At 40.1% G+C, this 62,356-nt stretch overlaps 2 protein-coding genes, 1 long non-coding RNA gene and 1 pseudogene across 11 annotated transcripts; 2 read left to right on the top strand and 2 right to left on the bottom strand.

Moving 5' to 3' along the window:
• Nucleotides 1-11,826: 11,826 nt before the first annotated feature.
• Nucleotides 11,827-38,502, bottom strand: CDKN2A (cyclin dependent kinase inhibitor 2A). 9 transcript variants are annotated; one of them, XM_026453896.2, is made up of 3 exons: nucleotides 37,980-38,502; nucleotides 14,985-15,291; nucleotides 11,827-12,309 (listed from the first exon to the last, which is right to left on the bottom strand). In XM_026453896.2, exons 2-3 carry the CDS (start codon nucleotides 15,286-15,288, stop codon nucleotides 12,296-12,298), a joined length of 318 nt encoding a protein of 105 aa, XP_026309681.1. In that variant the 5' UTR covers nucleotides 15,289-15,291; nucleotides 37,980-38,502; the 3' UTR covers nucleotides 11,827-12,295. The 9 variants fall into 9 exon arrangements, with proteins under 9 accessions (XP_026309681.1, XP_026309680.1, XP_023059646.1 ...); XM_026453895.1 differs by lacking the exon at nucleotides 37,980-38,502 and adding an exon at nucleotides 37,315-37,677; XM_023203878.2 differs by lacking the exon at nucleotides 37,980-38,502 and adding an exon at nucleotides 37,315-37,671 and having other exon boundaries at nucleotides 15,059-15,291.
• Nucleotides 37,428-38,321, top strand: LOC116418447. The gene is made up of 2 exons (XR_004228467.1): nucleotides 37,428-37,566; nucleotides 38,207-38,321. It is a non-coding gene; the product is annotated as an uncharacterized LOC116418447 (long non-coding RNA).
• A 7,565-nt stretch (nucleotides 38,503-46,067) lies between the features above and the next one.
• Nucleotides 46,068-52,582, bottom strand: CDKN2B (cyclin dependent kinase inhibitor 2B). Its single transcript, XM_023203882.3, has 2 exons — nucleotides 52,000-52,582; nucleotides 46,068-49,393 (listed from the first exon to the last, which is right to left on the bottom strand). The coding sequence occupies exons 1-2, from the start codon at nucleotides 52,153-52,155 to the stop codon at nucleotides 49,133-49,135; spliced, it is 417 nt and encodes a 138-aa protein (XP_023059650.1). The 5' UTR covers nucleotides 52,156-52,582; the 3' UTR covers nucleotides 46,068-49,132.
• Nucleotides 52,583-55,395: 2,813 nt separating this feature from the next.
• On the top strand, nucleotides 55,396-55,785 carry LOC111537213 (annotated as a pseudogene).
• The last annotated feature ends 6,571 nt before the right edge of the window (nucleotides 55,786-62,356 follow it).

Genomic DNA, 62,356 nt, shown 5'->3' with positions numbered 1-62,356 from the left:
TTTTTTTTTTTTTTTTTTTTTTTTTTTGAGTTAGGATCTCCGTCTGTCACCCAGCTGGAGTGCAGTGGGGTGATCTTGGCTCACTGCAACCTCTGCCTCCCAGGTTCAAGCAATTCTCCCACCTCAGCCTCAGAGGTTTGAATAATACTTTGTTTCAATCATTCAGCTCAGATTAAAAACAACACCTAATTTCTTAATGTCAACTATTGCCTTGCCCTCTGTTATATACTACCTTCTCCCATTCGCTAGACTAACTGTCTAGTATGATATTGAGTTGGGGATGTGCATCTGCCCAACTAATTTTTAAACTTTTTGTAGAGATGGGGTTTTGCCATGTTGCCCAGGCTAGTCTTAAACTCCTGAGCTCAAGCAGTCCGCCTACCTTGGCCTCCCAAAGTGCTGAGATTACAAGTATGAGCCACATTGCTCAGCCATTTCCATTTACTTTTCTTTCCCATTGAGCCCAATTCTTAAAAACATCCAGTGGCAGTTTAGCTTGGGTGTCCTGGCTCAGCCCTGGAGGTTTGAATGATACTTCTTTGTTTTAATCATTCAGCTCAGATTAAAAACAACAACTAATTTCTTTATGTCAACTACTGGCTTGCCCTGTGTTATATTCTACCTTCTTCCATTCGCTACCCAGCTCTCTAGTGTGGTATTGAGTTGGGGTTGTGCACACACAGGCAAACACACACTCATCCACATCCACATACATACACAGTGGTGCACTGAAACTGTCTCAAACCAGCTAGTGAGAGCCAATTGTTAAATTTTCAAGAACATGGCAAACCAGTTATTAAGCAATCCATTATTAAAAATTACAGGATAAAGTTACAATTAAGTAAACCATATTAAAAATAAAGGTTATAAATAATATCATTACTTCCTATTTATTTTACTATCTATACTTTTGAGGTTATGTCTATTGTATTTCTATAATGGAAATACTACATACTGGTGTGCTTCTTCTTGATTTTATACTTGGTGATGTCACCCTGATATGACATCATATCATTGATATGACATGAAATAGACCATGGGTGGAGTATTTGTACCATGGATATTGAAAAAACTTAAATCAGAGCTTGAGTTATTGTTTTTTTGATAGTCTACTTTTAAAAAATGGATGTGCTTAATAACTGGCCTGAAAAAGATGGGGGAAAATGTTAACATGGTTAATACTGTAGGTTAAACTGTAAAATGTCTGTAGGTGTTACATTGTGAATCCCACAAAATATTGAGGAATATTCTTTAAGTGTTTGAAAACAGTTTTAAACTCAGCAAAGAGGTTAACTGATATTGTTAACAAGACTCAACTTCAGACATTCAATTCTATTGTTATACTCTCATCTTACTCATCAATATAAATGAAAATGTCAATCGATATTCATTTCAGAATTACTCTCATGTGTTAATTGCAACCATAGGTTAACTAAAGATACAAGAGTTTGGCTAAATTGGTGAGAATATTCTATGAGAATAAGTTCACCATACAGAATAGAGAATATTATATATTTTATTATTATTTGTAAGTTGTGTATTACATATCCTTTATTTCAGTAAAATTTATAATAAACATGTATATATTAATTTTTTGCAGTTTGTTATTAAACAGTTACTAGCAAATTGCTGTTTACACACATTCCTTATCAAAAACATAAATGAGAACATATGAGGTTATAAGTAGTAGGTACAATCTTAAAGAGACAAACCACAGGTATGGTTGATACTTCCACTAGACATCTTGTCAAGAGAATTACGTTCCCAAGTAAGTATCACCACAAATTTTGTTGAAAGTAGACCTTTCCACAAGCTACGGGTTCCTATAAATCCATATTTTTACGAGTTTCTTCATCTAATTAGATTTTCAAATTGTGGTAAGAATAAGATTCAGAGAAATCAATTAGATGCAGCCTGGCCAATATGGTGAAACCCCATCTCTACTAAAAATACAAAAATTAGCCAGAGTGGCGGTAGGTGCCTGTCATCCCAGCTACTCAGGAAGCTGAGTCGAAAGAATCGCTTGAACCCAGGAGGCGGAAGTTGCAGTGAGCTGAGATCGCACCACTGTACTCCAGCCTGGGCAACAGAGCGAGACTCCATCTTAAAAAAAAAAAAAAAAGAAAAGAAAAGAAAAAGAAAAAGAAAAAAGAAAGAAAGAAATCAACTAGGTGTATTAATTAGGAATCTGCTATGAACTGAATTGTGTTCCCCCAAGATTTATATGTTGAAGCTCTAACCTCCAATGTGACAATATTTGCTGATCAGGCCTTTAGAGGTAATTGAGGCTAAATGAGGTTGTAAGGGTGGGGCCCTAATCCAGTAGAACTGGAGTCTTTACAAGAAGAGGAAGAAACACCAAGGGTGCATGTGCACAGAGAAAAGGCCATGTAAAGACATAGTGGAAAGTGGCTATCTGCAAGCCAATGAGAGAGGCCTCAGGAGAAACCAAACCTGTCAACATCAACATCTTGATCTTGTACTTCCAGCCTCCAGACAATGAAAAAACAACTATTGTTTAAGCTGCCCTGTCTGTGGTATACCATGTACCATGGTATTTGTAGGGAAGCCCTAGTAAACTAAAACAAAATCTTAGATTATAAGTAATAGAAATCAACTCTAGGTAGATTATAGCAGAAAGAGGACAGAAATGCAGATAAAAGTCACAATTGGAAACTGCAGTGCTGTAGGAAGTCCAAGATGTTCTCTTTTTCTGTATCTCTTCTCTGCTATATCCTGCTATTTTATTCTGCACATCTTTATCCCATAGCTATACTGTCCAATATGATAGTCAAAAGGAACATGGGGCTTTTTAAATTTAATAAATTTCAGTACTTCAGTCACATTAAAGACATTGCAAATATTAAATAGCTACATATGGCTACTGTGTTGGACACTGTAGATATAGCACATCTCCATCTTTGTAGATAGTTTTTTTGGACAGCACTGGATTATAGGATTACCAGAGATCAAGGTAAACTTCCCTTGAAGTTGAAGGTAAACTTCCACTTAACCATCAGGACACCTCAGTTGTATCGCTCCCTTTTAAGGACTATATTTAGTTTTGAATTTATAATTTTTTATCATTTTTCTTAGGGACTGATATCACCAGTGACCTCTAGGGAAAGGAGTAGTAGTGAGGAGAAACACTAATTTTATTTTGTATTGTTTGAACGTAAATACATCCATGTACAAACTGCATAATATTTTTTAAGGTATTGGAGTTTTGTATTTCTCATCATTGTATCTAAACACAAAGTATAGTACCTTAACAGGTAATGTTAGGAAGTCTAAGAGATGGACATACGGTTGATACTAAATCCTGTGATGGTGAGAAGATGCCCTGGTTATGCTTAATTCTTTCTGCTTCAAGCTCAGCTAGGTCTGGGAATTGCTTGGGGAAACTGGAAGCCTGAACCAGAGGACTGCGTGTGTGTGCGCGTGCGCGCGCGCGTGTGTGTGTATGTGTGTGTGTGTACTGGTAGGTAATAACTGTGTATCTGACACTATGGTAATTTATATTTTTATGTCTACTCTAAACAACAACACTACAAAGTAGTTACCCTTGTATCCATTTTATAAATGAGGAAAATAAGACTAACTCATTTATCCTGATGTGTTCTTTTTTCTTTTCCTGTTAGTACAACTTGACAGTTACACAATTGTTACTAAATAGAATGTGGCCAATTCTGGAGAAACTTCATCCTATCAGTGCTTATTTTATTATTTTATTAGATAATACATCACCTGAATCAAAAACTGGTAGCAAATTGTATTTAGTACTAAGTAAATCTTCCTCCACACACTGCCCTCAGGCAGCAGTCAACAACTTCTTGTGTGTCTTTACAGAAATATTTTATGTATATATGAATACTTCTAAAATTTAGTTTGGAGTATTTTACATACTCTAAATCTTTCTTTTTTTTCACTCAACAATATATCTTGAAAATCATTACATATTACTAGATCTGCTGAATTTCTTTTACGAGCTATATATTATTTGTTGTAGGAAAGCCTCAAATTTTATTCAAATCCCTACTCATTTATGATTGTTGTTTCGTATCTTTTGTTATTACAAAGCTTCAGTGACCATTCTTATAAATGGACCATTTTGCATATGTGCAAATATATCTGCAGAATAAATCTCTAGAGCTGGAGCTGCTGAGTGAAATTTAAAGACAAAGAGTCTTTAAACTTTTCTTAGATATTGCTAGTTTTTATCCATAGATGTTATACAAATATACTTCCCCTCAGCAATGTTTATCCATACCCTTTTCAATACTAAGGGAACACTTTCTTGTACAAGAGAAAAACAAAGAAAGAAAAATCAATATAATTTGCCTATAGGCACCTAAATATATATATACATTCTTTTGCCTTGCCCAGAAATTACACGTTTCAATCAACCCTACCCTCACCATCCCCATTTCCTGGCCTATTAATACTACTTTTCAGCTGAAACTGTGAGATCACGCTCTTTCTTTTCTATTTAATACAATACTGGTCTACTTTACATATGACTGGGATGGAGATTATTCATTCTGCTCCTGTGTATTATGCAAATTTCCCTCCAAGCAGATTGGCCTCTTGCAACCCTGAGTCACTTTCTGACTTCACTTTCTTAAAGTATTCATCTTTGGTCCTGTGGTAGTACCCAGTGGACAATCTCGCTTTCCTGTAAACTACTTACTTGAGGTATTTTCCCTAACAACGTGAAATACATTCCATTTCTCTCCTTGCTCTTTACATCAATCTAATTTCAATGGTCCTTAAAAAACACTTTTTTGATTATTATTTAGCTTTGTAATACTTATTTCTTCAGTTTCCCATCCATAAAGTCTTTGATTTAGAGATCAAATCTGTTTTGCTTTACTATTCCTATCTAAAGCTTGAAAGTATGGCAATTAATAAAAACATTCTACATGTTAAATTAGCTTTAACATTAGCTTTAAAAGAAGATAGGAGTTAATCAGTCTTGATGACTTAGAGGTTGACAGGTAGAAGGATCCTAAAATTTACTTCCTGGGCTGCTAACTTCAAATCTCATCTGTATCAATAGTGTTCTCACTTAAGTCATTAACATCAAAAATTATTTTATTAAATGATATATAATTGGGAGAGTAATATTTCTCTTTCTCCTCACCTCCAATTATGAGAAAATACTTATCCCCAGCTTTTTCTAGGTAGAGCTATTCAATTTTTTTTTTTTTTTTTTTTTTTTTTTTTTTTTTTTTTTGAGATGGAGTTTCACTCTTGTTACCTAGGCTGGAGTGCGTTACTGCAGTATCTGCTCATTGCAACCTCCACTCCCCAGGTTCAAGCGAGTCTCCTGACTCTGCCTCTGGAGTAGCTGCAATTAAAGGCAAGTGACACCACTCCCAGCTAATTTTTGTGTTTTTAGTAGAAATGGGGTTTCACCATATTAGTCAGGCTGGTCTTGAACTCCTCACCTAATGTGATCCACCCGCCTCTGCCTTACAAAGTGCTGGGATTACAGGCGTGCACCACTGTGCCCAGCCCAACTTGCTTTTTAAATCTTTTTGGCACTCTTTACCATATCACGAAGCCTGGTCTTAGTTAGTGGAACAGAGGGATTTGGTCTGTTAATAAATTTTTCTCCATGCCATGGGGAAGACTCTCTCAGAAGGCAGCATCTAGAACAGAACATTGAAAAGTTTATGAACAACACCAGTACTTACTACTTTTGTTTTATCTTCCCTTTGAGATAGATGTTTAGTCCTTTGCTGTTATTACCTAGCACAGTACCTGGCACACAGTAGGTGGCCACTGATTATTTCTTGAATGAAGTAAGGAATGAGAATATTACTTACAGAGTTAGAGCTCTGTGCATTACTTCCTTCCAGATTTCATATATCTTTTTTTTCTTAATGAGTGCAAACAGGCTTTGGGGCAGCTACATTATCCTTCTGAATGGAGACAGGGATTTGGCAATGCTTATTTTCAATTTCTTCAGAAATGCCTTAAAGATATTAATGGAGGTAACAACTTAAATAATCTCAAATAGTAATCCAGAGACAGAAAATGTAACAGCAATGTCCTCTGATCTGTTCTTTGGCTTCTATTCCCTAGAGAAAAAGTTCTCTAAGACCAAACAGTCTATAGATAGAATTGTAGCAACAGTCAATTGTGATTTTTGAGAGATATTTGAGAGACAGTTGAGAATTCAGAAAACTACTGAAATGTAAGACAACTCACTCAAAGAAAAGTTCAAATAGTGGAAAAGGGAAATGATTATGTATTCGTTTATTTTGTTCTATTTTTTCCAATTTCAAAGGGTAGCAAATGCTGCCCGTTTATTTATTTATTTTTCCATAAGTTATTGGGGTACAGGTGGTATTTAGTTACATGAGTAAGTTCTTTATCGGTGATTTGTGAGATTTTGGTGCACCCTTCACCTGAGCAGGATACACTGCAACATATTTGTAGTCTTTTATCCCTCACCCCTCACTCTCTTCCCCCTAAGTCTCCAAAGTCCATTGTATCATTATTATGCCTTTGCATCCTCATAGCTTAGCTCCCACATATCAGTGAGAACATACGATGCTTGGTTTTCCATTCCTGAGTTACTTCACTTAGAATAATAGTCTCTATTCTCATCCAGGCCACTGAAATGCTGTTAATTCATTCCTTTTTATGGCTGTGTAGTATTCCATTATATGTATACCACAGTTTCTTTATCCACTCATTGATTGATGGGCTTTTGGGTTGGTTCCACGATTTTGCTATTGTGAATTATGCTGCTATAAACATGCATGTGCAAGTATCTTTTCCAAATAATGACTCCTTTTCCTTTGGGTAGAAACCCAGTAGTGGGATTGCTGGATCAAATGGTAGTTCTACTGTTAGTTCTTTAAGCAATCTCCACAGTTTTCCACAGTGGCTGTACTAGTTTATATTCCCACCAGTGGTGTAAAGGTGTTCCCTACTCTCCACACCCACACCAACATCTACTGTTTTTTGAATTTTTGATTATGGCCATTCTTGCAGGAGTATCGCATTGTGATTTTGATTTGCATTTCTCTGATCATTAGTGATGTTGAGCATTTTGTTGGTCACTTGTATATCTTCTTTTGAGAATTGTCTTTTCATGTCCTTAGCCCACTTTTTAATGGAATTGTTTGGTTTTTTTTACAGATTTGTTTGAGTTCATTGTAGATTCTGGATATTAGTCCTTTGTCAGATGCATAGATTGTGAAGGTTTTCTCCCACTCTGAGGGTTGTCTATTTTCTCTGCTGACTGTTCCTTTCGCGGTGGAAAAACTCTTTAGTTTCATTATGTCCCAGCTATTTACCTTTGATTTTATTGCATTTGCATTTTGGTTCTTGGTCATGAAATCCTTTTCTAGTCAATGTCTAGAAGGATTTTTCCCATATTATCATCTAGAATTTTTGTAGTTTCAGGTCATAGGTTTATGTCCTCAATCCATTATGAGTTGATTTTTGTATAAGGTGAGAGATGAGGATCCAGTTTCATCCTCCTACATGTGGCTAGCCAATTATCCCAACATCATTTGTTTAAAATGGTGTCCTTTCCCCATTTTATATTTTTGTTTGCTGTGTCAAAGATCAGTTGGCTGTAAGTATTTGGGTTTATTTCTGAGTTCTCTATTCTGTTCCATCAGTCTATGTGCCTATTTTTATACTAGTACCATGCTGTTTTGGTGACTATGCCTTTATAGTAAAGTTTGAAATCAGGAAGCATGATGCCTCCACATTTGTTCTTTTTGCTTAGTCTTACTTTGGCTATGTGGGCTCTTTTTTGGTTTTATATGAATTTTAGAATTGTTTTTTCTAATTCTGTGAAGAATGATGGTGGCATTTTGATGGGGATTGAATTTGTAGATTGTTTTTGGCGGTATGGTCATTTTCCCAATATTGATTCTACTCATCCATGAGCATGGGATATGTTTCCATTTGTATGTTGTCTATGATTTCTTTCAGCAGTGTTTTGTAGTTTTTCTTGTAGGGGTCTTTTGACTCCTTGGTAAGGCATATTCCTAAGTACTTGATTTTATTTTATTTTATTTATTTTAGCTGCTATTGTAAAAGGGGTTAAGTTCTTGATTTGATTTTCTGCTTCGTTGCTGTTTGTGTATAGAAGAGCTACTGATTTGTGTACATTAATCTTGTATCCAGAAACTTTGCTGAATTCTTTTATCAATTCCAGGAGCTTTCTGCAGGAGTCCCTAAGGTTTTCAAGGTAAACAATCATCGTCAACAAACAGTGACAGTTTGACTTCCTTTTTATCAATTTGGATACCCTTTATTTTTCTCTCTTGTCTGATTGCTCTGGCTAGGACTGGAAGAGGAGTGGTGAGAGTGGGCATCCTTGTTCCAGTTCTCAGAGGAAATGCTTTCAACTTTTCCCATTCAGTATTATGTTGGCTGTGGCTTTTCATAGATGGCTTTTATTACATTAAGGGATGTCCCTTGTATGCCAATTTTGCTGAGAGTTTTAATCATAAAGGGATGCTGAATTTTGTCAAATGCTTTTTCTGCGTCTATTGAGATGATCATTTGATTTTTCGTTTTTAATTCTGTTTTCGTGGTGTACCACATTTATTGACTGGTATATGTTAAACCATCCCTACATTCCTGGAGTGAAACCCACTTGATCATGTCATGGTGGATTTTTTTTGATATATTGTTGGATTCTGTTAGCTAGTATTTTGTTAAGGATTTTAGCATGAATGTTCAACAAGGATATCAATTTGTAGTTTTTAAATGTGTTTTTCTGGACCCACACAGTGGCTAACGCCTGTAATCCCAACACTTTGGGAGGTCGAAGAGGGCGGACCACTTGAGGTCAGGAGTTCGAGATCAGCCTGGTCAAAATGGTGAGAATCCGTCTCTACTAAAAATACAAAAACTAGCCAGGTGTTGTGGCGGGCGCCTGTAATCCCAGCTACTCAGGAGGCTGAGGCAGGAGAATCGCTTGAAGGCAGGAGGCAGAGGTTGCAGTGAGCCGAGATCGCACCACTGCACTACAGCTTTGGCGACAGACAAAGACTCCGTTTCAAAAAAAAAAAAAAAAAGTTCTTTTCTGCTATTTCCTGAACTTGATTACGTAAATAAGGCACGTGAGATCTGGAAGGAGGTGGAGGTGAAGTGAGGAACCTCCCACCTGGCCGCATCCAGAGTACCTCGGGTGTATGGCACTGGCGTGGGCCCCAGGGAGGATCCCAGCGAGTTTTGGTGCTGGAGGCCCTGCCAAGGGAAAGGCTGGTCGCCGCATCCCGGGCGCGCCTGGGCCTCGCCAACCTCCTGGCGCGCACCCCAAAGGAAGCTTTCACAGGTTTCGGTCGGCAGAGCCTTTTATTCTCCCTCTGCTCCACAGCGCAGGCGCTCAGTCGGTTGGTTCGGAAGTTTCTTTCGTCCGTGGTTATGGAAAGCCCTGGCCTCCAAACTGCAGTCCCACATTCAATTCTGCAGCCTCAGGGCCTGAACAGCCATGCTTAGAACCCGTCCTTCTTTCCTGCTCCATCCACCCTTCCCCTCTGGCTTCTGATTTTTTCACTGGAGAAAGCCCACCCGAGTCTCTTAGCCTGCTTCGGAGGTTACTGAGGCCTCCTCCACCGGTAGTTCTGGGACCTGGGTCTAGTCCTCGGTTCCGGAGCACGTCCCTCCCTGGAGTCGTCAGGCTCAGTATGCGTGTGCTCGGTGTGCTCGGGAAACGCCTGGCAGCTTTAACAGCAGATCTCCATAAAAGGGTCCCGGAGATAGGCTCTGCCTGGCCTGAGGTCCAGTGCCTCAAAGCGGACGCCTTTGCGCTCCCCGAGGTGCTCACACCACAGCGGAGCCTGCTGGCGAGTGGAGCGTAGGACTGCGAACCAGCAATCGCCCGAGAAGCGGCGAGGGGGAGGGGAATGTCTTCGAACCTGTTATCCCTCCCACCCCCAGCAGAAGTCGGGGAAATGGGGGTGGAAGGGGAAAAAAGGGAGAGAATAGGAGTGGGGTTGAGGAAGGGTACGGAGGACGGTGAGCTTCCTACAGTTGCGGGGGGAGGTGGAGGAATTTTTCAGGGGGACAGCTGAGTGGCAGAGCTAGCGAGCTTCAGAGAAGTGTTGACAGACGGATGCCCAGAAAGTAAGGATGCCGGGCATGGGCACTGAGTACCAGACACAGGAGATATATGGAGGCAGGAAATTGGCACATCAGAAGCATTTGACCTTCCTGCCTTAAAACACAAATTGAACAACAACAAAAGATAATAGCGAAAGTGGCACAGTAGTGAGCTCGTAGGGTCCATTCCTATACAGAAACACAGAGAAATAAGCAAAAGCTGCCAGAATTGACTTCGTGGGAACTCAGGGAAACAGTAAGAAAGTTTACAGCAACCAAGGGAGTGCTGAACCCAGACAAAGGTAATTGAAACACAATGATAGGGAAGAGGTGCAGGGAAGGGTTGGGTAGACAAAGACGGGTCCCCACTGGACCTAGGTAAGGACAGGCACTCCTTCCTTCACTCCCAAATGTTGCATATCCCAAGACCACCCTGGCCCGCCACGCCCCCATCCTTTGCCTATGAAAACCCTGAGACCCTAGCAGGCAGACACACAAGCAGCAGTACGTCCAGAGGAATTCATCGGAGGAACTGGACGTGTAGCTGGGCACCCCAGCGGAAGGGAGCACGCCAGTGGAAGAGCACACCGACAGACCATAGGAGTCGGTCTGTTATGTTATCATAGTATAATAATATTATAAAATTATTATGTTATAATACAATAAAATATAAACATATAAATAATGTAATAAATAAAAAAAATTACATATTTGTATTTATATGAGAACACTATGAATAAATTTAAGCCAAAAAACAACTCGATGTTCATCACTGGATGAGTGGATGAGTAGATGAGCAATTTCCAGTATATTCATGCAATGGAATATGTTCTGCAATAAAATGAAATGAAATACTGATACATGCTGCTGCAGGAATGAACTCCTCAAACACTACACTTGGTGAAAAAGCCAGACACGGAAGATCACATATTGTATGATCCCATTTATAAGAAATATTCAGAATAGAGACAAAAGGAGATTTGTAGTTGCCAGGGGCTGGAGGCAAGAAAGGTTTAACAGGTATGCTTAATGGGGTCTCCTATGCAGTTGACGAAAATGTTTTGGGCTACGTAAGTGATGGTTGCATAACATTGTTCTAAATGCCACTGAATTCTATTCTTTAAAAGTTTTAGTTTTATGTTATGTGGCGTGTACCAAAAAAAAAAAAAAAATAGAGGCGCGGTGCTCCAGCATGGGATGAAGCAGCGTGGACAGGAGCATTTCCCAACCCCAGTGAAGTCTGAGCCGCTTGCCTGCCACAATCCCACTGTGGCAGAGAACCGCAGAGTTCCTTCCGCTTTGGCGGCAGTCATTCGCAACCTCACATCCCTCTGGAACCCCTGCCTGGGGGTCTCGGAACGCCGAGGCGGGGACGGGGAGCCGGGCAGTCGGATTCCCAGACTGTGGGCCAGGTTTAGCTGGATTCAGTTACCTGGCTGAGGCCTAGTGAGCAAAATATCCCAAACCTCGCGTGATTTGGAACCGGAAGTCGGATAAATACGGATCTCCAGATGTGCGAATCTATCGATATGAGGTCGCCCTAGAGTTTCTATTCATCATTTTAACCGCATTTCATCCATCCTGAGACACGGCTTTTGATATTTTATCATCTCAAGATAGTGTTGGATGTGTAACAGCAGCGTTTTTCTAAGAGATACATGAAACAACAGTGACTGTCAGAAACGATGCTGTATTCCATGCAATGAAATTGTTGTAATAGGTGCTCAATAAATGTTGACAATAAGTGAATGAATGAAAATTATTTTTATTTGAGCTTTGGTTCTGCCATTTGCTAGCAATGTGACTCAAGAGAAGCCAGTAACCCGTCTGAGCTTCCCTAGTTCACAAAAGCCTGTAATGAAGTCGACAGCTTCCTCAGGCTCCGAGGCTCGCAAGAAGTGCTCACATAAATGTGCGCTTAGGGCGTGAGTACTCACTCCCGATAACTCCAACACAGTGAAAAGGCAGAAGCGGTGTTTTTCTTTTTTACATTTTTATAACAATATATAAAAGATGACATAAATGAAATTTTACAGTAGTAGGGGAAGGCGTATATCTACTTTAAAAGGCAGGTCATTTTTAAAAGCTCTATTTTCTAAATTAAAACTACGAAAGCGGGGTGGGTTGTGGTGGGGGCAGTTGTGGCCCTGTAGAACCTTCGGTGATTGATGATCTAAGTTTCCAAAGGTGTCTCAGAGCCACGGTGGTTCTTTCAGTCGGGGATGCCTGCGGAGGGCAGAAAGAAAACAGGCGTTAGAAACCAGAGGTCAAAGATGTGTGGCGCATCCCGCCCTCTTCTCTTGCCGTCCCTACCGGCATTGAAGTACTTATGGACAAGGTTCTCGCAATGGCTTCACGTGCATGTACCCGCCGCCACCGCTCTCCCACACCTTCCTGGTCCAGCAGCGAGTCCACTGCCCGCCTGGCTGCTCCAGGCGCGCCGACCGCTCAAGCGCTCCAGGTCCGCCGGGTCAAGGGTAGAGAAAGTGCGACCACTCGGCCCGCGGGGTTGCAAGAAGAAAACGAGTGTTATGTAATGAGTGTCAGTGGTTGCTCACCATGCAAAGGCGAGAAGATGTGGCCTTTCCCTTCCTGCCTTCCCAGGCATCTTTTGCACCTGGTGAGGAGTGAGCCAGCCAGCTAGCAATAACCAAAGGGCGCCTCAAGCTCTGGCGCTCCTCGGCTGAATCCCGTAGCTTCCCTACGCATGCCTGCTTCTACAAACCCACAAATGGTTTCCTATCATTTCTGAAACAAAATGGATGCTCATTGATTCATATGATCTGGTTTCTGCCTTTCTCTCTAATCTCGTTGTGTACGGGCTCTAGCTCGCGGTTCGGTTCTCCCGAGGCAGCATTTACACTTGAGAGTCTCAAGTTTATTTTATTCCTGGGGCAGCATTTGCACTTGAGAGTCTCTTTTTATGTTTATTCCTGAGGCAGCATTTGCACTTGAGAGTTTCTTCCTCCCTAGCTTTCATTAGATTCTCCGACCACTCTTTATTTTCTCCTCCTATTCACACTTCATATTTACCCACTGCATTGGTTTTATAAACTCGCTCTCTGAAAAGCGAGGTTGTTATCTTGCTTAACGTCTATTTCCCAGGTCGGGCACGATAGCTTGGGACTGTAATCCCAGTACTTCAGGAGGAGGAGGGGGGAGGATCGCTTGAGTCCAGACAACAGGGTGAACCCTTGTCTCTATTAAAAACAACAACAAAAACAAACAAACAAACAAACAAACAAACAAAAAAAAAAAACAAAAACAGGCATCTTGGCGCGCACCTGTGGCCCCAGCTAGTCGGGAGACTGAGGTGGGAGAACCCCTTGAGCCAGGGAGGTTGAGGCTGCAGTGAGCTGTGATCGAGCCATGCACTCCAGGCTGGGCAACAGATCGACCCTGTCTCCAAATGTAAACCCCATGAGGGCAAGACTCTTGTTTGGTCTCATTCACCTTGGCGTGCCCACCACCTAGAACAGGGCTGACCACGCAGTAGAATCTAACCATGTAATTAATTGTGCTTGAAGAGGGAGTGTTGGGGAGTAAGAGAAGGAAGGGAGGAAGGAAGAAATGAAAGACTTGTGTGCTTGGATTAAATATCTTCGGTTTGGTTAAGAGTCGTTCAATTTATTCATTTGCTTGTGGCCCAATTCGATAGTTTTACTCCCTCTCCCACTTGGCTCCTCCGGCTTTTTATTCAGCCCTGGAACCGCGCTGTAATTGGCAATTCCTTCTAAATCGCGACAGATTGCTAGTTGTAACTGGAGGCGAAGTCTCCTTCTTCACCGGGACCCGGATGGTAGCTGTAACTGGAGGGAATTGGTGGGGAGCAGAGGCCGAGTAAAGAAGAACTTTGCGTCTTTAACTTCGAAGGTGATTTTGCGTTCTGTATTTACAGCATCTCCAAGCAGAGAGCTTAGAGCTAACTCTCCACCCCGTCCTCTCCGGCTCCCCTGTGGCCCAGGGAGCCCAGTGCCCCGTTCTGGGCCAAAACAAGACGGATTTCAGAATCTTCAAGGTCATGTTTTACCTTAAATATTCGTGTTAATTCCCATGTATTGCTTAATAGATCTATTTTGGTTTTTAAAAAAGTGTTCCTCCTCCAGAAACAATTGAGTAATGTTGGTACTTTCAGCAGACAGCTGTGGGGGTAAGGAACTGGGGTCATGGAATGGGGGCGGAGGGAGGATGTTTTGAGATGGCAAAAAGGAAAGGCAAGGGCAAGGTGGACCACAATTCTATCTTCATCTCTCAGCGATCTCTTGCACAAGTTTAAGAGGGAAAGGAGAGGGCCTCTGTCTGCCAGAGTGCTGCAAACTCCGGTGCACAGACTGCCAGGGTCAGCGAAGTCTTGGTCCTGTTGCCCCCAGAATCCCCTGGGGCAGCTCTGGAAAACTCTACCGCAATAAAGCGAAGGGTCAGATTAGTTGAGTTGTGCAGACGAGCCAAGACTGAGAGATCTCCAGATGATGCCACGCATAATTGGGTTTGGAAATCCTGGGGTTGGTCCAGCCAGCTTGGTATGCAAATGAAGAAACAGACCTGGTAAGTGGATGCAACTGGCCCTAGTTTGGAGGAAGAGGGGGCACTAGACCTCTAGCCTCGAGTCTTCATTGCTCCGCAGTCTAGGCCTTAAACTAGGAGAGGGTAGGTATGCTTTGGGAAGTATAATGTACAGAATGGGCTTTCACGTGCGCAACAAGTTCATGTCGGGATTATTTCCCATTTGCCGCTCTGGCGGGGCAGAGCGATCCGGAGACTCAGGCCCTCCCATGGATTGGCACGTGAGCCGAGGCAAGACCCAAGGCAGGTCTCCCGGGCTGAACTTTCTGTGCTGGAAAATGAATGGTCTGAGCTTTGGAAGCTCTCCGGGTACAAATCCTTAGATCATCAGTCCTCACCTGAGGGACCTTCCGCGGCATCTATGCGGCCATGGCTACTGCCCCTGGTGCCCCCCGCAGCCGCGCGCAGGTACCGTGCGACATCGCGATGGCCCCGTTCCTCAGCCAGGTCCACGGGCAGACGGCCCCAGGCATCGCGTACGTCCAGCTGCGCCCCGGCCCGGTGCAGCACCGCCAGCGTGTCCAGGAAGCCCTCCCGGGCAGCGTCGTGCACGGGTCGGGTGAGAGTGGCGGGGTCGGCGCAGTTGGGCTCTGCGCCGTGAAGCAGCAGCAGCTCCGCCACGCGGGCGCTGCCCATCATCATGACCTGCCAGAGAGAGCAGAGTGGTCAGAGCCAGGGTACGGGCCGGCATGATGGAAAGCTTGTGTGAAGCCCCCTCACCGCCAAGCAGACCCCCACACAAGCCACAGGTGTCTAATTACCCCTACATTTGCTTCCAGTTTCCAATTTCCTTCTGGAGTTCTCTATCCATTCTTCAGTACACATTGAATTCCATTATAACCTCCGAACTTCTGCGGAGCTGTCGCCACAGGCAGAGAGCACTGTGAGGCACGGGCAAAATAGCAAAGGGGCAGGGACAAACTGACTTTTACTCCAGTCCAACTTCCTGTATTTCCCTTGAGATAAAACTACTGAAATTTCTTCCTGAAATTATGTTAGGCCTGGAGATTTTTTTTTTTTTTTTTTTTTGTTCACTGCTGTATATCCAAACGCAGAATGTAGTAATTGTTAAAAAGAGAAAACTTGTTTGTTTGTTTTTTTAAACAAATTCTCACAAAACTTTTAAGTTACCCTTAGTTTCTGGGAATGTTGAACTTCAATTTCTTTTTCATTAAATTAGTTTTAAAATTATATATTGGCATAGTACAGTTGTATATATTTATGTGGTACAATATGAAGTTATGATCTTTGAACACAATGTGGAATTAAGTCAAGCTAATTAACCCATCCATCATCTCAAATATTTGACATTTTTGTCAAATGAGAGCATTTGGGATTTACTATTTAGTTATATTCATCGTGCTGTGAAACACATCTCAAAAAAAAATCAAACTTATTTCTCCCATCTTAACTGAGGCTTTGTATCTTGATTACCACTCCCCATTCCTCCGACCCCCCCAGCTCCAGCAACCACCATTCTACTCTACTTCTAAGAATGTAATTGTTTTATATTTCACAGATAAGTGAGAAGATGTGATATTTGTCTTTCTGTGTTTGGCTTATTTCATTTAGCATAATGCTCTCCAATTCCAAAAATTCAATTTCTTCAAGTATAAAATAAGGCTAGACTAATTAGCCCTAAAATTCCTTCCTGTGGTAGGTTGAATAATGCCCCCCCCAAATGTCTATGCCCTGATCCTCAAAAACTGTTAATTTATTAACTTATGTGGCAAAAGAGGCTTTGCAGATGTGATTTAAGTAATGGTCTCGAGGGAGATTATCCAGAATTTTCAGGGTGGGCCCAATATAACCCCAAGTGTTTTTATTAGAGGGTCACAGTCAGAGAGAAGATAAAAGAATGGAAGCACAAGCCACAGAGAAAATACAGGAACTATGAGCCAAGGAATTTGACGGTCACTAGAAGCTGGAAAAGACAAGGAAACAGATTGTCCCTTAGAGTTTCCAAAAGGAATGAAACCCTGTGGACCCATTTTTGACTTCTGATCTCTAGAACTGTACTGTAAAATAATAATTTTTGCTTGTTTTAGCTAACACATTTGTGATAATTTGTAACAGCAGCAGTAGGAAACGAAAAGGCTTCCCAGGTTTATGATTTGAGAGTTCATTAAACAAGAGATGGTCACCTTTTTGGTTCCCAAATCATCTTGGAAACAAAGCCATTTCCAGAGAGGAATTTTAAAATACTGTCTGCAGTCATAGCAACCTTAAAATTTGAGTGTTGCATGGTGGAAGTAGACAATTTATTTTAGGATAACTGTTATTTGTTATATTAATTTGAGGATGGTGGTGTTAAAGAGGAATTACTTATTTTTAGGTACATTTCATACCAAACACAAATTGCATAATTTGCCTAAATCAAGGAATTATACTAAATTATATTATGGTTATTAAATCCTGTCCTGAGAAAGTGAAACTGACTTACTTTTCAAAGAGACAAAGAGAAAGTATAAGCAAACCAAATTGCAGCTACAAAAAGAAAGACAAAATGTTGTAGTATATTTATTGTTCTGTGTATTCACTGAAGTTCTCTTCGTCTTGGTCATAAAACTAGCCTTAAAGGTTTTTATTACATTTCATAGAATGAAAAATCCAGAAAGTAATCCATATGTAAATATTTAAATCGTGATAGAAATCCAAAGCAAAAGAAAATGAATTCATCGAATTAAAATGTGTAGGATGCTTAAACCCATTTGATAATAAATTAATATGAATTTAGTATGTAAAATATTATTCAAATAAGTGTTCCTATATTAAACAACAATGTAGTTAGTTAGGATTCTAAGCCAACATCATTTCCCCTTTTCTACATGTTCTTCTCCCTTCCCCATTAAAAACTGTCAAAACTATCCACTTTTCTTTTTCCTTTTTGTTTTTAAACAAATAAGGTCTCTTCTAAGATATTTTAGGACTACATAGCCAAACTCCCGGGTCCAAGCTGTTGGCAAAATTTTAGAGATGCTAAGTTACCCATGCATTAATTACTTTTAAATCATTCCCTAACTCCCTCACAAAACTGGAGTAGGGAGAGGAGAAACACCACTGATCAAAAATGAGGAGCTGAAAACTCTATCACAAAATAAACTATATCAAGTAAGCTAAAGATAGCAAAACAGCAGAAATATTAGCAGATATTCATTCCCAAAATGGTAACTACATCTTATTTCTGGCACGGTCACATGAATGTAGCTCATTATTTCCTAAGTTCCTACAGCAAACATGTATTTATTTGCCCTATTCAGTTAAAAATAAACACAATATGTAGTTGCTTCTGAATGCTTTTTTTAATCTCTCTCTCTCTCTCTCTCTCTCTCTCTTTCTTTCTTTCTTTCGACAGAGTCTCACTCTGTCACCCAGGCTGGAGTGAAGTGGCTCCCTCTCGCTGTTCACTGCAACCTCAGCCTCCTGGGTTCAAGCGATTCTCCTGCCTCAACCTCCCGAGTAGCTGGGATTACAGGCGCCTGCCACCACCCCCGCTAATTTTTGTATTTTTAGTAGAGGCAGGGTTTCACCTGTTGGCCAGGCTGGTCTCCAACTCTCAGGTGATCCCCCCGCTCCTTGAGCTCCCAAAGTGATGGGATTACAAGGCGTGAGGCACTGCGCCCGGCCGCTTCTGAATAATTTCGATCAGAAATTTATATTCTATATTTATTCCAACATACACCACAGATTTCCACTGATAATCCCTACTAGTAAGAAAGATAAACTCCATCCAGGCATCTGTGAATTGGGGGCTAAGTAGTCCCAGCACATCTTACATTTCTTTAAGACTCCCATTTTATCTCAAACCTTCTTAAGTTTTGTATCTGATAGAGCATACTTCCATCTAATACAAATATGTTCCCCCCTTCAGATCTTCACAGCATTCAAGAGATTTGCACGCGGGTGCCTCCTCATTCCTTCCTTGGCTTCCCAAGCCCCAGGGCTTCGCCAGGAGGAGGTCTGTGATTACAAACCCCTTCTGAAAACTCCCCAGGAAGCCTCCCCTTTTTCCAGACTCAAAGTGCTACCTGATTCCGATTCCCCTGCAAAATTCGTCCTCCAGAGTCGCCCGCCATCCCCTGCTCCCGCTGCAGACCCTCCACCCACCTGGATGGGCCTCCGACCGTAACTATTGGGTGCGTTGGGCAGCGCCCCCGCCTCGAGCAGCGCCCGCACCTCCTCTACACGACCCCGGGCCGCAGCCGTGGCCAGCCAGTCCGCCGAAGGCTCCATGCTGCTCCCCGCCGCTCGCTCCCTGCTCTCCCACTCTCCGCAGCGGCCAAGTGCACGCGGCCGCCCCACCCTCTGGTGACCAGCCAGCCCCTCCTCTTTCTTCCTCCGGTGCTTGCGGAAGAGCCCCCTCGGACTCCGTCCCTCAGCTCCTCTGGAGGGATTGCGGTATCTTTCCAGGCAGGTGGGCGCCGTTCGCGAGTGCTTGGAGGAGGTGCTATTAACTCCGAGCACTTAGAGAATGTGGCACCCCTGAAGTCGCCGCAGGGTGGGCCTCCCCCGGGGGCACCAACCGGAAGCAGCCCGCGCCAGAGTCAGCGTTGGCAAGGAAGGAGGACTGGGCTCCTCCTCACCTGCCCCCAACACCGCCCTCCGGCCTCCCTGCGCCCAGCCGCGCTCCCCCGCCTGCCAGCAAAGGCGCGTTCGAGCGCGTTCACTCGGTTAAAAAGAAAAAAAGAAATTCCCCCCTGCCCCCCGCCCCGTTTCCTTCCTCCGCGGTACAACCTTCCTAACTGCCAAATTGAATCGGGGTGTTTGGTGTCATAGGGAAAGTACGGCTTCTTCTTTTAATCATAAGAAAAAGCAAAACTATTCTTTCCTAGTTGTGAGAGCCCCACCGGGAATCGAAATCACCTGTACGACTAGAAAGCGTCCCCCTACCCCCTCAACCCCTGATTTTCGAGAGCGCGGGGTTCACTAAGTCAGAAACCCTAGTTCAAAGGATTCCTTTTGGAGAGTTGGCCTCCCCTCTCCTTCTCCAGCCCTTCCCCTGCTACGTGTAAAATGGCTGTCTGGGGCAAGGGTTTCTCAGACGTGTACATTGCCTGGTATAAGAGCAGACTCTGAAAAGATGAGGTTTATTTAATACGGGGGAGAATTCTGCCTGTAGGCAGATAGGAAAATGGGGATGGAGTTATTGGAAGGACGGACTACATTCTCAAAGTCATAATTCCTAGACCAGAAAAAGTGCTTAGTGTTCTAGAGGCAGAGTTGCACAGTGATCCAAAGACCAGCTTTACACACTATCCTGTCTCCTTCACACTCTGCACATTTCTCTTTCCTACTGAAAATACCTTGCATTTTTCTTAGTTATAAAGGGGGAAGGGAATATGAGTACCCCCTGCTTTACAGGGGTTGCTGTGAGTTTAAACGAATTGCTATATATTAATACATATAAGCCTTAAGAACACTGCCACACATTCTAAGCTAATACCGGTTAGCTCTTGAATTATCCGTTTTGAGGATTGGCTTGCAATCTCGTTTTGAGGCATAGAAAGAAAATGCTTTGGAGCCGGACGCGGTGGCTCACGCCTGTAAAAGCTGAGGGGGGGAGACCACCTGAGGTCAGGAGTTCGAGGCCAGCTTTGGCCGTCTCTACTAAAAATACAAAAATTACAAAAATTAGCCGGGCGTGGTGGCGCACGTGTGTAATTCCAGCTACTCAGGAGGCTGAGGTAGGAGAATCGCTTGAACCCAGGAGGTAGAGGTTGCCGTGAGCCGAGATGGCGCCACTGCCCTCCAGCCTGGGTGACAGAATGAGACTCCGACTCAAAAAAAAAAAAAAAAAAAAAAAAAGCTTTGGATAGAGTTATAGAATTATCACTATTATATAAAAGGAAAGGCTGGACGCAGTGGCTTACGCCTATAATCCCAGCATTCTGGGAGACTGAGACAGGAGGATTACCTGAGGTCAGGAGTTCGAGACAAGCCTGACCCTGTCTCTACTAAAAAATACAAAATTAGCTGGGCTTGGTGGCGCATGCCTGTAATCCCAGCTACTGAGAGGCTGATGTAGGAAAATCGCTTGAACCTAGGAGGCGGTGCAGGTTGCAGTGAGCCAAGATTGCGCCATTGCACTCCAGCCTGGGAGACAAGAGCGAAACTCGGTCTCAAGAAAAAAAAAAAAAAAAAAAGAAAGAAAGAAAGATCAAGAAGACCTTACTCCCTGAAAAGATTATGGGCCCCTCCACCACCCTCACTTATAAAGAAAAGTTAAACAGCACTAAAGAGTATAATAAGTACAAGGAGGTAAAAGTTCTAATTTTTCCTGTGACTATTACTTTTTAAGCTTTTCAAAAACATATATTACGTTTTTTAAAAATGGATTGCTCAGACTTTGCTGATGCCTTAAGCACATGCTTAACCTGCCTACTGGATAATCCAGCTCTGTTTAAAAGTTATATTTCAATCCCTGGTTGACTTAAACCTCGTAGACCCAGTATATCTTGTACTTTTAGTGTCTGCTTGATGTTAAAACATGTAGTTTTTAAAATTAAGCCAATGGAAACAATTTGGGATGTCAAGTATGTTATTAAAATCTACAATGCATTACTGTGCCATTTATATTTTCCTCAGGGTACCTCTCATTTAGCTGTGTAGCAATGATATGGAAAATTCAAACTATCGATAAATAAAATTCTTTTAATTTAGCTTAAGATATTTCATGATGGAGGAGGAAGAAAGAGTGGTTGCCAGGATGGGAGGGAGGGAACACATATCCATCACTAATACAATGTTTTGTTTGTTTTAGGAGATGGAGTTTCACTCTGTTGCCCAGGCTGGAATGCAATGGCACGATCTCAGCTCACTGCAACCTCCACCTCCTGGGTTCAAGCGATTCTCCTGTCTCAGCTTCCAGAGTAGCTGGGATTACAGGAGCATGCCGCTACACCCAGCTAATTTTTGTATTATTAGTAGAGACGGGATTTCACTATGTTGGCCAGGCTGGTCTCGAACTCCTGACCTCAGGTGATCCACTCACCTCAGCCTCCCAAAGTGCTGGGATTACAGGTGTGAGCCATCATGCCTGGTCTACAGTGGTTCTTAATGGGGGTGGGAGAATGGGAAGAGTAGGCTCCTTCAAGAGGCTGTTGAAATACCTTCTTCTCAAAAAAGAAAGTATGTAACGATTTTTTAAAAAGATGTGTTCACTTCCACATGTATTTCTAGATAAAACTTTCAGGGAATTCAGGGATTTCTCTGAAACTCTACCATGGATTTCTACATCGAGAACTCTTTCAGCTCTTGTGAAATACATACATAGCTATTGGTGAAGAAGATGGGAGATGCAACCATACAAAAAACAACATTTGGATGCATCATATACAGGTGTAAAAGCTGACTGCTTTGGAAATAACAAGAACAAGTTTTAGATATGTATACACTCTCTTACCTTGCAGTAGAGCTCTGGAAAGATTATGGCCTCCTTGGGTGGGGTCCTTTTGCTCTAGAAATTGAAGTCCATTATCTATTATAAATCTTACGTAAATAGTTAATAATAGTGGGAAAACTTTCCTAGTTTCTCTATTAAAGAACCCATCACGCTCCCAGTTTACTCATACATATCGACCTGAGGTGCAAACCCCTAGAAGAATGAAAATATACAGTCCTGGATCTCGGTGCTCCTTATGCCAGCCTCAGATTCCCTATGTGCAAAATGAGATTATAATATATTTCATGTGGCCATAAAATATGATAATGTATGTCCAAAAGCTTTCAATGTAAAAATTTACTACATTTACTAGAATTTACTAAAATTTGTTGGTTATTATTATTATTCTCACACTTACTTTTCCTCTTTCCTGAGAATGCCATTCTTTTTTAGATTTGCAATGCATTGGCAGTTTTGAAAATCTATACTGTGAAATTTAAACCTGTCTTAATTCTGATCAGTCTTATAACAAAAAAAGACTACCACCTGTTCATTCATTCAGCAAGCTCAGATGCTAAGGGCAGACATGGGGTAGGGGGGAGTAGGTCAAACGTAATATCTCTAGAGTCAGACTGCCACGGTTCAAACCTCAACTGTTTCACTTATTGGTTCTTTAACTTTTAACACAGTTACTCAACATGTCTGGGCCTCTGTTTTCTCATTTGCATGATTAGGATAATAACTGTACTTGCCTCAAACAGTTGTTTAGGGATTAAATGAAGCATGTAATGCTCTTAGAAGAGCAAAATAAAGTGCAGAATGATACAAGAAAATGAAAAGGGAACGAAACTCATTCTCATTTGTCTCTAGTAGGCAAAGACTTCCTAGATGCTGAGAGCTGATCCCAGTCTTGAAGAATGATGTGAGTTTAAAGATGGAAAAGGAGAAAGATATTCTAGGCAGAGGTAAGAGGATGTGCAAAGGCATAGACATTTAGGAAAACTGAAAGTAATTTATTTAGACTTATTCGTGAAAAACAGCCTGTGAAGGACTCCTCAGAGAGTCAAAAGAAAAACTAGGAGAAGGGGTGGCAAGGAAGTGAGGAGACTGTGTTGACTACTCTTTCATAGCTTGGTTGTGATAGTTCAAGGCCCTATGCCATGAAGTGAGGCAGATGAAAGGTGGAAGAGACCTGAGCACACACATACCTAGAAGGGCAAGTGCCAAGTGAAGAGAAGGGAAAGTCAGAAGAGAATAAAAATGAAGTACACAGGTAAGATAGGATATTTTTGAGGACCCGAGGTCCCTCAAAAGTAATGAAGAAATAGAACACAATGTACAGTGGTGGTTATAGATTTTGTCACAAGAGATACATAGATTTGGGAGGGAGAAAAGGTCAGAACAGGGAGGAAGTTGAGGCACTTCATTCCATGAATGAGGAGGTTAGCTTGTTTGCAGAGTGAAAATAAGATGGTGGGTTAGGAAGTTTGAGAATGGTAAAGGTTTGGAATACCTCTTATGAGTAGAGAGGAGTAAGACTCAGATAGAGAAGCGTTTTATTTTGTTTTTTAAAATCAGACTGGAGAACCCAACTGAGGGTTCATGACACAGTGGGGACACTTGATTACTTTCTTTAAAGAAAGCCCTGCAGTGGTGCTACTACTTCAGCAACCCTACAAATCAAAGACTAGTCATACTAGATGTGAATATTAATTCAATGTATTACCAGAAAGAGACAGAAAGATACTTGAGAAAGTAGTGTCCTAGAGTTAGGTTCTGGTTCTGACGTGGCATTGTGGGATTGGCAAGGTATGATATGCACATATTTCATGTGATAAGCAGATGATTTCGTTAAGAAAATAAAAGGAGTTGAGGCAATAGCTCTACACTGAGACCAAGTGACAGTTCTCATGTGTCTAATGAACTATTTTTTTGACTGTGAAATTTTTTGAGATTATTTCTAGATTCATTATCCATAATTTTCAAAATGGGCTCTCTCTTGTTCTATTCTTTACACTTGAAGTGAGATAATACACACATATTTCTTTATCAGTTTCAATATTAACATTATTATTAAAAATAATTGTTTTAAATATAGCTTGGTGTTAAAAACAAAATATACATAGAATATCTCTGGGGAGATACAGGAAAAGTGTTACCTGTGAGGCAAGGAAATGAAGAACTGGGATGGGCATGTAACTTACTTTTCACATTCCATGATTTGTATTGTTTGAATTTTGTACTATATGCATGGCCTTTCTAATGAATTAAATAAACATAATAAAACTAGTAGACAAATAAGAGTTACTTTTATTAGAATCATCATTCATAGCTGTATTTGAAAAAGAGTAACTGAGTACCTACTATATGTCAGGGACTGGGCTTAAAGTTGTCAAAATTAATTAAGAAAGAAGGGTTCTTAGTCAAGAGCATGTATTAGTAACAACCATCAGTATATTTGCTTCTCTGGAGGAGGAAGGTGGTATTCAACTGGGACGAGCTCTTGAGTGGAGCCCACAGTAATCATTTGAAGAGGGAAGACTGGGGTGATGCATTCTGATAAATGACACCTCACACTTGTGTTACCAGGAAAAAAAGGTTTCAGAGTCTGGAGACAATCCCATAATTAAAGAGAATTCCTTAGGAAGTAGCTTATGAGAGCAAGACATATGCCCTGTAATGGAGTTCCTAGGTACAGCTGTGTTAAGCCTTCATAGATGAGTTCTAGAATAGGATGTTGGGTGCAATAGATAATTATTTGAAGGCAAAGGCAATAGAGGAATAATTCCATGTATCCCTTTAATTTAGAAAAGCAATAATGCAAGGAAATTAGAGTCCCTGGCCTAGCTCTACCACCTACTTTGTTACCCTGAATAAATGACTTTTTTTTTTTCTAGCTTCAATGTCTTGATCTACAAAATGGGCATAATCACAAATATGTAAAAACAGATTGTGGTTTGGCCCTGAAGTGCCAAAGTGCTCCTGAAGCTGCCCCGGATGAAAATTAAAAATTCTGATAATCAAGGTCCAGTGTGGGTGGTGAGAGTATTTTAAATGGGAAAGAAGTACTTTCTTAGGTAAATAATTGCAAGGTATTTAATTATTTATTTTCTACAAGGAAAAAAGATCGCTTCAGCATGAAAGGGAGACCTCTGGGAAAGTAGAGCAGACTTCCAAACAGATTTGCTAAGAAAAAACAATGTGTCCCTGGGAGCAGATCTGTAGAAGTTTCAAGACAGAGGATGTTTCTTTCTCCCTTTTACTATCCTCTATTTAATTAAATTCAATAGAGCACAATTATTTAGTATTTGCTATAAGGAAGGTACTCTTTTAGAAACTCTATGCTATCTTCACTCATTCAGAATTATTGTAAAATTTCTCTTCCTGCTCAAACTGGATCTCAGCAAGGAGTGCAAAATGCAAAATTCTTTGATGTTTTGTAGATTTAATGCATAATTATAGTTAAGTCATAATTTCCAATCTTAGTTTCCAAAATGTTAACTGGGTGTAGAATTAGCAGTACCTATTATCATCTTCCCAAGAATATTCTGAAGGAAACTTAAAAGTACATTACTTATTATATAGCAGGTGTCTTTTCTAAATTATGTGCAAAACACATGTGATTTTAAATCTATGTAAGAAATTTACTATTAAAATATCTCTAGGGTGTATGCTTGTGAAATGAGGAATCTTTGCAGCTCATAAAAACAATTATTCCCTAACGTTTTGGTAAATATTTTTTATGTTGATAAACTACTTGTGGTGAATTACTTATACCTATTTGTAGCTATTTGATCAGCTGAGAACACTAAAAGATTAGCACAGTATGTATATATGTACATATTATATGTACATATTTGGTATATATGTATATTATGTACAGCACAGATATTGAGAATTGGCCTCATCCTGAGGAACAAAATAAGTAATAAACATAATTAGAGGAGATAGGCAGGAAGAAATATAGATAATAAAAAATTCATTAAAAGTTGCCCAGAAAATAATGGCTATCATTTTTTGAACCCCAACTATGTGACAAGCATTAAGCAGTTTTATACATGTAATTTACAATTCTACAGCTGTCCCATGGGATAGAGAGTATTATTCTTTCTTCATAATGTGGACAACAAAAGGCTCAGAGTGCTTAAGTAATACGGAAAATAAGAAAGTTCAAACTTAAGGTTCTCAGTTCTGTTTGAGAGGTCCTCACTCTCCCTACTACAATATCTGTTTTTCTAATGATAATTTATCCAGTATGTGGTGGACAACTCATCAATGCTTCCTTTTCTTTGAGGATTGTGCTTTAGAGCAAGTTGCAAAACCTGGGCCAAGATCACTGACTCTCCATTTTAAGAAACTACTGTGCTTCTATGATTATTCTTCAGTAGTAACACATAAGTGATAGAAATTTGGAACTTAAAGACACGCAAAGTCTCCTGAAAGTCACTTAATTCAGTCCCCTCATTTTTGAATGATTTGCTTTCCTGATTAAAGCTCACATATGTAAAAATAATTAAGGAATTAGCTGCACATAGAAAATGAAAAACTACCCTATACAAAGCAATAATTATTAACATTTTGAAATACTTCCTCTTTTTCTTTGCTTAATCTTTACATTGTGAATATTATGCAATTTTGAAATGAGCTTTTTCTAACTTATTAGAGCATTTTCCAAACTTCTCCAAAAACACTTCATAAATGCTACTTTTAACAGCCGTAACACATTCCACTGGAAAAATAGTTATAATTTACTTAATGATGTCCCTGTTGTCAGATATCTAAGGTGTTTCTAATTGCTACTAAAAATAGTATTGTAGTTTTTCAAGGGTAGAAAGGTCTTGAATATATTGCAAAACTGCTTTTTTAAAAGTCACCATTTTGATTTATAGATAACAAAATGGAGGAGTGGTACATATTGAGGAACTATGTAGCTATGGTTACTCAGCTAATAAATGTTTGCTGTAACTGTTGAACTCAGTTCCTCTCTCCATTTTCCATTCTTTCTGTGGCCACAGCTACTTAATTGGACTTAATGTGGGTGGTGGGAAATGCCAACCATATCCTTAATCATAATTTTGGAAATGATACATATGCAAGTGGGACAAGCCTAGTCTTTAAACTCAGATAGAACTGACCTCTCATTTACCAGCTCTGTGGGCTTGAATAAATTATGCAAACTTTCTGAGCCTTTATTTCCTCACTTCACAAAGTGGGGAAAATAAAATTTACCCCATAAGGTTACTGTGAGGAATAGAGAATGTCAGATATATAAAAATCCAGGTGCACGGTAGGCTCTCAATAAATGGTGCTTTTTAATTTTTTGAGAATATATATGACATCTATTATCAAGTTATTTATTTAGGTCATCAAAATAAATGTCATTTTGAGTAATTTTTCATTAATTCCTGTACATTCTGGCAGGTATCTGTGATTTCAACAAGCAAATTCTCTTCTAAAAGGTGTGATGCTACCTCTGAATTCTAACCTCCTGAAAAAAACAGCTTCTTTGTAACAAAAGTTGCCCATGTTATGACAGAAGAATTTCAAAAAAAAAATCCTTCATTAAATCATGAGAAGTGACACTGGAGAGTGTCACCGTGTTCAGTGTTTCCTCTGCATTCATTGCTACCCACCTCCACTGCTTGGAGTGCATTTCAAGTGGAAGCTACAATGGGGAAACTACAGTTAAAACTGACGAATTGCAAAATTTTCTGTCTCTAAACTTCTATTCCTAACCTCCCTCTTTTTCCTTTTTGATGGGACAGATATTCCCCTCTCAAACATGCTGTCCTTTTTAATTGCTAACACAAGCATATATAACATCTCATTTCTGCTTATGCTGCTGATGTATGTATGTGCTGTTAGAGTTCTGAGATAATGTTGAAAGTTACAGATAAATAATATTGTATTCGGTTTTCACTCCCAGGAGTGGAGGTTTAGTATTCATGGTTTACTGATAGGTTTTACAATGGTTTAGGATACTCTAATTTCAGGGGGACCATCTACATGGAAGCTTTCCTCATCAAATGGAGAATGGTTGTCCCCCTTTTGCCCCTCTAAAAAACTAACCTTTAAAAGTAGCCTGCTTTTTTGGGACTCTATAGTCTTACTGCTAATGTTCAATTTTCTGTGTCCTTTCCTGAACTTAGGAGAGTTCCGAAGCCAATCTCCCCTCTGATATTATTAAAGATTGCAAGAAAATTTTCTTGTGTTAAACCATTCTTCCTCAAATCACATTCTTCACCTGATATATGATTTAACTCCCCTCAGGGGAATTCACTTCTTGATGAAGTGTAATCAACTTTGATTAAATAAGTAAATGCTTCCTATTCATGTTTTAGCAGTTTTCACATGCAGATTTAACATTTCCACTCATGTTTTCCTTTGAGTTTCTGACTTGAGGGTAGAGTTTTATCTTTTGTGTTGTCATAGTTAAGATGATAACTTCCATAATTAATTTTTCAAAAAGGCAGTGATAACAGAATATACTGTATGTTTACTCTGTACTGATTTAAAACCCCCAAGTCAATTTAGCCTTAAGAAAGCATACTATTTAGTGTATTTTGTGTCTTTCTTCGATATCCTACTATTTAATATTTCTTTCATGATTATGAATACTAGAAGAGCTTAGAGGCACACCCTAAAGGCCACCATATAGAGCTTCTGTACAGATGTGAATTTAAAAGTATGCAAATTTACACTGATTTTACCTAACATCTTGGAATATACCAGGAGTCTGAATACATACATTTTTATTATATGTATATTTTTAAAGTGGAGTTTAGAAATTTCTAGCTACACTGAAAAATTATAATGAAGTAGGTATTTACTGTAAAAAACTAATGTGCTTTCTTAAGGGCATAGTTTAGTTAGGCACTGTAATGACTGACAAACGTATGCTGTTTAAAAGTTTAGAGTGAATCTTCACACATACTATTTTATCTACCTCTTATTACCTGAATACCATAGGGTCTCAGGTTTACAGATGAGAACATGAAAGCACTGAGAGTTTCTCATACTTCATTCTGGTACCATGACAGCTATTAAGTAAAGGAAATAGAATCTGCTCACAGGTCATGCGAATGCTAAAGAAAGTAATCTTTCTTTCTTTCTTTTTTTTTTTTTTGAGACGGAGTCTGGCTCTGTCGCCCAGGCTGGAGTGCAGTGGCCGGATCTCAGCTCACTGCAAGCTCCACCTTCCGGGTTTACGCCATTCTCCTGCCTCAGCCTCCCGAGTAGCTGGGACTACAGGCGCCCGCCACCTCGCCTGGCTAGTTTTTTTGGTATTTTTTAGTAGAGACGGGGTTTCACCGTGTTAGCCAGGATGGTCTCGATCTCCTGACCTCGTGATCCGCCCACCTCAGCCTCCCAAAGTGCTGGGATTACAGGCTTGAGCCACCTCGCCCGGCCTTAGAAAGTAATCTTTCAACTGCATGCTTCAAGTGGTTCCTGTGCTGGTGAATAGGTATCCCATTTATTGCTTTTAAATTAAGGTAGGAATAAGTAGTTTATACGTACAGTCATATAATAATTTTTCATTGGTTTTATTTTGGTCAAAAAATAAATTTTTGAAAGATGTTAACCTCTTGTCAACCAATAAATATTTACTGTGACTTATATGGCTGATGCTTGAGTATAGCAGAGGCCCAAAGGGGTTAAGCAACTTTCAAAAGAATAATTAACTAAAAGAGATGGAACTGAAACCATATACATAGTATAGCACTCCATGGGCAACCAAGTTCACCTATATACGAATTACCAGTCAATGACTTTTGGCAGGCCATGCAACCTATCTGATCCTCAGTCTCCAGATCTATGAAATGAAAAAATGAAACATCTAAAACATAAAGATATTGTGATAATTAAATGAGATAATGGAAGTTGAAGTGTCCTATTATTGTTAAGCTCCTCCTAATTATTTTTGAAGAAAGTGATAACTTTACCATGTGATTTAGGAAGAAAGTTTTCATAAGCTTCTTTTAAAAATTAAATGTTAAATATAATATATTCAACTTCGACTATTCAGTATGTAAATTGCATGGAGTAAAATTCAAAGTGTCCGATGTTGGACATTTACCAATTAGATTTTCAACTGGGGGAGTCACTGTTCTCTAGATAGCTGCTGTTTCTTTAAATTGGGTGAGAGAGTTATACAATTGCTGAGTCAGATGATCTGGCAGCCTGAAAGAGAATGAGAGCAAGAAAATGGTGGCACTCGAGAAAAGAAAGCAAAACAAGCTTTTTCCTAATACATCAGCAAAGTCACTGGTGTAATATTAGACAAACTGTAGCTTAAAAGCAGAAAAATGATCATTTGAAAGGCATGATATTTTAGTTTTTCCTATAATTGTTACTTTTTAGCTTACATTTTCCATCTATATTTTCCCCCTCATCACTGTGCTTTTACAGAGACATAAAGACCCATTATTTTGTTCATAAATGCTTTATTCTGCTATGGCTACATTTTCATGCAATCTTGCCCTGATCTTAGATAAGCACAAGTTAAACCTGTGAAACACTTGTGCTTTGATTTTTCTTTCTTACATAATTTTAGGTTGTCATGTTTATTACGAGCCTGGTCTGGATCATAAAATGAAAGAAACCCCTATTACAACACACACACACACACAGAGAGAGAGACAGAGACAGAGAGAGATCCATTCATTCTGTACAAAAAGAAGTAAGTGTATATAGTGTTTTAAAAAGACAACGTATAGCCTATGTGGAAAATTTCTGTATGGTTCTGTAAGCTTTAAAACACAAATATACCTTGTTATATTTTTTTCTCTTAAACTATGTTCTGATTGTAAAAATGTGGTATCTAAGAGACATTCTTTTCCAATTCATACAAAGGATCACATAATAATAAAGGGTCTCCTTCATTTGGTGAAATAACTCCTCCACTGATTACTCAGACTGTCCTCCCTGGGATCCAGTAAACTGACTCTAAACTTAAAATCTTACCTAAAATCCTGGACCTCAGTTCAAAGATAAATAAGCAGAAATAAAGTTAAAAAAGTAAAATTGGTCATATTCGTCAAATTGTGTCCCAATGGGCCACTTGTAATAGTATCTCCTTCAAGTGTTTATTTAAAATGCAGACTTCTGGGACCCACAGCAAATCTGAATCAAATTTTCTAAAGTGAACCCCAGAAATATGTATTTTTAAAGGCAGCCCAGGTAATAATGCTGTTGTTAACCTTTGCCATATTTTAAAAATTTCTAGTTACTCACATTATTCAATTAAGAAAGCAAAGACTTTTTAAATTTACATTACCTCTATTGTACGATTTTATTAGTTTCAATTTGATTAAGAGATTACATGTCTTTGTTCATATAATTCTGAACCTCTATAAAACCTTTCTCTCTTAAAAAAAATCCTACTGCCTTCACAACTATTTAAATAATTTATGATATTTTATTTTGAAGGCGAAAGAGAAAACTGAGAAATAGTTGAAGAAGAATTAAAAAGTCCTTTGTGATAACATGTTTATATTTTCATGAACAAAGCCAATCAATACGTCATAAAAAATAAAAATCAACGTACTATTTTTTTTGAAAGGATCTCTGATGATTTGGGAATTTCAGTCTTGTAGTTGATGGCTTTCACTTTTTTTTTTTTCCTTTTATTACTTCTTTTTGATTGTATAGTTCTGCCGAAATGCAGCCATTATTCCAGGGCCCATTAATTAAATAAATGCACTGAGAGACACTGACAAGCACTCAGAATTTCTTCAACCACCCTTTTTAAAAAACAAATGCTAATTGGACATAAAGATGAGAACAACAGACATTGGGGACTACTAGTTGGAGGAGAAAGGGAAGGAGCCAGGGCTGAAATACTACCTACTGGGTACTGTGCTCACTACTTGAGTGACAGATTCAGTCATACTCAAAACCTCAGCATGGTGCAATATACCTTTGTAATTAACCTACACACGTGCCCCCTCCTTCTAAAATAAAAGTTGAAAAAAAAATCTACGAGGCATTATATTTTTTTAAAAAAAATACCACTATGTACAAGGCACTGTGCTATATCTGGAACTACAAATATTAGTTAAACAGTCCAAGACTCAGTGGGTTCAGAGACTCTAAGTATTTGCCATTCCTTTTAGATGGAAATCTTCCTTGGTCCACCAAGCCCTATCTTTCTGCCCTTTGAAAATTCTCCCTCACTTTCTTCATAATGCCGTCCTTGATTAATTCTCCTCTAGGAGTACTACTGTTTTCTTGTATTTAAAATCATTCCTGTAATTTCTTGTTTAGATGGCTTCGTACATGAGATTCACATTCAACAAATAGAAAAAAAACGCTATTGACATTTGGTAGCTTCGACAATTGTAAACACATGTGGGTTTGCTGAATACATATTAAAATAGCATGAATTAGGATATGGTGAATCTGTTGAGGTCCCAAGTTGGTGGGTATTTTCCAGGAAGTATCAGACCCTTTAAAAGGACCTTTTATCATCTACCAAACAAATCCTTCATTTATTAATTCCTAAGGTTTTTTCCATCGATTGGCTTACTGTCATGGAAATTGATCTTGTTTTAATAGCTACTGCCGTTTTTTAATTCTAATCAATTATTTCATTTGAAAAGAAAATTTTCAAATATGGGGAAAGCTGCAATATAAGAAGAAAACAATGGACAGACATCATCACTGGAAAATTACTACGGGCCACTCTCTATCCCATCCTGCACCACCACATGGAGAAACTGAGGGAAGGCGAGGCCTTTCAACACTCTTGGGTCTCCATCTGGCATGTAAGGGAACGAAATGGCTGTCGAGTCTCAGAAGCGCACTTTCCCCGTGGTTCCTCCAAGTAACCCTGACTCACTTCTCATCTACCCATCCCCTCCAAAACAAGGCCTAGCCAGTTCCAAGCTGGAGAGGTGACCCAGAGTTGCCTTCTCTCATGTCCTGCCTTTCATCCCGAGTCCACTAAGCCCACTCAGACTCTGTCTGCTCCAACCCCCACCCCAGCTAGTGAAATCCCAATTGTCCTCCACGTGGAACCCCAGGTCTGCAGTTACGATAACGGATCACATCGCTCCTGCGGAAAGTGCGCGCGGTGGAGTGATAATTGGACCAAGCGTCTAAATTCTTGATGGAGAACCTCGTTCCAGCTGCCAGTTAAGCCTCTGGGATCCGCAGCGTCTCTAGGAATTGAGAGAGTGGGGAAGTTAGGATCGAGGAGGAGGATGGTGGAGGCTGAGGAATGGAGGAGCAGCCCGCATCTCATCTCTTGTCGTCGGTCGCTCTTTGGGGTCCAGGGCCCTTGCATCCCCAGCGTGGCTCAGAAGCAGCAAGACCTGCCTGAAATTGATTGGAGGGGACTAGAGTGTGCTTGTGGGGTGGGGTAGTGGGGGCGGAGAGAAGGGATCCCAAGAAGGGCGCCAAGTGCTGTTACCAGAGGCCTAACACGATGAACCTTGGAAACAGGTATAGCTACGGATTTATGGGTTTAAAAATGGAACTTCTTGGTGAACGGACATAGCGTACATTACAGTCTGAAGTCACAGCCCTCGCAGGTTTTCCCAGACCTTAAAGCCACGTTCTCGTGTATGATACTTAAACAACTCAGTTTCCTTGTCTTTCCTCCCTCCCTACCTACCTAAGGCTAGAGAAGTTCTTAGTTCATCCACTGTGTAGGATTGTTACCGTGTCAAAGGCTTTGGAAATGTATATTTTACTGGTGATGGTCATAGCACTTTGGAAAACTCAAAAGTGAAACGAAGAAAATAAGTATCACCAACCATTTTCCCAACCCCTCTCATCCTGAGGAAACCATTATAACTAATGGGGGAGGGAGGGGAAAAGAGAGAGAGAGAGAGAGAAAGAGAGAGAGAGAGAGAGAGAAACTGTTTACTGTTTTGAATCTTCCTTTAAAAAAACCTGACTTTATAATGCAATCATTTAACAGTCTGTGAAACATTCTTCAGATATCTGATGATCCAGAATGTAACTGTACCATAATTTAACACTTTATTGCTAGAATTTTATGCAGTTTTTGATTTCTTGCTACTACTTATCCATTTGTATTAATCTTTGTCAGAACCTTTCTTTCCTTAGGATACCTGAATATAAAATAGCTGAATGAAAGTGGATGGGTTCATTTTAAAATACAAAATTGTTTTTCTTGATGGTGAGGTGTTTAAGAGGTGGATTAATCTCGTTGGGCAACAAATAGAGAAGATATTAGTAATATGAGAATCAGAATTTAGATAATTTGTCTTAAAATTCATATTCAATGTAATAATTTTATATTTAGAAAATGAAACTGTACCCATTGTTTATATAACTTAAACTGCCAAAATAAAGCACCACAAAAACTTTTTATCAGGTTGATTTTTGTATCCGGCTGGGCTTTGCAGCAGATGGAAGGGCTAAGGCAAGCTTGTCCAACCTGTGGGCCCGAGGGCCACATGCAGCTCAGAATGGTTTTGAATGTCACCCAACACAAATTCATACACTTTCTTAAAATATCATGAGGTTTTTTTTTTTTTTAAACTCATCAGCTATTGTTAGTGTTAGTGTACTTAATATGTGTCCCAAGACAATTCTTCTTCTTCCTATGTGGCCCAGGGAAGGTAAAAGATTGGACACCCCTGGCCTATAGTGTTCTACTATGAAGTTTCAGTTTTAGTTCGGCCTATAATGTTTTAGTACAGAAGGCAAGTGAGATTTTCTCTGTTTCTTCAAGGATTTTTGAAAAAGTGTAAAAGCACTGGGTCCACTGTTGAACCATGCTGTAAAAAATATTTTTGATACCATTTGTATTGCTTTACTAACAGGAATTGTTCATATGTTGGTAAAATGGTTTAGCTTAACTCTACCATGGTAGTTGACAGTTATGAACTAACATGGAATAACAGACCTGTAAACCATCATAGATGGTACTAGGCTATGTTGTTGCTACCTTAAGATGATAATAGACTTTCTAAAATTAAAGAGTACTCAAAGAAGTAAAATGAATATTAAGTCTTAATTTCTGAAAGGGCTATGGTTCATTTGGAAGTGCAAATCATGTACACATTGGGAATAATGGTTTATACTAACTGCACAGTGCTTACCTTGAGAGGACTCTATGCCATTAAAGAAAAAAATAACTGAGCCTTCTGAAGTAGCTATAAACAAATGACTATTTAACTTCATAATAAAAATATGACTATTTTGTAAATGCACCAAGGTAGAAGTAACAAATCAACTGAGGCAATTTATCAGGTTTCTGTGGTTAAGAAACTGGTAATGTGGAATTTTAGTACACATATTTCCAATCATATAAAAATAAAAAGTAATAAACATATTTGCAGAAAATTTAAAAAATTTTAAAATAACATCTTATTTGCAATGATATTAAATAATTCATACAAGTAATTTTCAGCATGTGTGCCTCTCAAGGAATTGTACGAATCCTAACATAATTAGTATCCATATATATTCCCAAATCAATATAACCATAGGCATAAAATATATTAATGTGAAATATATAATTACATGTCATTATAATTAACACCGCTAGATTTTGTATTATGTATATCGTTTTACATATGAAATTGGAAAAGCGCATATATTTCAAGGAAAACATTCTATCCAAGCTGTGTGTTCTATCTTCAGAAACTTCCTGAAGATTGGGCTTTTCACATACATCCTGAAAACTGATTTATACCTAAATAACAAAAAATGATTTATTTCAATGAATCTATCATTTAAATAGTTTTGCATTTCATGCATATACATTAACATACTATAAAATATTTTCTCTAACTTAAAATCACCACAGTGTTATGTTTTATAGGCCTAAACTAAAAAATACATATTTATGGCATTTATATACATTGACATGTTCTACTTTGTTACTACAGATTTTCAGAAGCAAATTAATAATTTAAATAAAATGATTTTATATAGAATAATATTAACTAGAGTAATAAATATTTTTATATAGACAATAATATTAAGAACTATATTCAAACAGTTACGGATCACAGTGGCTAAACTTTTGCTGATACGGATAAACCACTGTTAAAAAAACAACAATCAGGGTCTTGTCAATGTTTCAAAATGAATTACAATCAAATCCAGCAACAGGCCCTGAAATCCTTTATAAACTCCTTTGACTAAATTAAAAAAAAATTAACTTTCATAATATGAAAAGTAAAATATGCATTTATCCTATAGATTATAAATTTTTGCTAATAGAAATTGAGACACTAAATTAAACACTGATAGTTTTAACAGGTTTATATTTCCATGTCAAAGAGACAATTAACATTGCAGTAAAAAAAAATTATCCCTCCGCTGGCCTTTGCTTTTTGAAGTTATATATTCCTGGCGAAGCCTCATTAAATTACTTTTAGACTTATTATACAAGTTTTAATTAGCATTGTGCATATTTTAACTGTATATATACTCTTTCAGTTTTCCTGGTTATAGGAAATTACACCGGCTGTGTCAATATTTGTCAATGTGAGGACAAAACTACCTCCGATTCTGTTTTTCAAGAAGTAGGCCTCATTTTTAAACTGTGCTAACTGTCGTCTGAGATGACTAAAATATTATCAGTTGGGATTTTTCAGAAACAGTTCTGCAGTTCTGTCGTTTGCTAAACATACGAGCAAAGTCCCGAGCAGTTTCAATCACTCAGGCCGCCGGACCTCTACCTCTAACTCACAAAGAAAGCCCATTTTCCTGTTGGCTGCAAAACTGCCCCCAGAAGAAAGTGCTGGCTCCTCTCAGCAGTAACTGATCCTACGATCCTTGTTAGCATTTCAGGAAGTCACTGCCTGCGTGGTCCTTCTCTCTCAGGTCCTCCACTCTCCTGGAAGGTGGGAGAGGGTGACCCCGCCGGGAGGTTGGGGAGAAAAAAGGCCGCCTCCAGAAAACTTGGATGGTTAGCAATAATTCCCCCCAAGGAGAAAGAAACTGTGCTTGAAATACACCTTTCCTACTGTGTGTGTATGTGTGTGTGTGTGTGTGTGTGTGTGTGTGTGTCTTAGTCATTCCCACCCAGGATATTCGGGAGTCACTGACTTCTGAGGTGGGTTTAGAAGCTCTGTTAGCCTCAGTTTCACACGATTGAGGGGGCTGTGTGAAGGCAGGTCCAGGTTCAGTGGTATTGCGAGAACCACATGTCTAAGTCGTTGTAACCCGAATGGGGAAGCCTCCACCGCCGGTTATCTCCTCCTCCTAGCCTAGGCTAGAGACGAATTATCTGTTTACGAAATCACACCAAACAAAACAAGTGCCGAATGCGCCCCGGACTTTTCGAGGGCCTTTCCTACCTGGTCTTCTAGGATGCGGCTGCTGCCCTAGACGCTGGCTCCTCAGTAGCATCAGCACGAGGGCCACAGCGGCGGGCGCCCCTGGCGCTGCCCACTCCCCCGCGAGCCGCGGGATGTGAACCACGAAAACCCTCACTCGCGGCGGGCCGCACGCGCGCCGAATCCGGAGGGTCACCAAGAACCTGCGCACCATGTTCTCGCCGCCTCCACTGCCGAGCTCGGCAGCCGCTGCGCCGCCCTTTGGCACCAGAGGTGAGCAGCGCCGCTCCTGCCCCTCTAACTGCAGATTGGGACCCACGCGCCGCCCCCTGCCCATCTCCGCCCCGCAGGCGCGCACCCGCCTTCCCTGAGCGCGCCCGCCCCCCACCCCCACCCCCACTCCCACCCGGACCTCCAAGATCTCCGAACGGCTCTGAGCCCTGCGCACGCGGGAAGGGCTGCAAGAGGCGCCGGTAGAGAGGCGCGCGCGCGGGCGGCTCGGGGCCCGCGTTCCTCTCCCTCCCGCCTACCGCCACTTTCCCGCCCTGTGTGCGCCCCCACCCCCTCCACCATCTTCCCACCCTCAGCGCGGGCGCCCCGCGGTGACGGCCCAGGGGCCGGACGCCTGGAACGCAACTCCAGGCAGCTCGCCCCCTAGCTACATCCGTCACCTGACACGGCCCTACCAGGAACAGCCGCGCTCCCGCGGGTTCTGGTGCTGCTCGCGTCCCCGCTCCCCTATTCCCCTTGCTTTATTCCTAGCTCCCCTCGTCGAAAGTCTTACATTCTTCGAACTAGATTGTTTAAAAAAGCAAAAGGAAGAAAGGAAAGCGAGGTCATCTCATTGCTCTATCCGCCAATCAGGAGGCTGAATGTCAGTTTTGAACTAAAAGCCGCTCCGCTCCTCTTCTAGATTTGGAAAACAAGCGAAATTAAACGAAACCGCTGCATGCCTCCGACGCGACATCTGGACACGGCGTGGCGCTGGCGCTGCGGGAGCTGCGGGCCCGGCCTGGCGCCGGACTAGGTAGGTGGAGTCGCACCCGGGGGTCCCAACTGGGTCCGGGCGCCCCTTCCCCTCCCAGCTGCTCGCTCGCCGAGGGCGCCGGGCTGGGACAAGAAGCGAGTCCTTTGTGTCTAGCCCATTTTTATTTTCGGTTTTAACCTTCACGACAGGCGCGGAGCATCTGAGCGCTTCTTCCTCTTTCCTCTTCCCCCTGCGCTCTCCCCCGCAGGCCGCTCCCCTCCTGTCGCCGCGTCCTCGCGTAGAATGGTTGTCTTGGCGACCGTTGACTGCAGCCCCCTCCACGCTCTTTCAGGCGCCCAGACACCCCGACACCCCTTGATCCCGCCGCCTGACTCCTAGGCGTACGTTCTTGCTCCTGTCTCCCCCTCCGTGTCCCCTCCTCCCCTTTTCTTCCACATCGCGGATCCTTTCTGGACTCTCTCCCGTCTTCCTTTCCAGCTGGGGCACAGGAAAAGCGGTCCTGTCTGGGAACAGTAAAAGCAGGGCAAGGAAAGGAAGGAGCGGCAGAAAGGAGGGGTGAGTTGAGGACACAGGGGTAGCCCGAGAATGCGGAGGAGCCGGGTCCTGAGCGCGGTGTAAGCGAGGCTGGGCTCTCGGCCAGGAACTCGGACGCGGGCTCGCAGGCTCTACGCGCGCGGGAAGTCGAGCCCAGGACGCCGCCTTCAGGCCGGCGCGCTGACCCGGTGCCCCGACCCGGAGCCTGCGGTCTGCTTGGATCTGTCCTAAATCTCGCGGGCTGGACCCGCGGCCTGAGTGGCTGGGTGTGTGCCAGAGGATACGGGACTAGGCCCAGCTCCCGGAACCTGGAAATGTGGCCGGCTTCTCAGTGGCTTCCTGTTCATGCGCTTGGGCCTAGTGGCCTAATTGAAGAAGTGGAACCACAGCGTGAGCCGACAGGCCCTTACAGATCAGAAGTCAAGCCCCCCAACCTTACAGGGGAGGAAAGTGAGGCCTGCACTGGCGGAGCCACCCACTTAAGGCGGTGCAGTAGCCTAGAGGAACGGCAGACTTCTCTTTCCCCATCCCCCGCCCCGTCACTTGACTTTGCTGCCGGACCTCTGTCCAAACCCAAGACAAAATGGGGCCGTTTGGATAAAGTGAGATTTAGTGATCACTCTTACGTGGCCACTCTAAATATCTATCTAGATATTTACAAATGCACCTCACCGGTAGGTAGAGTTCACTTAGAATTTACCCAACACCGTGCTTTGTGCTGGGGCCACATGCCACCTGTCTGTCTAGCATGACTGCTCTTTCTCCCTCTTCACAAATGTAGCTCTTTTTCCTTCAGGTCTCTTCTGAAGTAGCCCCTCCTCAGAAATACTTCCCTTTCCAGGCACCCTCATACCACCGTGATTTTTTCCTTTGTTTACTTTTTTGTTGTGTAGAATGTCAGCTCCATGGGAACCAGATCCTTCTATGTGTCTTCCTGTGCACTTATGCCACGCCCCCAGCATTCCCCTCCTCCCACCACCTTCACCCGGCCTCCGCCTCTGTAGGAGGGCATTCGATTTTGTGTCCTACAGAGGAAGGGCGCTTTAGAAAGGGTTAGTTCATCCTGGAAGAAAAAGGATGTCGGATGCCAGCATAGTGTCATTTAAAGATACTGGAGGAATGGAGTGGGGGCGGTGAAGAGTTTCTTGGGCCTAGACAATGTAACTAGTTGTTGCAATAAAGCATGGTGGGGAAAGGAGAAAAGGCAACTTATTAAACATCTTTTGAAGTCGCTGTCTATATCAGTCAGTTCTCTAGGGAAACAGAACCAATTGTGTGTGTGCGCGTGCCACACATATGTATATGTATATACACACAGTCATGGGGTTGCTTAACAACAGATACATTCTCAGACATGTATCTTTAGGCGATTTCATTGTTGTGCAAACATCATATGCAAACCTAGATGGTATAGTCTATTATACATCTAGGTTATACGGTGTGGTCTATTGCTCCTAGGCTACAAACCTGTACAACATGTTACTATACTGAATACTGTAGATAATTGTAACAGAATGTAGTTTTATATCTAAACATACCTAAACATAGAAAAGGTAGTATGTTGTGCTACAACTTTAGGACAGCTGTGACATCACTAGGGGGTAGGAATTTTTCACCTCCATTATAATCTTATGGGACACCACCAATATGTGACTGTGGTTGATTGAAGCATCGTTATCCAGCACATGACTCTGTGTGTGTATACAACTTTATGTATACATACATTATATGTCTCCACACATATTTTGGGGGGGAGAGAGGGAGACAGACAGAAAATACTTATTTTAAGGAATTGTCTCAGAAGATGGTGGGGGTTGACACATTGGAGACGCAGGAGAGAGCTGATGTTGCAAGTCTTGAATCCAAAGGCAATCTGGAGGCAGAATTTCTTCTTCTTTGAGGGACCTCAGTCATTTCTCTTAAGCTCTTCAACTGCTTGGATGAGGACCACCCATATTATTGAGAATAATCTGCTTTTTAAAGTCTAGTGACTTAAATGTTAATCACATCTAAAAAATACCTCCACAGCAATATTTAGACTGGTATTTGACTAAAACACTGGGTACCACAGCCTAGCCAAGTTGACATACCAAATTAACCATCATATTATCCCATCGTGCCTGAGGGGTTCTCTGACCCTCGGTTTTCTGAGGATCAAATTTAAATTGAGGGATCGGTTTTTATTTATTGGACCCATATAACTCAAAGTATAATCATTTTCTCTCCACAGGAACTAGACCTAGGGATAAGGGTAATTGTTTATTTCAGAGGAATGCCATCTGAATAAGAGGATAATTATATAGTAAGCTCTCTGTTCAAAAAATGTAAATGTTAAAATTTGAACATTGAAATTCCATCTTGGTTTCCACCACTGCTGCTGCCCAATAACTGTTCTCTTTCAGTTGCAGTATGCAGGGGAAGTTTTTTTTTTTGAGACGGAGTCTCGCTCTGTTGCCCAGGCTGGAGTGCAGTGGCTGGATCTCAGCTCACTGCAAGCTCCGCCTCCCGGGTTCACGCCATTCTCCTGGGAATTTTAAGTTTAACATTAGTCTCAGCAAAATACAATGATGAAGATGACTCTCTAGCATAACAATGGGTATGTGGTATTCCAAATCCTTTTGGAATTCAAAGTGAGTTTTGGCTATGTGCTCTTCAAAAAATTAATAATGAAGAACCAAGCATGCACTTTCACTTATATTACTTATTTTATCCTTGCAGTGGCCTTTCAAAATTGGGATTATTACTCCTGTTTTACAGGTGAAAAGAATGAGGCCTAGAAAGGCTCAAATCTTGAACACTCCACAGCCAGCAAGAGCCAGGGCTGGAATCATCAGGCAGGCCTTTGGGCTACAAGCCTTGTGCCCTTTTTGTTGTCCCAAAGGCCAGGGTCAATAGGGAGTGAGTTATCTGTGGGTCAGTTACGCAGACAGAATCACTGAATATTGGAACTTTTTGGGGTTCTCTTCCATGGCCTAAAAACCTGAGTTAATTGAGTTTTTTAACAGGGGTAAACAATTTGCTGTTTTAGATCAGCGAATTCATTCCATAGGCAGAGATAGGAGAGAAAAATATTAATGAATATCCTTTGTCTTGTTCTCCTCCTCCCGCAACTTAATGTCCTAGGACACTAGCTTTATCCCTTAGGTAACTCTTGATTATCCAAATTTCATGAGAAACTTTCCTAACACTGCACATGCTCAAAGTCAAAACCCCAAAGTCATAAGAAGAAAGATACCATAAGCAAGATTAAAAAACAATTATTTGATCATACACGTTAAAAGATTAATTACTAGACTCTATAAGTAAATACATAATCCAGTAAAACAACAATTGAATTAAAAAGGGCAAAGGATATAATAGTTTATAGTAGAATATGTGCAAATGGTAAAAACAAATGAAAAGATAATCTTATTAATAAACAAATGTAAACAGAAACAATGACATATAACCACAAGTGTGGCAAAAAGAAAAAAGACTACTTTGACAAAGTTGTCAGGAAACAATCACTCTTACTGTTACAACTTGGCATAATTGTTTTGAAAGGCAGCATTACAATAGCTATCAAAACTGTATGGGCATATTTGTACCCTTTGACTCAGCTATTCCACTATTTTAAGTATATAAAGACACACAAAGAATGTATGGAAATATATATACACATACATACTATATATTATATATAGTTCATATGTAAATGTTTGTGTATATATCTATATACTTATATACACCCTTCGACTCAGCAATTCTATTCCTATAACTCATGTATGAAACATATATAATACATGTTTAATACACATATGTACACACATATCTGTAAGTATGGGAAGATGTACACACACGTACACATATATACATACTTATGTATATATGTATTTTATGTATGGATACATATGTATATATGGATAGATTTTACACCCACAGACACATTTAGATATGTAACTTCAGCTAAAGCAATTTCACTCCTATATAAATTGCTACAGACAACTTGTATAAGTATGCAGAAATGTTTCTTTATAGCTGTGTGTATTAGCAAACAAAGTGCAAGAAAGAGAAAAACAATTGACATGCTTGTGAGGAGACTGTTTTATTTATTTATTTATTTTTTTGTTAGGGCTCATTCATAAAATACAAAACTGTGCAGCCATACAATATAATGAAGTACATCTATATGCACTGACAGTGGAAGTTGTCAAAGATCTGTTGCTAATTAAAGAAAGTAAATGACAGAATAGTATGATCCCATTCATGTTTTCCAAATACGTGTGCTGGGGGAGAGATGTTTGCAATTTTATGTACTTACATTTCTGGAAGGATAGTTAAATATTTGTAATAGTGGTTACCTTTGGGTAGTAAGAATGAGAGTGGGAAAGTTTCAGATTTTTGCTTACCACTTTTTGCTTTCTGGACTGTTTGAAAGTTTACCATGAGCAAGAATTATTAAATAACAACCACAGGAATGTTGGGGCTCAAACCTAGAAATTCTAATTTTGTACACCTGGAGCTGATCAGCAAGTCTAAATGTTAAAACATCCCCATGGGTGATTCTGACATGGAGCCAGGATTGAGAAATAATTTTCTCAAATGGAAGGGGTTTTAAACTTGTTGCCCTCAAATGACTACTGAGGCAAACACCATTCTTATAGACATAAGACACACTTGGAGCAAATGTATAATAAAGTGTTATGCTTCCCTAGAAAGGGGACGACCTTAAATCTTTCTGTTTATGGTGGTATTTAAACATATTAGAAACTACTAATTTTGGAATAGGCTTATTGTAATAAATCTAAATATCAAAGGCAGTCCAGAGATTAGCAAGTAATAGAGGATGATCAAATGTTTTTCAGAAAATATTATAGGTGGCACTTTGGAAAGAGATTCTGAGAATGGCAAAAGGGTACCTCTGTGCCCTAGGAAAAATGATAGAGCTTAGAAACTCAGAACTCAGATGGAATGAGGAGCCATGCCATATACATCTTTCTAACTGTCACCCTCCAGAAGAAAACTCTCTGTTGACAAAAATCTGCTGACTTGTCTGTGGGTTTGTGAACAGAATAAACTGTTTCTTCTTTTATGTTTATGTATTATTGCTTATAACTATATTCTAAAATATATAATAACAAACAATAACAGTACTTGTAGCTTAATGAAAGAAAAAATGCAAGTATCTTATTTATATTAAGAGAGGAGAGAAAACTGAAGAACAATGGATTATCCTTACATATTTGGTTTGGGATTACATTGAGAGCTAAATACCAGAAACTCATTCTTGGTCCTGACTCCTACTCTGTTATCCATAGCTCAGTACCTACTATCTGGTGCAGAAAGAAGTGGAATGGAATTATCAGGAAGACCCAGTTTTTAGCCAAGACTAAAAGTTTTTAGCCAAGGGGATAGAAGAATTTGTGCACAGATAGAAGGCAGATGGGAATTTGTTTAAAACGGAATGGAGACCCAGAGGTCACATAAGACAGGGTTTACAGGAAGTAGCCCCAACAACATCATAATACAGAGCACTGATAATGAGATGATGGATAGATTATGCATTTGGGGAGGAGGCCAAATATAAAAAATAAGACATGGTTTATTTACTGTAATTGGTCTTAAAGTTTTGAGTGGAACTCTGTTGTAAAATATTTTCTGTGCCAGAGCTGACTCCTTATATCTACTGGAAGTCTAATGCCAGGGGCTTCTGAGTGGGAAGTGGATTAGTAGGTGTTTGGGGTCCTTTGTAAACTTCTAGTGTAATGTGAATAGCTGTGAGGTAGTCAGCGTGTCATCTCAATACATTGTTCTTAGTTCTTTTTCCAGCAAACTCTTTACATTTAGTTCACACCGCAAATTAGTAAGTCAGGCTTGGTGCTTTTTGACCCATACATTAATTTACAATTAATGTGCTTAATGTACACTCTGTGCCAGTTACATATTATTAATTAGTGGCACTAGTATTAGTTCAAATTTTCTTTTATTATGTAATTAATAGGGCCTATATTTGAAAGTTACTGTGTTTCTGTAAAATGAAGTATTTTTTTCCTTATAAAAGGAATGACATTAAAATCTCCTGAGCAGGGAATTTAAGAGGCAAGAAAGGAGTAATTTCATTTGGATAGCTGAAATTGAGAAAAGTTTTATAGAAACTTTTCAGGTATGAAGGATAGTAGTAGAGATGTTACATGAGTTAGCACTCATATATTGAATTAGTTAAGGAACCAATGTGGGAATCTAGGTCTTCTATCTTCCAGTCAAGTCCTAGTTTCACTTTTCTTCTTTCCCTCTTCCTTTCCTGTCGTTATAAGTAGAATAGGAAGATATTGAAAGTATTGAGGCTCAACTGTTGCTCCTTTAAGTAATTTCTAAAATTAAAATTGTCTTATTTTCATATATATGCGATTGTGTATCTAGGTATCTATCTGTAGCTTAGTATTGAACACTGTGAATTACACCAACCTAAGCATTATTTTCCAAGTTTTCATCAAATAACTAAACAGTTTCTGTTAATACTGAAAATCTAGTAAACGTGTCAGAATTTAGTTATGATTAGTTGCTGACATAAAACATGAGGGCAGACTTCACTGTACTTTAGAAGATACTGGCTTTCACATTTGCCCCAGAAGGGAGTTCACATGAGTGCTTCTTCAGATAATGACTCTAAGTTTTGCATATCATTAGTTCTACTTGCTCCACTTTTGATAGAGTGGCAATGTATTGAACGTTGTAAACATTATGCCCTATGATTAAAAAAATCCATCTCTGGTAAAGCATAAAAAGAAAATGAGTATATTTTTCCTGTTTAAAATAATTGAGGGAGTAATTATAGAGTCAGCAAAAAGAAAAAAAGAATCCTACTGACTATCACATATCAATGCATACAGTGTGTTTTTAATATTTTCAAAAAAAGGGAGGGCAATCTCAATGTAAGTGTAAACGAAATTAATTTTTGTATATATTTGCTGAAGGTCAGTTACCTAGCTTCATACGATAAATTATTTGGCCCTGGACACAATATTGTGCTTGCCATACTAGGGAAATAAAATATCATGAAAGTATTCATAAGTATACATTTTCCCAGAGGCATTTGGGGTTTTATCAGTCTTGAGCGCTCCTCTTGAAACTGTTTCATTCCTTAGTTATGAAATTACTAATTTTAACCATTTAAGGCACAGGACATTTTACAATAATTTTGCTTTAACAGCAAAATACCCTTTAAAAAATCAATCCACTTAGGTGAAAAAGACAAAAATGAAGCCCAAATGAATGTTATTAAATTTATAAATTTATTTCACTTTCCAGATCTTCTTGGAATAAATGTCAGCAGAATTTGTATAAACCTTGGTAATGTCTTAGACTTAGATACAAACGTAAGAGGTATATTTAATTTTCTGTAATTCCACAATGGAGCCAGAAGCAGGACTCATGAAAATAGTAACTATATGTTTTTGCATGTATCCTTCAAAGTGAAATCCTTAACAAATTTAACAGTATATATTAGGCTGCTGATGAAACAGCTAAACCTGTCTGCCAGGTGGCTTCGAATATGGAATTAATTTTTATATGGCATTGATAAGTTACTATTTCAATACAACCATGTGGTAATTGATACCCAATAATGTTTTAGGTTTACTTTATCCACCCCCCCGCAAGAAAAAACCTAACAAAATAAAAAAAAAAAAACAGTGTAATATAGTACTGTGGGATCCACAATAGCATTTTCTTTAGTTTCCCTTAATTTCAGGTTGTCATTAGGAAAGATTCCACAAGTTATTTAAACTAGAAATGAAGTAACATGTTTCATATTTATTTCAAGGGATAATTTTTAATGACCCAGTATAATGCAACTAACAAATTTAAACGTCTTGGAATTTAAGATATAGAGGTCAAATTAAGGGATTTTATAAATCAAATGGGAGATTTTAAATTATCAACTGACTTCCTTTACATAGAATGTTTTCTAGTAATTGTAAAATACTGTAACTTTAAAAATATTATTCTTGTAACCTCTAATGATTGAGTGCTTAAGTGATAACTAGAAATATATTTTCTGTCTTTGTGCTTCAGTTTGAAAATGGAGGTTGCATTATTTTTGTTCCAAACATTTGGGTTCTTATAGGTGTTTTGGGGGGTTATTCTCCATATTGTTGACATTCTAAAATAGTTTTCAAACAAGCTGTTAATATTTACTAGAAGTTAGAGAAAGAAAAGCCTCCTTAGGAACTTACAAGGGAGATCACTGTGTATTTCTGCTTTTTTTTTTTTTTTAAGTTATCTTCATGTGTATCATTGATGATTTTGGAGGACAAGCTGGTGCAATGGGAAGAAAAGCAAGACAACCATAATCAGCTTTGGAACTAGATGCACTTACTTTCTGCACCCATGGAATGAATGAATGTCTTGTGATCTTTGGCAAGTTATTTGATATTTCTTTGCCTCATTGTCCTCATCTGGGAAACAGTACCTCTCAGGTTTATGTATTAAATGAAGAAATATGTTTTAATGCATACCTGGTACAGATTATGTGTCAATAAATATATCCTTTCCCCAATAATATAGATCTGATTCTCAACTTTCCCCAGTAATATGTTCACTTTGGGAATAGGAATTGATAGAGCAGTAAAGATTTGTGTATTCTACTCAAATGTACTCCTTCTTATAAGTCTCCATCTCAAATTACTTTTTTCTGTTCCTTTTTTCTCTTTTAAATGTGTATCTAGTGGAATGAGCATTTAGAAGCATAATACATGTATCAATTTTGTGTTTAATTTTCTATGGCATATGTAAGCAGTTTTTATGAATTGCTGGTATTGCTTCTGAGCAATTATTACAAATGTTGAGAGAAGGGAATCCCTGTGAACCTTTAACATTTCTCAGGAGTTAGTGGTAAATCCATGAACATATATTTTTAAACCAAATTACCCACCTCTTGGAGTTCAATCTCTGTTAATTCTTTATTAAAGCAGTGAAATATCAGTTCCAATGATATAATGATAAAGCAAACCTGGAAATTAAATCCCAAAGCAGTGCACCTTTAGATTGTTCAGTAGATAGTAGGACATCCCATGAGCCATCACATATTTTCAAGTTTTTATAGTCAATCTATTTTTTCAGCAATCTTTTGGGAAATATGCCAAGACAATTTACTGCATACGTGCATCTATCTTCTAAAAGACATTTGGGATATTTCTTAGTCTGACCTCTGCACCCTGAGACACTCTATAAAGGAAACAATCAGAAAAATTTAACAAAGAAATAAATAGGTTAAGAAGAAAGCAATCTAGGCGTTTGCACTGAGTTGCAACAGTGCCATTGCTACATTTAAGAGCTGTAGTTCTTCCTCACATTTTAACTGAGAGCCACTAGTTATAATGTTACTTAAAATCACCCCATTAAATAAGACAGTTGCTGAACAACTAAAAAGTACAAAATATCACAAAATCAAAAAAGTAGCAAGTCACAAGGCGATTTCCGCATCCTAGCGTGTGTGTGTGTGTGTGTGTATGAAAGAAAACGTTACAGTTAACCGTTAAAATTGCTTTCACTCCACTCCACCACCTCATCCCGTGGAGTCTGCCACTGGAACGCCGCGGGAATCTCTCCTCAGTGTAGTTAAAGCAAAGGCCAGCACGCTCTGCAAAGGTGCTCTGCGGCGTCGTGATCCAGGGATTTTAGGATCTGTCATGGCTTGCACATCCTCTCTTACCCCTCTGCTATCCTGGTGGAGCTGGGCGCGGGTCTCCAGGGCTTCCAGAGAGTGTCGTTTCGCGTGTTACTTGCCATGCACACAAACTAAAGCGCCGCCGGCACTTACTGAAGCCCACCTCGGCCCTCGTCCACTTTGTCCTCAGTCTTCAGGTTTTCCTTTTTGCCTCTAGGGCCTAACTCGTGGGTTCGCCTTAACTCCTCAGCAGACAGTGGAGTGAACGCATCGACTGCCCCCACCCAAATGCCAATCACTGCCTTCTCCCACTCGGCGCTGGAGTCATTCCATAGGAAGATTCTTCCGTAGCCACCAGGGCCGGTCAAGGATTTCATATGCACTTTCCCTAAGAAAAACCTCTGGAACGTCACACACTCCTAAATATCCCTGGGAATCTGCTTCTCTATGTTTGGCTTCATGGTGAGTATCGAGGGCCAGATCCAGACAAAGAAAAAAATGTATGGAAGGTTATTCCCGGTCGGCTCCTCCTTCCTGCGAGTCTCAGACAGGCTTGTAGGCGTACAAGCTTTCCGCCACTCCCCGTTGGCAGCCTTCATCGAATTAGGTGGGTGGGGGTGGGAAATTGGGGAAGAAAATAAAGTCGTTGTGGGCGGCTGGGGAACCTGGCGTCAGTCCCCCGTGGCCGCGCGCAGGTACCCTGCAACATCGCGGTGGCCCCGCTCCTCAGCCAGGTCCACGGGCAGACGACCCCAGGCATCGCGCACGTCCAGCCGCGCCCCGGCCCGGTGCAGCACCACCAGCGTGTCCAGGAAGCCCTCCCGGGCAGCGTCATGCACCGGTCGGGTGAGCGTGGCGGGGTCGGCGCAGTTGGGCTCTGCGCCGTGGAGCAGCAGCAGCTCCGCCACGCGGGCGCTGCCCATCATCATGACCTGCCAGAGAGAGCAGAGTGGTCAGAGCCAGGGTGGGGGCAGGTATGGGAGATGCCGGCCGAGGCAAGGCAGGTGGAGCCATTTAAAGAAACACCTATTTGTGAAGTATTCACCCAGTGCAGAGGTGTTCAGGTCTCTGGTGTCTGGTGTTTCTTCATTTGCTGATGCAATCCGCTTTCCCACCCCACCTTCAGGTTATACTCTACTCAGTACAAATTAAATGCCATTTTATTCTCTAAACGTGTAGAGACAAGAAAGTTGATGGTAAAGTGATGATCGTCATTGTGGAAAAACAAATCTTGATTTCCATCGGAACATGGGAATCTATTTTGTTAAGTGATTTATGGGCAGAGTTAAATTTATTTGGCTTTTAAAGTTTTAAATTATTTGCCTTGCTGACCCCTCCTCCATAATTCAGGTCTAAAAATATTTATTAGGTAGTCAACTACTGTTTGTTAGAAGTTGGGAGTAATGGTTTAGGGGAGAAAATAAACAATTAAGTTTCTTTTTCCTTCCTTTCTTTTAAAAATCTATTTAGTTCTCATAGCAAATCCTGTGTGGAAGGCTTTTGTTTGTCATGTCTCTGTGCTCATAACTGGATTGTACTGTGATAATTTGAGCCAAAGTTGGAGATTAGAAGGGAAAAATAAATTAAATCATGCAAAATCTTATATAATTACAAGAATAAATGATTTTTCCTTAATAAACAGTCCATTATTTTTATTTTAGAGTGTAATATTTTTAAGCTAACATAAAACTAACTATATATACTACAGGATTTTATAATAGCTAAGATTTAAAAACGTTAAACAGTAAATATTTTGCTATATAAACAGAGCTTGGGCAAGGCACAGTGGCTTATGCCTGTAATTCCAGCACTTTGGGAGGCCAAAGTGGGCAGATCACCTGAGGTCAGGAGTTTGAGACCAGCCTGACCAACATGGTGAAATCCCGTCTGTACTACAATAAATAAATAAATAAATAAATAAATAAATAAATAAATAAATAAATAAGCAAGCTGGGCATGGTGGGGCGTGCCTGTAGTCCCAGCAACTCAGGAGGCTGAGGCAGGAGAATCACTTGCACCCTGAAAGCAGAGGTTGCAGTGAACTGAGATCACACCACTGCACTGCAGTCTGGCTGACAAAGTGAGGCCTCGTCTCAAATAAATAAATAAATAAATAAATAAATAAATAAATAAATAGAGCTTGGATGTTAGCAATCAGGATGACGCATAACAGAAAAAACGATGTTTTGCAGGAGTAATCCTGTAGCAGCCGTTTGTGAACATGAACATTATGAAAACATTTGCTGTCATATTTTAAGTTAATTATGAGACAATTTTTGGTAACTTAAATGTCTAAAATTGAGTTATTTGTATGGGTTTATGTACTTTAAAATATACCATTTAATTGAAAGGCAGTATACTTCTCATGTTTTGTCAGCTTGTTTCATTAATATTAGAAATATTCATTTCATCTCTTGAAAACCATGATAAGTTATATCTACTAGTGATGTAAGGATATTTTACATAGCAAAAAGAGGGGAAAATAGCTGTTCTTAGTATTTCAGAAAATGGTGAATTACATATATAACTTCTTTTTATAATTATTAATAGAATTTTAAGTTTTTAAGAAGCACTTTACAATATTTTTGCTCCTTTAAAAATCCCTTATTTGTTATACCACTATTCTAAGAATTCAAAAGAAATGAACACTTCTTTAAAATCTACACTATTAACAAGATCCCTTAATATTAGCTTAGTTTTGGAGGGTGATAGTGAGGTGAATACTGAATATGACCAATAGCCAACAGTAAAGTACAAAAGCATTGTCCTAGATTGTAAAATAAATTAAAAATATCAGTACTAATTAAAGCAGGATTCGTAAACATTGAATAAGTGTATTTTAACAATGAAGATAAGGATGCATTATTTATGAAGATCCTTTGCCATTCCAAAAGGACCTACCAGTTGCTGCAGGAATATTTTTGTAATCCGGGCACTGAGTATGATAATTAAGGAATGAGAAACCTATAGAGCTATATATTTTTTCTCTTATGCATCACTCATAAGACACTGCTAACATAAAAGGAACTAAGTGCTGTGGTTGAGGATTCTGGTCTCATTCCTTTGAATTCAATTAGCCTCTATGAGGAAACAATACAACAGATTTCATATAGTAGCTTAAAAGTTTACACTGATTTTTTCCATGTACTATGATTTTGTAGAATTCCTTAAATTCAATCCAGAATGTGTAACTTACAGTTTACTTATCTTTATCGTTGAAAGCAGACAAGATAATCGTCCTCCCTAAATAACCTTTCCTTTTCGCCTTTTCTCCCCAATTCAATCTATTCCTTGCATCTCTGATGATGAGATGGCAGAACAAAAACCACTAAAAAAGCTTAAACAGTGGATTTTTCAATGTCTCTCTTTAGAATTTTTGCTGGGTAAAAGCCTCTTTTACGCCTGGGCTGCACACCTCCGGCCAAGGGAGACTGCTATACAAATCTACATCGGCGATCTTGGTTCCAGCTCCGACCCGCAGAGGCCGCGCCCCGCGTTCGCGCGCCCCCTGCCGGCGAGGCCCTGGGGCCCCAGCTACCTGGATCGCGCGCCTCCCGAAGCGGTTGACTCCGTTGGGATCCGCGCCGGCTTCCAGGAGCTGTCGCACCTTCTCCACTAGTCCCCGCGCCGCGGCGCTGGTCAGGCCCTCATCGCTGCCGCCTCCACTGGGCATGCCCTTGTTCTCCTCGCGCATTCCGCAGTCCCCAGACGCGCAGCGGCCCGGATAATCCACCGTTGGCTGTAAACTTAACGACACTCCTCCCTTCTTTCCCACGCTGCTCCGGCGCACTCTCTCCTTTCTAGAAGAGCTGGGCTCACCTTCATTACCCTCCCGCCGTCCTTCTGCGGCTTGGGGTCCCGTGCAGTGGTCGAGCCGCCGGTGGTTAGCTCCGGGCTTTTCCTGGCGCTCAAGAACCAGCGGGCGCTCCTGGATTGCTTCTGGGGAAAAGCTCCTAGCGCGGCCGCAGCCGAGTTCAAAGTGTCTCTGGCTGCAGGGTGCGGACGCGTCGCGGAGTCCTCACTACCCTGCCTCGCTCTGGCAGAGTGGGGAGCCAGCCGGCAAAGAATTCCGTTTTCAGCTGGGCCAAGGGGCCGGCCTCTCCCCACCCCCTTAGGCTCCGCCCCCTGTCCGCTGTGCTCGCCGGGAGGCCAGGCCCCGGCCGACGCGTCACGAGGGCGGGGAAGCCTGCCCAAAGGTGCTGGGACGCATGCGCCAGAGACTGGGCCAGGGAGCCGCCAGGAATGCAGGCTGGACTGCTCGCTGGATGTCCGGTAAAGCCAAGGCTAATATTTTGGGAATGTTGACCCACTGCCCTCAGCTCCTAATCCCCAGTAGGCGGAGCAGAGGATTTCTGTTCCTTCAGCCTTAGGCCAGTTGGTTTCCCTGTGGAGACGTTAGTAGCTCCCTTGTGGCCGAGAGAAAGGCATTGAAAATAACTCCGTCTTTCTTAAGATGTCTGAGAGCGACAGCTCTGCACCTGTCATACAAGTTAAATTCATCCCCAGGCAGTACTTGAACTTCACAAGTTTCATATCTTGTGTCAACCTTAGCGGTTTTCTCTTGGATGTGTCTTTCTATTTGAATTTGTCAACCATAAAAATAGAGAAAAATCCCGAGAATCATGTTTTGCCTGTGCTTTTTAATTCTTTCCATGTTTGCATTATGGATACAACCCTTAGAAGAGAAAAAAAAGAAAAACTAGTTCGAGATTGAGAGTGGCAACCTGGTACACAAGACAAAAAAAAAAAAAAAAAAAAATTGTGCTTTAAGAATCTGAGATCCCGGTTTCATCATATTTGTACAGTAAATCTTTGCACTCTTACCTATTTAAACCCACTTTGTCAAGTATTTTATTTTTATTTATCATGAGTAATAAAGGAAATTTATGCAGTAATACTGAAACATAAGAGAGGGGTGTGGTGCTGGGCTTGTCATTAAACAGGCTGAACCTGTCATTAAATTCTCTTCTGAAGATTTAAATGCCAAGTGCTTTTTTTTTTCCTTTCTAATCTTCCTAGGTGAGTTTGAATCAACATTTATTACTTTAAATATTTAAAACATTTCAGCGGATGCTACATTGGATAGGAAGAGAACCACAAGTTATGGATTTGTTGCCTAAAAACTTTGGTGAGGAACTACATAAGTGGACCTCTCCTTCTCCTGTAAAACAAAAAAAAAAAACAATTTTTATTTACAGAATCATTTTGGTTCGGAGTGCTGAGGAAGAAAAAGTCTTAACAGGAGGGCAATTGCTTGCATATTGCAAAATGAGAGTCTTCACATTTTTTTTTTTTTGGAAACCTTATTAGCTCTGACTCCCCATTACTCCAAATCTCTGTAGAATTTAAAAAAGCTCTTTCTTTTAAAGGCAATAGGGCCCATGGAAGTGGTAGTTAGGGCTGAAAATCTACTGACAGAGCCTCAACAGAGCTGAAATCCACCTGGACAGGGCAGGGAACCGGGTAGCATTAGTAACAACTTGTTTCTCTTTCCCATCCAACCCCCATTTCCTAGTCTTCGGTTTCTTAATTTCTCTACCTTTTACTCTTACGCTTTTGCTTTGACCTTTGAGTTTCTCTGAAACCTATCAAAAAAGTTAGGACAAGATAGTCTGAGCCAATTCGTGAGCCATTTTCTTAGGTAGTAAATGTCTCTGAAAAATGAAAACTGTTTGGAGTTAATAAGGAAAGGGAAGATTATGTGTTTCTTTGAGGGGGACATAAAGAATGGTGATAGGGAAAGAATCAATGAGTAAGTAGAATGACTGAGAATATTCCACGAAGCAGACGTGTGAGCTTTGCGAAGCAAGTTGACTGAATGCAAAACAACTTTGGGTAGGGAGAATGTTGCCGGGGGCATTCGCGCTTACTAGCACCACGGACAGCGCTTTGCTTGTACTCATGCCTGGGTGGTCCTGACCAGCTCCAGACAGAATTCTAAAGCTTCACACTTGATCTTCCAAAGCCCCTTTTCTCCCATCAAGTAGAAAGAACATTATGGGAGCTCAATGGATTTCTTTGAAAAACCAACCTGCTCAACCTGGTTTTCAAATATGATTGGATTTTATCTAATATTCTCTGTATAAAGAATATTATATATTCTAAATATAAATATTCTAAATATATATATATATATATATATTTAGAAGAAGGAAAGAGAAATCAAACTTATTGTGTACTCTGTACCAAGTGCTTTACAACTGTTGTTTCATTTAACACTCATAAAACTCCTCTGTGGCATGTGTCCATATTGCAATTTTACAGACAAGCTGAAAAGATCAGAGAAGTTGAGTGACTTGTATGCTAATCATGGTTGGAGGTGGGTATAACTTGTGCGACTTTTTACCCTTTATACTACATAATGATTTTTTAGCAACTGTCGTGGTAGGCTTAACTGGAAAAAAGTAATAAACTGGCTTATAATTAGTTTTCAGTCTACACTGTGTTTTCCAGATGGCTCACTTCATAGCACACCCTTAACAGACTTCAAAGATGACATTTCACATGTAATACAATAGCACATTTGTCTTGGACAATAGAGTGAGATTATGAAACATTTTACCTCTCTCTGAAACCCAGCTGTCTCTAGGGTGAAACACAATCTGTTGTTAATGCTTTAAACACATTTAAAAGATGAAGTGGATGGGAACATAGTGGGCAGCTGAAACTTGGAATTGTCAGAGCCATGTCTTTTAGTAAGGTGGAGAATTTATAATGAGAAGAAAGAGAAAGTTAACAATAAATTGGCATAGAATTTTGGAGGTCAGTGGAAGGGAATGTGTAGTATCCATTCCAATGTTGCACGTAACTCAGATCACTAGTAATAATATTTTTATATTCTAGTTGGTGAAATTGTCTGTATATGACCTTGCTATAAAAGTATGAATAGATCCGCCATCCTCTTTTTCCTCAACAAGGTGACTGAGCTGCAGATGCAGATATGCAGCTCTTTGTGAAGACCCTCACGGGCAAGACCATCACCCTTGAGGTCGAGCCCAGTTACACCACTGAGAATTTCAAAGCCAAAATTCAAGACAAGGAGGGTATCCCACCTGACCAGCAGCATCTGATATTTGCTGGCAAGCAGCTGGAGGATGGCTGCACTCTCTCAGACTACAACATCCAAAAACATTCCACCGTGCACCTGGTTCTGCACCTGCAAGGTGGCATTATTGAGCTTTCTCTCTGCCAGCTCACCTAGAAATACAGCTGCAACAAGGTGATCTGCCACAAGTGCTATGCTCACCTGCACCCCTATGCTGTCAACTGCCGCAAGAAGAAGTGTGGCTGTACCAACAGCCTGCGCCCCAAGAAGGTCAAATAAGGCTCTTCCTTCCTCGGAGGGCAGCCTCCTGCCCAGGCCCCATGGCCCTGGAGCCTTAATAAAGTGTCCCTTTCATTGACTAGAAAAAAAAGTATGAATAGAACTAGTCGACTGGCCAAGAGAAACAGCAACCTAACCTTGCCCTCATTTATGCGCACTTTTGCATATGGTTAGGTCTAAGATAGTGTTTATAAGTGAGAAGAGAAGGAAATTCATAGTCTCTTTTGGGGCTTTTTCAAATTTTTTATGATACATCTTCCCATCAGGAAGTTTGATTTTCTCCATTTTATAAGTCAGGATTTATTGCTCCATGATCCACAGTATATCCACTTCTGTATTCCCATGTGTTTTTCAAGATTAATTAAATGGTGGCCTTGTTCATCATTTTAGCATCTGTATTAGTTTGCTAGGGCTGCCATAACAAAATACCATAGACTGAGTAGCTTAAACAACAAATATTTATTTTCTCAGAGTTTTAACTTCTCCTGAGGCCTCTCTTCTTGACATGCAGATGGCCATCCTGCTACTGCCTCTTCACGTAGTCATCCCTTTGTGCACACATGCCCCAAATCTCTTGTGTGTGTCCAAATTTCCTCCTCTTTTGAGGACACCAGTCAGATTGGATTAGGGCACACCCCAGAGGCCTTATTTAACTTAGTCACTTCTTTAAGGGCTCTATTTCCAAATACAGTCAAATTGTGAGGTATTGGGGTTAGGACTTTAACATAAGAATTTTGAGGTGACAGAATTTACCCATAACAACAGCGTCTTAATTTTTACACATTTTACTTTTCATTCCTTTTAAAACTGTTATTAATAATTTATTCATTTGAATAAGGATTAAAATAAGGCTAGGACATTGAAATTGGTTGAAATTGCTACCAGTCTCTTGTATCTCTCTCTCTCTCTCTTTTTCTTAATAAGGGACAGATTTTACATTGTCGACCAGGCTGGAGTGCAGTAATGTGAGCAAGGGTCACTGCTGCCTCGAACTCCTGGGCTTAAGGGATCCTCCTGCCTCAACCTCCAGAGTATCTGGAACTACAGGTGTTGGCCACCATGACTGGCTAATATTTTTACTTTTTTGTAGAGATGAAGTCTTGCCATCTGGCCCAGGCTGGCCTCAAACTCCTGGGCTCACACAGTTCTTTCACCTCAGCCTCCCAAAGTGCTGGATTACAAGTGTGAACCACTGCAGCTGGCCTCTTGTTTCCTTTAATCTACAGTTTCCCCCTTTTGCCTTTTTTTTTCTTTCAATTTATCTGTTGCAGAAATTGGCTTTATCTGTAGTTTTCTAAAGCTTGGATTTTAGTAAATGCTTCTTTATAATGACACTTAACATTTTTCTTTGTCATTGGTATTTCTCATATTTTATTATTTAGGCCTAGAGTCTGTATGTGATTCAGGTTTGCTATTTGGGCAAAAGTATTTAATAAGTGGTATTATGTACTTTCACCAAGAGACACATAATATGATTGTCTCTTTCTATGATTCTAGCAGCCATGGATAATTATTTCATAGATTATTATTTTCTTGGGGGTGGCAAAATGGTGATATTCTAATTTTACTATCCCTTCATTTACTAGATGGAATGTCTTTTTAAATTTTCTATTTATTTATTTATGTATTTATTATTATTTGAGACAGAGTCTCATGCTGTCACCCAGGCTGGAGTACAGTGGTGTGATCATAGCTCACTGTAACTTACAACTTCGAGGCTCAAGTGTTTCTCCCACTTCAGCTTCCCCAATAGCTAGTACTACAGGCACACACCACCTGGCTAATTTTTAAATCTTTTGTAGAGATGAGGGTCTTGCTTTTTTGTGCAGGCTGGTGTCAAACTCCTGGCCTCAAGTGATCCTCCTGCTTCAGCCTCCCAAAATGTTGGGATTACAGACATAAGCCACTGTACCTGGCCTGGAATATTTCTATATAGAAAGTTCTCTTCATTATCTACTTGATTGCCTTCAGGTATATATAAGAAAGACAGGATAAGCCACTAGATTTTGAAATGCATTTATAAATTTTCAAAATAATGAGTTGAGTCTCTAGCATCTTTCAAAGGTGACTAATGAGTTTAACATTATTACTATAAACCTATAGATTTAAACATAATTGTTGTGTTTCAACCCATTATAGTTATTACTCCTGTTGATGATCAAGGTCTGTCTTTGGCCAGTGGGAGCCTCTGCAAATTGATTTCTGAATCTTTTTGACATGGAACTATTAGTCTTTGACAAAATCTTTGATTTCTGATGTGACAATCTATTCCAGTTTTATCTTATACACTTCCAGTCCTATATATAATATTAACTATTTTTCGAAGAATTGCTGGTTTTATTTTTAGTGGGAAATGGTATTTAAAATAAGGAAGTCGGCTAGGCGCGGTGGCTCACACCTGTAATCCCAGCACTTTGGTAGGCCGAGGAGGGCGGATCACAAGGTCAGGAGTTCGAGACCAGCCTGGCCAATATGGTGAAACCCTGCCTCTACTAAAAACAAACAAAACTAGCTGGGCGTGGTGGCACATGCCTGTAGTGCCAGCTACTTGGGAGGCTGAAGCAGAAAAAAGTAAATAAAATAAGAAAGTCTGCCTATATGGGTTATCCACTTCTTTTTTAGGGCTCAGCCTACCCCTTTCACACAAACCCAACTGAATTCGGACTCTCTATGTGCTAGGCAAGTTTGAGCTTTTTCAGGTGTGTACACGGGGTTTACTGAACTCTGGCATAGAATAGTTTATTTCTTCATTTTATCAAGTTTTGTCCTATCATTGAAATTCATTCTTGAATAAAGTTATTATATATAGTTCAGTTACAGCAGAGATCCCATTTTGAAAAATTATGTCAACATTGGGTTGTGTACGTTGACACATCAGTAATGTACAGTTCTCATTTGCCAGAAATTTTTGTATGAACAACATATTGAAGTTATTAAGTTAATGAATTCTGCCAAGGTATTGATATATATTTGTTTATTATAAGTGTTTAAAAACAAAGGGAACCTTTTAAAGTTGAAGATTATTTAATAGGCTGTTGCATGCAAAGAGGTAACCAAACTGAAGCTACTGCTGAAACAACTTTATGCTTGAGTTACATATGTTGATGGCAGCCAATAATTATTTGTGAAATTTCTGTATCCAGACTCTCTTCTGCTCTACTTTTAATGGATCTAGTGTTAATGTTAGAATCTAGTGCATTTCACAACTGTTGCTATTATAGATAGAATATCAGGCGGGATAGTGAGGTATTGAGTTAGATGAAAACATTTTCTAAAAGTATCTCATGCCTGTAATCCCAGCACTTTGGGAGGCTGAGGCGGGTGGATCACCTGAGGTCAGGAGTTTGAGACCAGCCTGACCAACATGGTGAATCCCCGTCTCTACTAAAAATACAAAAATTAGCTGGGGGTGGGGGCGGGCAACTGTAATCCCAGCTACCCAGGAGGCTGAGGCAGGAGAATTGCTTGAACCCAGGAGGCAGAGGTTGAGTTTTTCCCACAGCTTTGGATCCTGATGACTGTTTTTTTTTATTGTTACTTTCAACTTCCTTGCCTTGACTGAAGCCATACTTACATATTACTGATAACATATGCCATGGGCCAGGCTTGGTGGCTCATGTCTGTAGTCCCAGCACTTTGGGAGGCTGAGGCGGGTGGATCACCTGAGGTCAGGAGTTTGAGACCAGCCTGACCAACATGGTGAATCCCCGTCTCTACTAAAAATACAAAAATTAGCTGGGCTTGGTGGTGGACGCCTGTAATCCCAGTTATTCAGGAGGCTGAGGGAGGAGAATTGCTTGAACCTGGGAGGCAGAGGTTGCAGTGAGCCAAGATCAGGCCACTGCACTCCAGGCTGGGTGACAGAGCAAGACTTCATCTAAAAACAAACAAACAAAAACATAATCCATGTATATGATGTAAAGAGCACTAACATGTTTATATCCTCCTATTTCAATCTACTTTTACTTCATCTACATTTTTAGCAATAATGTGAACATGAAATCTTAAATAATTAGCTATCTGTAATACATTTACTCATCCACTCAAAATATTGGGCCCCCCAATAAACATCATACACTATATTCTAGGTACAGGTGATAAACAATTCAGAGAGTATTAATTTCAAAACATGGTAAGTGCCACGAAATAAAAATCCTGGATGCTATGTAAATGCATAGTGAGAGAGCTGATTTGGTCTGGTAGTTGAGGGAATCAAGAGATATTTGAGTTGAGGTCTGCAGTATTATAGAAAATTAGCTAATCAAAAGAGAGGCAGTCTTTCCAAGGAAGGGCATGTGAGTCAGAAGAAACTGCATGTGGCAAGCTCTGAGGTGGGATAAAACATGGACACATTGAAGGAATTGTGACTGGAGCATAGGGATGGAGGAAAATATTGTAGCTAGCTGAGAAATAAGCATGGAAAAATGTTGTAGAGTTGTATAGGCCATGTTAAGGACTTTTGTCTTTATCTTAAGGAGAAGCCATTGATGTGTTTATGAAGACACATGATGTGATCAGATTTTCAGTTAAATTTAAAAAATACTTGGAATGCATTTGGGAGAATGGTTTGGGGGAGAGGCAAGAGTGGATTCTGTGAGCCAGTATTTCAGAGGATGTATTATGGTAGCTTGGACTAAAGTGCCTGAGCCAAGATGGAGAGAAGTAGACTGCTTTAAGATATATTTGAAGAATAACATCAACAGCGCTTAGCAATGAACTGGAGATGGAAGATGAGGGAAGGGAAGGTGTTAGGCAGATTTTTACAATGAGAGTGGTTGGTGATCATGGCTATCAAGATAGGGAATGCTGGATAAGAATGTAGTTTAAGGTGAAGATTATGAGTTCAGTTTCACCAAAACTGAACTTGAGACATGGTGAACGATATATCAAGGTGCAGATATCCATGAAAGTTAGAGAGAGTGGTCTAGAGCTCAGGGAGGAGTGTGTATCCCTAATTTAGACTAATTTACACTAGCAGATATAATCAATTTTCTTTATACTGAAATGCAGATATTCGAGTATAGAAAATGAGCAGACATTTGAATATAGAAGAAAGATTTGTTTTTTTCAGAAAAAGAATAGTAGAGTATAAGCAATAATATTTAATCCTAGGAATTAATTCCAAACCCTTTTTAAAAAACTTTTAAGTTCAGGGGTACATGTGCTGGTTTGTTACATAGGTTAAACTTCTGTCATGGGGGTTTGTTGCACAGATTGTTTCATCACCCAGCTATTAAGCCTAGTACTCATTAGTTATTTTTCCTGATGTTATCCCTCCTCCCAGCTTACACCTTCTGATAGGCCCCAATGTGTGTTGTTCCCCTCTGTGTGTCCATGTGTTCTCATCATTTATCTCCCACTTATAAATGAGAACATGTGGTATTTGGTTTTCTCTTCCTGCATTAGTTTGCTAAGGATAATGGCTTCCGGCTCCTTCCATGTCCCTGCAAAAAGACATGCTCTTGTTCTTTTTTAATGGCTGCATAGTATTCCATGGTGTATATGTACCACATTTTCTTTATCCAGTCTATTATTGATGGCATTTATGTTGATTCAATTTTTTTTTGGCTATCGTGAATACTATTGCAATGAACATACACATACAAGTGTCTTCATAATAGAATGATTTATATTCCTTTGGGTGTATACCCAGTAATGGGATTGCTGGGTTGAATGGTATTTCCGTCTTTAGGTCTTTGAGGAGTCATCACACCATCCTCCACAATGGTTGAACCAATTTACACTCCCAAGAAGAGTGTCTAAGTGTTCCTTTTTCTCCACTACCTCAACAGCATCTGTTATTTTTTTGACTTTTTAGTAATAGCCATTCTGACTTGTGTGAGATAGTATATCATTGTGGTTTTAATTTGCATTTTTCTAATGATCAGTGATGTTGAGCTTTTCTTCCTATGATTGTTAGCCACATGTATGTCTTCTTTTGAACAGTGTCTATTCATGTCCTTTGCCTATTTTTCAGTATGGGTGTTTTATTCTTGTAAATTTGTTTAAGGTCTTTATAGATGCTAGATATTAGACCTTTATCAGATGCATAGTTTAAACAATTTTTCTCCCATTCTGTAGGTTGTCTGTTTTACTCTGTTGATAATTTCTCTTACTGTGCAGAAGATTTTTAGTTTAATTAGATTCCATTTGTCAATTTTTGCTTTTGATGCAATTGTTCGTTATGTCTTCCTCATGAAATCTTTGCCTGTGCCTATATTCCGAAAGGTATTCCCTAGATTGTCTTCCAGGGTTTTGATAGTTTTGGGTTTTACATTTAAGTCTTTACTCTATCTTAATTTTTGTATATGTGTAAGGAAGGGGTCCAGATTTAATCTTCTGCATGTGGCTAGCCAGTTATCTCAGCACCTTTTATTGAATAGGGAATCTGTTCTCCATTGCTTGTTTTCATCAGGTTTGTTGAAGATCAGATAGTCGGAGGTGTGTGGTCTTATTTCTGGGTTCTCTATTGTGTTCCATTAGTCTGTGTTTTTTTTTATTTTTATTTTTAAAATTTATTTTTATTTATTTATTTATTTATTTATTTATTTATTTATTTATTTATTTATTT

Source organism: Piliocolobus tephrosceles, chromosome 14, assembly GCF_002776525.5.
Source record: "Piliocolobus tephrosceles isolate RC106 chromosome 14, ASM277652v3, whole genome shotgun sequence".
Classification (NCBI taxonomy): Eukaryota; Metazoa; Chordata; class Mammalia; order Primates; family Cercopithecidae; genus Piliocolobus; species Piliocolobus tephrosceles.
Note: the sequence above shows the minus strand (reverse complement) of the source record. Positions and strands in the feature narration are given on the sequence as shown.

What these genes read in the sequence shown, in the direction of transcription:
- CDKN2A (XM_023203878.2), bottom strand. Translation starts at nt 37,630, where the DNA reads ATGGGCAGGGGGCGGCGCGTGGGTCCCAATCTGCAGTTAGAGGGGCAG. An exon ending in GCCGCATCCTAGAAGACCAG is followed by an intron (nt 15,292 to 37,314) that starts GTAGGAAAGGCC and finishes TCTCTCTGGCAG; the next exon opens with GTCATGATGATGGGCAGCGC.
- CDKN2B (XM_023203882.3), bottom strand. Translation starts at nt 52,155, where the DNA reads ATGCGCGAGGAGAACAAGGGCATGCCCAGTGGAGGCGGCAGCGATGAG. An exon ending in TCGGGAGGCGCGCGATCCAG is followed by an intron (nt 49,394 to 51,999) that starts GTAGCTGGGGCC and finishes TCTCTCTGGCAG; the next exon opens with GTCATGATGATGGGCAGCGC.